Source organism: Oncorhynchus kisutch, linkage group LG28, assembly GCF_002021735.2.
Source record: "Oncorhynchus kisutch isolate 150728-3 linkage group LG28, Okis_V2, whole genome shotgun sequence".
NCBI lineage: Eukaryota > Metazoa > Chordata > Actinopteri > Salmoniformes > Salmonidae > Oncorhynchus > Oncorhynchus kisutch.
In genome coordinates this window covers 32,972,199-33,044,287 of record NC_034201.2, presented here as the reverse complement: position 1 = coordinate 33,044,287, position 72,089 = coordinate 32,972,199, and the positions used below count along the sequence as shown (strand labels likewise).

At 41.2% G+C, this 72,089-nt stretch overlaps 2 protein-coding genes and 1 pseudogene across 3 annotated transcripts in view; all 3 read left to right on the top strand.

The window, feature by feature from the left end:
* Positions 1 to 10,580, top strand: part of LOC109872631 (polymerase delta-interacting protein 2-like) — a 21,119-nt gene extending 10,539 nt beyond the window's left edge. Inside the window, exons 2-11 of one of the 2 annotated variants that reach the window (XM_020463935.2) lie at positions 71 to 146; positions 355 to 449; positions 745 to 847; positions 1,415 to 1,490; positions 1,585 to 1,692; positions 1,832 to 1,968; positions 2,809 to 2,835; positions 3,262 to 3,387; positions 3,515 to 3,594; positions 7,599 to 10,580. In XM_020463935.2, coding sequence (XP_020319524.1) covers positions 71 to 146; positions 355 to 449; positions 745 to 847; positions 1,415 to 1,490; positions 1,585 to 1,692; positions 1,832 to 1,968; positions 2,809 to 2,835; positions 3,262 to 3,387; positions 3,515 to 3,594; positions 7,599 to 7,713 — 943 coding nt within the window. In that variant the 3' untranslated portion in view covers positions 7,714 to 10,580. Of the gene's footprint in view, positions 1 to 70; positions 147 to 354; positions 450 to 744; positions 848 to 1,414; positions 1,491 to 1,584; positions 1,693 to 1,831; positions 1,969 to 2,808; positions 2,836 to 3,261; positions 3,388 to 3,514; positions 3,595 to 4,514; positions 6,673 to 7,598 lie in introns of those variants that run through there. The other variant, XM_020463934.2, reaches the window with a different exon arrangement.
* A 1,790-nt stretch (positions 10,581 to 12,370) lies between these two features.
* Positions 12,371 to 35,440, top strand: LOC109873402 (leucine-rich repeat-containing protein 75A-like; annotated as a pseudogene).
* A 17,553-nt stretch (positions 35,441 to 52,993) lies between these two features.
* Positions 52,994 to 63,561, top strand: LOC109872966 (adapter molecule crk-like). The gene is made up of 3 exons (XM_020464403.2): positions 52,994 to 53,862; positions 55,692 to 56,287; positions 60,893 to 63,561. The coding sequence occupies exons 1-3, from the start codon at positions 53,643 to 53,645 to the stop codon at positions 61,025 to 61,027; spliced, it is 951 nt and encodes a 316-aa protein (XP_020319992.1). The 5' UTR covers positions 52,994 to 53,642; the 3' UTR covers positions 61,028 to 63,561.
* The last annotated feature ends 8,528 nt before the right edge of the window (positions 63,562 to 72,089 follow it).

Genomic DNA, 72,089 nt, shown 5'->3' with positions numbered 1-72,089 from the left:
CATGACATAAGTCAGTGTCTGTCTTATAACTTGTTCTTCTCCTAATGTCTTGATTTGTTTTGTCCTACAGGCCAGAGGGGAAGGTGCTGGAGACAGTAGGAGTGTTTGAGGCTCCCAAACAGCAGGGGAAATATGAAACAGGACAGGTGAGAGGGTCTCCAACCACAACTCCATATTTCACTCCACATTAGAGACTAACAATTTTACATGGGGGTTCCCCAGGGATCTGCCTTAGGACCATAGCAATAAAATGACTAATTATGCCAACCTGGCAGGGTTTTCTATTTAATCAACTGTTATACTCACTGCCAAGCTATTCCACACACAGCCTTAAGTTTGTCTCTCTCTCTCCAGTTATTCTTGCACAGTGTGTTTGGCTACAGAGGGATCGTTCTCTTCCCCTGGCACGCCCGACTCTACGACCGCGACGTCATTCCTGCGACGGAGAGGTGATGACACCACCTCACACGGTCACCCATGTCTCCGCAACACCTGTCTGCTTAGCATGTTTTCCACTGTCTGGAATACCACCCTATTCCCTATATAGAGCACTACTTTTGTAGTCCACTAGACCTATATAATGAGTAGGGTGCTATATCCGATGTAGCCATAAGATCCAAACATGTCACAGGCAGTTTGTAATGGAAATGGATTGGAGTTATGTTTTTGTTTGGAAGTGGTCTAACTCTCATTGACTGGTTATTCTTCATTGACACCTTTCCTCTGCTTGCTTTCTGCCCCCAGCAAGCCTACGGAACCCCCTGGGGCACACCGGTCCAAAGAGGTGAAAGGGAAAACTCACACATACTATCAGGTTCTGATAGACACCAGGGACTGTCCCCACATTGTGAGTATCTGACCCAAAGGCTGTCAACTACCTCCACTGGTACTCTGACTTGGTTCTGCATTGTCTGTTAGGGCTGGGAATTGCCAGGGACCTCATGATGTGATATTATCGTTCTATATGTATTGTGACTCAATATTGTGATTTGGTGTTCCAAACATATTGGTCACTACATGTCCACTGCAGAGAGACGAGGGAGCATGAGAAAACCAAGTTTTTATCAGTCAGGGAAATTAAAGTGTTGTAAACACGTTGGCTCACTATTTAAAGAGCTAGAGAACAAGCTATAACATTTTTTTAAATACTTGCATTTTGGCCCAGGTACACCTGACTAGTGCAAACAATACTACCTATATATTTTTTCTCTTCTTATAGATACTTGGAATCTCAAATCAATTTCATAGAAAAATAATATTGAGATGTAACGAGATTCCCCCCATCACTATTGTCTGTATCACACACAGCAAAATTATGGTAACTTTCCCAAAACTCCTAGGTTTTTCCACAAACCCTGGTTCTTCTGATTTTGCAACCCTAATTGTCTCCTTATAAATGGTCTGTGTCGGTCAGTCTCAGAGATCACAGACTGAGGCGGTGACGTTTCTGGCCAATCACGATGACAGCAGGGCGCTTTATGCCATTCCAGGTGAGTCAGATATATTTTAAGTGTTGCTAATACATAGTTACTGTCGCACAAAGGAATTAATGCACTGAGCTAACTCTCGTTCTCACTCTCTCAGGGCTGGACTATGTGAGTCATGAAGACATCCTGCCCTACAACTCCACAGACCAGGTCCCCATTCAGCATGAGCTGTTTGAGCGTTTCCTCCAGTTCAATGCCTCCAAAGGTACTACAAACCAAAAGGCCTTTTGAGTGTATTCAGTCAGTTAGCCAGTAAACGTAATGCGTATGTATGAATGAGAACTTGTTGGCAGGTAAATCCCAAAATTTCAAATGTGACTGTTGCGCTGTGACCCGTTCTCCAGTTCCCCCATTCATACCACGGGACACGCTGCAGGCGTGGCAGGAGAAGAACCACCCGTGGCTGGAGCTGTCGGACGTGCACCGCGAGACCACTGAGAACATCCGCGTTACTGTTATTCCCTTCTACATGGGCATGAGGGTACGCCCCACACCACTTCTCTAAGGGAATAAAGAATCAGGGTCACGTTTTGTGGAAGAAATTTAATGAATAGAGCTGACGTGATTCCCTTTCTAGATGTCAGAGGCATGTTGTTCTACATAACATACAGTGAGCTCAAGTATTGGGACAGTTAATTTTTTGTTTTGGCTCTTCTCCAGCACTTTGAATTTGAAATGATGTGATGACTATGAGATTAAAGTGAATACTTTTTAGGGTATTTTAATCCATATCAGGTCAACTGTTTAGAAATTACAACTATTTTTGTACATAGTGCCCCCATTTTAGGGGAACAAATGAATTGGAACAAATTCACTTGTGTGTAGTAACAAGTTTAGTATTTGGTCCCATATTCCTTGATTACATTAAGCTTGTGACTCTACAAACTTGTTGGCTGCATTGGTTTATTTTGGGTGTTTCAGATTATTTTGTTCCCAATAGAAATGAATGGTAAATAACATTGTCATTTTGGAGCCACTTTTATTGTAAATAAGAATAGAATATTTATATGCTACCATGATTACGAATACTACTGAATGAATGATGAGTGAGAAAGACCGTGTACAAAAAGGGCTGTAATTTCTTAACTGTTCACCCGATATGGATGAAAATACCCCCAAATTAAAGCTGACAGTCTGCACTTTAACCTCGACGTCATTGTATAATTTGGCGTACAGAGTCAAAACAACGTGTAACTGTCCCAATACTTTTAGAGCTCACTGTATTTCGATCTGGTTCCACAACTCTGCCCTGCTGAATGTACCCCAGTCATGATTAGAACCTGTTTGTAATTTTGCTTATGTATGTCATTTTCTCTGTCAGGAAGCCCAGAATTCCCACGTATATTGGGTAAGTCAAAGAAGCTGCCACTGATGACTGTAGCCTAGCGACTGTTACTGTGTGCTAGCAAACTGTTAGATATGAGGAAACAATGATATTCACTTCAGTCCATTTCATGGTGTTCTTTAGGCTAAAAACAGTGATATTTGTGTGTTGCTGTCATTATTTTTTAGAATCTCAATCTAGCTACAATTTTAGCCATACAAGCTAGCTTTCCATTCCCATAGAAACCGCCGATTGTGCCGATGTACCTGCATACTACTGTAGTCAGTGTGCATCCAAAATGCCATGCTATTCTTTTTGGAGTGCACTACTTTGACCAGAGCCTCATGGGCCCTGGTAAAAAGTAGTGCACTACATAGGAAATAGGGTGGCATTTCAGACGCGCCCAGAGTGGTTTCCGTTGGCTCACTGCTCGGTGTGTGTGTGTGTCAGTGGCGGTACTGTATCCGTCTGGAGAACATGGGGGAGGAGGTGGTGCAACTGAGGGAGAGACACTGGAGGATCTTCAGCCTCTCAGGCACCCTGGAGACGGTCCGTGGCAGAGGAGTGGTGGGACGGGTGAGTCTCTGCTGCTTTCAATTCATCTTTCCTGATTCCTCACATCCTCTCCTTTTCAAAATCTATTGGAGAAGGTCAAGTGTGGTAAAGACTTGTCTACCAAATGATACCCCCTCACTGTGTGTAGGAGCCAGTGTTGTCCGAAGAGCAGCCTGCCTTCCAGTACAGCAGTCACGTCTCACTGCAGGCACCCAGCGGGCACATGTGGTGAGTCTTGCAAAGAAACGCACACACGCACTGTGAAACACCTGCCCATTGTCAAAAAGTAGATACTTTGTACCAGCAGAACACGTATGGCAGAATGTCACACAAGTGGTGACCATGTTTTGTTCCTCCTGGTCCAAGTAACCTACTATGATGGCAGGGTTTATTTCCACCCTAATATGAATACTAGCCTAATCAACATAATAGACAATATGTGCCATATAGCAAACATCACGCAGAATTGTAAAATGGTTCATTAGGTGCCAAACAGAAGAAAAATGTACTGAAAGTACCTCAACTTTCACCCTATCTGGACTCAGCAATGCCAGATTCCCCCAAAGTTACCCGAATTCCCGAATAGTAGAGACTAGTATGGTTGAGCTTTAGCAGCACGTAGTTCGGACTCTTGTCTTTATGGAAACTGACATTGGCTACTGCATTGTGTGTGTGTGAGAGCTATCTCTCTTTTCAATCATCCTAATATGGAATTTCAAGTATGGGTCTGAGCTCCAATGAACAAACACACTTTGTTTGTGGTTAATATGCTCTGCAAACTTCCTATCGGGCAATTTATTTACCTAATTTGGCCAGGTTTGCCCACTCTGTGCCAGGTTTGTTGTATTAGTCGATGAGGGACACACTGTGCGTGTGTATATATGTAAGTAAATTGGTATGTTTTGTGTAGCATACTGTAGAAGCATGGATATTGTCAGTGGAAACAGTAGTAGTAAAATGACCCTAGTCATAGTAGAAGTTGAAGTAGGCTAATTGTAGGAGCAGTTGAACTAGAATACTTGGGAAGCTAGTAGTAAAAAATGAGTCATAGCAGTACTACTGTAGGACTCTGGACTGGGCAGCGGCTGGGCAGGGCAGAAGGGGCTCGGACTCTGACGGTGCCTGTCGTTGTCTTTTGACCCCTGCAGGGGTTCCTATCGGCTCGAGAGGCCCAACGGCACCTTCTTCGACGTCCGCATCCCTCCCTTTTCCCTCGAAAGCAAGAAAGACGATACACCCAACGGCTTCCTGCCCGGCCCTTTCACCTCACTGGCCTGAGTCGAGCCATGCCATCCTCCAAAGTGCCCCACTGCTCCACCCACACTCACATCACCCTCTTCAAAGCCTGCCCCTGTCCTGCTCTCACCACCCATTCTCTTCTCCACATAGGCTGTACCACCTAATCAACAACTGTAGCCTCTCCTGCCCACACAAATGCACTAGGCTCTTGGATCGATGTCAAGACTAAGTCATTGGGAAGTGTGAATGTGACTATGCCAAACCTTGCAGAGAGCCCTGTGGAGCTAAGCATTGTGCACATACCCGGGGTCTACCTTGTCTGCACTACATCTACAGTGGTTCTCTAATGAAAAGTAGTCTACCCAACATTTAGTCAGCCGCCTAGACGAGTCAATACTCTTAAATTGCTTCCTTTTCTCCTCCAGTCTCCTGCCCTTCAGTACAACTCCTATGGCTTAAAGAGCTAGGTTTCTGCCATCCTGTTTTTCACCAGTCATATGCAGGGCAGGCTCAGCAGTGGATGAGGAAAGGAAACCATCAGACTATTCTGACTTTTGCATCTATTCCAGAATGATAAGACTTTTAGACACTTGAAACCATTAGGCCTAATACTGTTAGACTATTTTTAACTAGGCCAGTGCCGGTTTGACTGTGAAAAGGACAAACCGAGTAGAAGCTCAGGCTGAGAGGAACACAAACATGGTATTCAGTATCCTACTGAGCGACCCGTTCTGTTTTTGGATCATCTCTTTACATTTCCAATGGTACGTTAGTTTAAAAGAAAATGTTATTTGAGTCTGTGCTCTGACACGTTTCCCCAGACATTTTAAGCCCATTTCTCGCCAAGCCATAGTGAATCAATAAGTATAACTCATTGTGAATGAAACACTATCTATTATGTTTTGTCGGTCAACAACATACTGTGTGTGTACACAAATGAAGAAGAGCAGTTGACTGTTTGCAATGAGGAACATGAGTATAGTGTTTTATTTGAACATCATAGCACCTATAATAGTCTGTTGCTTAACATCTTCCTAAACACCGCTCATAGTAGAGACCTACTCCCAAAAAGAACTGAGGTGACTACATAATCTGTGCTTTATACTCCCTATCAGTGCTGTACTTATCAGGACCTCAACCCTCTAACACAGAGGCAGCAAAGCTGTGACGTAGTACACACATACTAGTTATAATCATGCTGCTTTGTTTATCACATGAGCTGTTAAAGGGGAAGTTCCGTTTTTTACAACTTAATGTTAAATGGTTCCTCACCCTGAAAGTATGCTGCATGACCCTATCGCTTCCATTTTTGTGTTGGCTGTTGAAAGAATTTAACCAGGGATTATAGTTTCTCCTGGGCCAGAGACTACTTTCAAGATCTAACATTAAGTTGTAAAATATTGTACATCCCCTTTTAATGATGGAATCCGCATTAGGGGTAACAGCCCACTGTCTGCCCCATCACCTTTTTTTGTTTTGTTGATGAAACGGAGGTGAGGTGCGTCAAACTGTTTGTTCATTTGTAGTAACTTTTTTGTTGTAATATCTAAAACGAACGTGGCAGATTCACTAAGGATTCCCGCTTTAATTTGTGCTGCTATGATATGATCACAGCTGATTCACTGCTGATCAAATAGCCAGTCACTAATCATAGATTGTTCAATCAATGGCAGACATTTGAAGTTGTTGTCAATGTGTTACTGTATATCTAGTAATTTCATGGTGATTTAAGTATTCATGCTCGTCTTTTTGGCACTTTCCTGTTTCTCCAGTAAAGGCAAGGCACTGCCACACAGTGACCACAACTGAGGTCACACGTGTATATTTCTTAATGTTAATTTATACTTTAGTGTGTGTGTGTGTGTGTGTGTATATATGTATATATAAACAATTTTATGTGACGGAATCAGTTTTGTATAGCATTAATGTGGCTGAAGTGACACTGATTAGTCAATGCATTTGAATGGAAATGTCAAATTTGTGTTAATGTGACTGGCTAATTGAATCAGTGACTGGATTTGTGGACTTCAGTTTGGGAATCCTAAATAAACGCTTCTGTGAATCATTGAAATTGTTCTGTCTATCACTATCTAAGGGTACTCCCATTTTAATCTGCATGCATTAGGGGCGGACTGGGACCACAAATCAGGCATTTCTGATAATAAAATAATGACTGCGGACCATTGAGGCAGTGTCTGAAAAGGGACAGCAGCCAAATGCTCATTCTGTGCAAAAGTCATAATGTTAATTAACAGGCAGATGGGCCCGGCTGCCACTTTTGCTCATTTTACAAATGTTTTCCCCCAAAATTAGACCTGCTCACTTTTGTCTAGTCTTTTTTATTTGTTCTGCATTACATCCACTAGCAGGTCCTGATGTGAGGATGGCACTGTGGCCAAAACGGTTGATAACACAACTTTATAATTATTTTTATGTTGAATGGTCAACAGCATTTTTGACTCCGGATTCACACATGGAAACATGCTTTGTTGGCACTGGAAGAATAGATCCCTTTTTAGCTTTTCAGTGAGATGTTACTGTTTAAGTCTGAAAGACTAGCCAGCATGCTGTGGCTTTGCTAGATACTGTATTTCTGTGGCTAGCGGCAACAGTGGTACAGGCTACTACAGTCTAGTACAGGGATGGGCAATTCCAGTCCTCGAGGGCCTGATTGGTGTCAGTTTTGTCCCAGCTAACACACCTGACTCCAATAATCACCTAATCATGATCTTCAGTTTAGAATGAAATGTGCAATCAGCTGTGTTTGCTAGCGATGGAGGAAAGTGACATCAATCAGGCCCTCGAGGACTGGAGTTACCCACCCTTGGTCTAGTACCTCAGCAAAACTTTTCATAGCACAGGGACTGAAGCCATTTCCCCTGAGTGAGTGGGCGAAAGAGAATGCTCTGCCATATCCTTGTTGAATTTAATTGTTTTTTGAAAATATATATATTTTTCTGCGCCTGCTGATTGGTATTTTCCGCCTTCTGCAGGGGGACTTTTACTTGCCAACGGGCTCATGGCGGCGCCATGTTCGAGGTGGCCATCCCCTCCTTCTCACTGGAGAGCCACGGCCGTAGGGACAGCCCCTACTCCTTCCTCTTCTGAGGGAGGGGGGGGGAAAGAAAGAGAGACTGTCTGCTGGGAGAGACTGACTGCTACATAGGCTGCCAATACTGGCTCTTCTTCTTTATGGTGGAAATGGTCCCCCCCCCCCCCCCCCCCCCCCCCACATTTGTATTTGATCTCTTCTCCTCAGGGACTTTATTTACGCTTTCACCTTTAAGGCAATCCTTTATGCATGCAGCCAGAGGTCCGATATTAGACAAGTTACACACCTCACACTGAGGTTGTGTAAAGCGGTTAAAGACATGCGGTGGCACATTGGCGACTAAGTATTTTAATTGTTTTGTACCTCACACTTTGGGCTGGATGTCTCAATGTATAAGTCATCCCTGTATAATCAATGCACAGAATTACTGTCTTACCTCAATTAGCCACGAAATCCTGAGTTTGAAAGAGCTGATCTTCCAGAAAAACATTTTCCCCCACGTGGGCCAGCCCCCTAACAATTTGAGTTCTAGCCAATGAGCTTCAGCCCCTCGCCAGAGTGTTGCTATTTGAGTGACGGCTAGCAAGATGTACATACAGCCGAGTGTGAGGGAGAAAAGACGAGGTGCACATGGTGCCTTCAGAAAGTATTCACACCCCTTGACTTTAACTAGGCAAGTCAGTTTAAAACTTAAAATGACGGCCAAACCCGGATGATGCTGGGCCAATTTGTGCACCGCCCTATGGGACACCCAATCACGGCCGGCTGTGATACAGCCTGGATTTGAACCAGGGACTAGTGACGTCTCTTGCCCTGAGATGCAGTGCCTTAAACAACTGTGCCACTCAGTACAGAGATGGGGTAGTCATTTACACTGAAATTTGTTCAAAGATTTTCCTGAGTGACAGTTCATTTAAAGGAAATCAGTCAATGGAAATGAATGTATTAGGCCCTAATCTATGGATTTCACATGACTGGGAATACAGATTGGTTGTGCAAACCCACAGTTCCATCAGCTGTCTGGGTGGCAGGTCTCAGATGAATCCTACTGGTGAAGAAGCCGGATGTGGAGGTCCTGGGCAGGCGTGGTTATTCATGGTCTGCGGTTGTGAGGCCAGTTGGACGTAATGCCAAATTCTCTAAAATGACGGAGGCGGCTTATGGTAGAGAAATTCTGGAAACTGGTCTGGTGGCTATTCCTGCTGTCAGCATGCAAATTGCAGATGTGGCATTGTGTTGGGTGACAACTGCACATTTTAGTGTGTTATTGGCCCCAGCACAAGGTGCACCTGTGTAATGATCATGCTGCTTAATCAGCTTCTTGATGTGCAACACCAGTCAGGTGGATGGATTATCTTGGCAACGGAGAAATGCTCACTAACCGGAATGTAAACGACATTTGAGAGAGAAATTATCTGGGATCTTTTATTTCAGCTCATGAAACATGGGATCAGCAATTTTACATGTTGCATTTATATTTTTGTTTAGTATAAAAATTGTGTTAAGCACAGAGTGAGTCTTGTAACTTATCATGTGACTTGTTAAGCACATTTTTACTCCTGAATTTATGCAGGCATAACATAACAAGGGTTGAATACTTATTGACTCAAGACATTTCAGCTTTTCATAAAAAAATATGTAATTCCACTTTGACATTGTGTGTAGGTCAGTGACACAATCTCAATTTAATCAAATTCAGTCAAAACATTGTAAAACAATGTGGAGAAAGTCCAGGGCTGTGACTACTTTCTGAAGACGCTGTCGTTGCTTACCTTATTATACGCTACTACTCAGACTTTTTTAAATGATGTTTAGAATTTATGGTTTTCATTTAAAAGATTCATACCACACTTTTTTTGTTTTAACACTCGAATCACTTCTACATTAGCTCTGTTTACATATATCTAGCATATATGAACTTTTTTTTTTAGCTTTTCAACTATTTTATTTCACTAACTACAATTTTGGACAAGGTGAGCACACTTTCAATTTATTTTCTGTTCCTTCAGTGGGCCTCCTTTACCTCTGTAACCTGACTCTCTCACTGTGACTACTTGACTCCTGCAGTATACTCTCCAACATCTATTTTAACAGTAAAAATATATTTCTTGCTCAGTGATATTAAAGCTGGAGTTCTTAATAGTGAAACTGTCACATCTGCCTGATATTACAACAAAGTTACTGCAAACAGCCTCACCTCTCCGGACATCATTGCACGTGCAATAGAACACTACTGTATGTAGACTTTATTTATTTATTTATTTTTAACAATGGCCGTGGGGCGGACAGTGGTGCTGTTTCACCATACTGCGAATTCTATCTTTAAGATGGTTAAGAACCAATGGAAAGAAATGCGTTTGAGAACTATAGCTGTTTTAAAATTGTATGTGATGTTTGCAGCATGGGAGTACATGTGGCTGCATCCTGTTACATGGGAAATTGCCTCTACACTTTGAATGTCATCAGGGATAATTAATTGACCGTGCTGACAGTCTGTATTAGGTAATAGTTATCTCGGAAACTATTCGGAATCATCCATGAGTGCTGGCCTCCGGGCAACTTTTCGTACATCTGCCCACAAGAAATTAAGAAATAGTCTGAATATTTTAAAGGGTCACAGTGAGAAAACATTACATGATGTTATCAAGTACCCAGAGCACTTATAAACTTAACTAGTGTTTTAAATAGACATTTGTTCTTATGACTTGGGTGATGTGGGCAGTTTGACTACCCTTCTAGGTTACAGCTTGTAGGGTATGCGACTGGTTCAAAGCCTCCAGTACGCTCACACCATTTTTATCTGGTAACTGTTGTACACTGCAGTGTAACAAGACAAATATTAGATGCCTTTTAAAAACTGGTGTTATGTATTTATTTTCATATTTAATTTGCAAAAAAATTCATTAAAAATCCTACAATGTGATTTTCTGGATTTTTTTCTTCTCACTTTGTCTATCATAGTTGAAGTGTACCTAAGATGAAAATTACAGGCCTCATCTTTTTAAGTGGGAGAACTTGCCAATTGGTGGCTGACTAAATACTTTTTTGCCCCACTATATAATTCAGTATGTTTAGCTTTGTGGAAAATGTAGTCTTTGATGAAGATAATTGCTTAATTAGTGCTGGGTATGTTCTGATGGGAGGGGTTCCCCCTTCCCCCATTTCAGTTCAAGGGGGGAACCATTTTGGGTTAAGCTGTTGATCGGGGCAGCATTGTTTTTAAGCTGTGCCCATAATATATACTTTGAATGGCAGTACTGTTGTTTTTCTTTTTTATTTGATGGTTTTTCAGTTTAGCCTTCTGGCCTACTCTACTTGACAGTGACAGAACTGTACATTTTAGGGTGGTTGTTTATTGCCCTCAGCACAAGGTGCACCTGTGGCACACCTATCAGGTGGATGGATTGTCTTGGACATGGAGAAATGCTGACTAATAGGGATGTCAACAAATGTGTGCACAAAATTTGAGAGAAATACGCTTGTTGTGTGCCATAGAACACCTTCCACATCGTTCATTATTTTCTATAGAATCCATAGCCACTCCTTGATTATCCCTTACATAATTCCTGGATTATAATGCCTTATTTAAGTGATAATGCCAGAGAAGCTGGTGTTTGGAGGATATATTGGCATGGGTGTTGTTAGACCTGATATGAAGTCAAGGGCATTATCACTTTTATACAACTGGGGTACCAACATATTCAAATAATGATTGACATATTTTAATTAAAAATGTTATTTTGATGCATTTATTTATACTATTTCATGCTTCCACAAATCTAGGGTTGCTACCCAAGACGGCTGGTCTATGGTTCTATTGGTTCGGTTGACAGAGACGTGACCCAGTCGCTCAGTCTTTTTGTTCTGTATATATGGACGTGACCCAGTTGTTCGTTCTAAATGTTCCATTGCCATACTGGCTGGCTACGTTCTTATCACTTGCTTGCTAGCCGGCCAACTACGGCTAATTTACAGTCACGTCAAACAGTGCAGTCAGAATAACAACAGTTGCTACATTTGCATTTGTTTAAGTTGTTTTCTAGTGACATTTATTTGGATACATCCATAACACTAAACTAATGAGGCGCGATTTCGCCTGGCATAGAAAATATGCTCTCTCGTCAGGACACTGATAGCCAACAACACAGCTAACATTAACTTCAAACTGTAGCTGGAAAGACTGCAAACTATCTGCACTTCGTTTCGTTTTACCTTTTTTCAATTTGCATTTCTTTGTATATATCCATAAAAATAATGCCATCTGATTCATGATTTTGACTGGCTGAGAAACGCTGCCGGTCTGTCTCGTCCCGACCCTACACGTTCATTACTAGGGGACAGCTGGAGATTGAATTTGAATATTGAAACAATGTTGCTAATTTCGGACAGACAGCGAGGTTTAAACTAATCTCCGATGTTGAAAACTAAATGTTAGTCTAAAAGAAATGTGAGAATTTCTAGATGCTTTTTATAGTGGAGATCGCGTGTATAAAGTGCCTGGCTGGGCTGATGAGACAGTTGATTGTGCAGTCAGATGGAATAGAGTAAACAGGCATTTTAATGTCATAGATTTAGCTGGTGGTAATTTGTGGAATAGACACCGGCTGGAATGCGCTTTTAACCAATCAGCATTCAGGATTAGACTCATCCATTGTATAATTCACTATAATGAACTGTATATTTGCACAGTATAACTCAATGGATATAGTTCAATCTTAATGTTTGAGTTGTTTATGGGCCTAATTGACTCAACAACCAAAATAAACAAGTTTAGCTGTCTTAATTTAACCAGAAAATAAATAGTTACTTCAAAGTTAGCTCGTTGATCCTGCTTTGTAGAAGACATCCATGCTCTCTCTAGCAATTCCTAAAACCTACAAATGTGTAGTTGTTCATAGCAAATAAAATAGATAAAACACTTTTGGTGTAATGTGAAGGGGTAGGCCTATAGCCTAAATTGAATTGTCAAGGCTTGCTTGAAGGCTAGTCTGCTCAGTTTAAAATCACCCTCGCTCTTTCTCTCTTCTCTCACAACCTGCCTGGATGAGATCAGTTCAATTTGGTTTCGCATATGGGATTTGATTGGCATCAAGTCTGACTAGACATTTTTACCCATTTGGCTATTCTCTGGATTAATTGCGTGCGCTTGAATCTGTGGAACCGTTTGAGGAAATCAAGCGATTTTTATTTTATTTTTGCGGTTCAAGTGGTTCAGTAGCCTATTCTCTGGCTCATTGCGATTTGTGTAGGTTGTGAAGCTTCGTCAGCCTGTTTTTTTTTTATATACAGTAGCCTATATGGACTGGATACTCACATTTGCCATCTTTATTTTTCCATATTGAGCCATATTGGCTTTGCGCAATATAACTTTTTTGTGCATGGGTTCTTCATCCTTCAAATGTGGTGTTTCTAGATTTGTATCATAATTCTGCGTTGGTTCGCCACTCATGCGCTATGGGAGGTTGAGTGAGTAGCAAATTAGCAGATGAATAGGTGTTCTATTCACGATTTGCCAACTCTGTTTACAATGCACAATGGGGACTAAACATACGAAGGGAGCCGCGTCGGACACCGGCGGATCTTGCTCACTATTCAGCGCTTGGAGACGGACGCAGAGCTCGTTCAGCCGGTGGTCTTCGGGTGATCGGCTGGGACGCAGCGGGGCTCCTCCACCCTACCAGAAACGCATCAGTATGATCCAGGAGGTGTTTGTATGGCTAGGGAGGGGAGACAAGAGGACGCCACGGAGCTGCTGAAGACACTCCGACAGGTGAGTTGTGTGACATAAAATCATGTCAGAAACAGTGTTGAGATAAAAAAAAAAATACAGCGTTCCATGTTCACACACACACAGGATGTTTGTGACATTGCTGTAGGTGCTTGATTTCGTGGAAATCGGTATGAGGTGAATCACATGCTGACTCAGCTGGGACCCCGGGGAGGGTGTTGCTGCTTGGAATTGTACATTTGAAATTAGTGGAGGGTGCTTCATCCCTTCAACCCCCGACATATCTGGTTCTTATTCACTTGACTAGACAGCAAACGGAAGAAAACCGATCACAACGGGGAGGGACTGCCTTAACTTTCCAATAACATGCTTGTTTTTAGTTGCAAAATGTTTAGCTACGTTTTGCAGTAATGAATATGACCCTGATGTCGAGCCCATTGGTGCCATGGCTCCCCCTCTCCACTGCATAGCTGCCATTCAATAGACCCCCGAGAGTATTATGAATTATCGAATGTATGCATATGTCACAACCAGTGTTGCCAACTAATTTTCAGGGTAAATTGCTAGAGGCAGGTTGTGTTGTTGCTAAATAACGTTCTGATGTCATTGCGTGACAACGTAAAACAGACGTCATTACGTAGAATACACAATAACGTTCCTCAAATTGATGGGCCATCATGGCAAAAAAATATGATTTGACGTTTATTCAGGTACAGACTCCCACTCTTCTGTACATTTTTGATTGAGACATGTTGATTGATGTTGTAAGTTCTGTTCAAGATCAAACATTCGTGAAAAAAGTTGACAGGGTAGTCTGAAAAGTTGCTAAATCGAGCAACAAAATTGCTAAATTGGCATCACTGTCATAACCCTGCAAATGAGTTACACAGGATTTAACTCCCTCTATGTAGGCCTAAAAGTATCAGTATGATCCAGGAGGTGTTTGTGATGGCTAGGACTTTGACATCAGCTGATGTAAGAAGGGCTTTATAAATATATATTTTTGATTTAAATAAATTTGATTTATGTTTTCCTTCGCTTTGTGTCCCATGATGTCCGGTGTATTTTCATGCTAATGTTAGCAGGCCAGCTGTAGAGCAGAGGCGTTGTTCTCTTTCAAATGGAGAATCCATTATGACGTGAATGCTGCTTGTCTCCTTTCACATCCGTGTGCACGTGTGCATTGCTAATCACTACTCTGCACTACTCTACTGCATCCCCACAAAACACGTTCATGTGTCGGTTTCACAGACACAGATTAAGGCTAGTCAAATCAAATCAAATGTATTTATATAGCCCTTCGTACATCAGCTGATATCTCAAAGTGCTGTACAGAAACCCAGCCTAAAACCCCAAACAGCAAGCAATGCAGGTGTAGAAGCACGGTGGCTAGGAAAAACTCCCTAGAAAGTCCAAAACCTAGGAAGAAACCTAGAGGAACCAGGCTATGTGGGGTGGCCAGTCCTCTTCTGGCTGTTCCAGGTGGAGATTGTAACAGAACATGGCCAAGATGTTCAAACGTTCATAAATGACCAACATGGTCAAATAATAATAATCACAGGCAGAACAGTTGAAACTGGAGCAGCAGCACGGCCAGGTGGACTGGGGACAGCAAGGAGTCATCATGTCAGGTAGTCCTGAGGCATGGTCCTAGGGCTCAGGTCCTCCGAGAAAGAGAAAGAAAGAGAGAATTAGAGAGAGCATACTTAAATTTACACAGGCCACCGGATAGGACAGGAGAAGTACTCCAGATATAACAAACGAACCCTAGCCCCTGACACAAAAACTACTGCAGCATAAATACTGGAGGCTGAGACAGGAGGGGTCAGGAGACACTGTGGCTCCATCCGAGGACACCCCCGGACAGGGCCAAACAGGAAGGATATAACCCCACCCACTTTGCCAAAGCACAGCCCCCACACCACTATAGGGATATCTTTAACCACCAACTTACCATACTGAGACAAGGCCGAGTATAGCCCACAAAGTTCTCCGCCATGGCATAACCCAAGGGGGGGCACCAACCCAGACAGGAAGATCACATCAGTGATCACACTCAAGTGACGCACCCCTCCTAGGGACGGTATGAAAGAGCCCTAGTAAGCCAGTGACCCAGCCCCTGTAATAGGGTTTGAGGCAGAGAATCCCAGTGGAGAGAGAGGAACCGGCCAGGCAGAGACAGCAAGGGCGGTTCGTTGCTCCAGAGCCTTTCCATTCACCTTCACACTCCTGGGCCAGACTACACTCAATCATATGACCCACTGAAGAGATGAGTCTTCAGTAAAGACTTAAAGGTTGAGACCGAGTTTGCGTCTCTCACATGGGTAGGCAGACCATTCCATAAAAATGGAGCTCTATAGCAGAAAGCCCTGCCTCCAGTTTGCTTAGAAATTCTAGGGACAATTAGGAGGCCTGCGTCTTGTGACCATAGCATACTTGTAGGTATGTACGGCAGGACCAAATCAGAGAGATAGGTAGGAGCAAGCCCATGTAATGCTTTGTAGGTTAGCAGTAAAACCTTGAAATCAGCCCTTGCCTTGACAGGAAGCCAGTGTAGGGAGGCTAGCACTGGAGTAATCTGATCACATTTTTTGGTTTTAGTCAAGATTCTAGCAGCCGTATTTAGCACTAACTGAAGTTTATTTAGTGCTTTATCCGGGTAGCCGGAAAGTAGAGCATTGCAGTAGTCTAATCTAGAAGTGACAAAAGCATGGAATAATTTTTCTGCATCATTTTTGGACAGAAAGTTTCTGATTTTTGCAATGTTACGTAGATGGAAAAAAGCTGTCCTTGAAAGTTTTGATATGTTCTTCAAAAGAGAGATCAGGGTCCAGAGTAACGCAGAGGTCCTTCACAGTTTTATTTGAGACGACTGTACAACCATTAAGATTAATTGTCAGATTCAACAGAAGATCTCTTTGTTTCTTGGGACCTAGAACAAGCATCTTTGTTTTATCCGAGTTTAAAAGTATAAAGTTTGCAGCCATCCACTTCCTTATGTCTGAAACATGCTTCTAGCGAGGGCCATTTTGGGGCTTCACCATGTTTCATTGAAATGTACAGCTGTGTGTCATCCGCATAGCAGTGAAAGTTAACGTTATGTTTTCGAATGACATCCCCAAGAGGTAAAATATATAGTGAAAACAATAGTGGTCCTAAAACGGAACCTTGAGGAACACCGAAATTTACAGTTGATTTGTCAGAGGACAAACCATTCACAGAGACAAACTCATATCTTTCCGACAGATAAGATCTAAACCAGGCCAGAACTTGTCCGTGTAGACCAATTTGGGTTTCCAATCTCTCCAAAAGAATGTGGTGACCGATGGTATCAAAAGCAGCACTAAGGTCTAGGAGCACGAGGACCGATGCAGAGCCTCGGTCTGATGCCATTAAAAGGTAATTTACCACCTTCACAAGTGCAGTCTCAGTGCTATGATGGGGTCTAAAACCAGACTGAAGCATTTTATATACATTGTTTGTCTTCAGGAAGGCAGTGAGTTGCTGCGCAACAGCTTTTTCAAAAGATTTTTAGAGGAATGGAAGATTCGATATAGGCCGATAGTTTTTTATATTTTCTGGGTCACAGTTTGGCTTTTTCAAGAGAGGCTTTATTACTGCCACTTTTAGTGAGTTTGGTACACATCCGGTGGATAGAGAGCCGTTTATTATGTTCAACATAGGAGGGCCAAGCACAGGAAGCAGCTCTTTCAGTAGTTTAATTGGAATAGGGTCTAGTATTCAGCTTGAAGGTTTAGAGGCCATGATTATTTTCATCATTGTGTCAAGAGATATAGTACTAAAACACTTGAGCATCTCTCTTGATCCTAGGTCCTGGCAGAGTTGTGCGGACTCAAAACAACTGAGCTTTGAAGGAATACGCAGATTTAAAGAGGAGTCCGTAATTTGCTTTCTAATAATCATTATCTTTTCCTCAAAGAAGTTCATGAATTTATCACTGCTGAAGTGAAAGCCATCCTCTCTTGGGGAATGCTGCTTTTTAGTTAGCTTTGCGACAGTATCAAAAAGGAATTTTGGATTGTTCTTATTTTCCTCAATTAAGGCTTTTCGATACTGCACGGTACTGTCTTTCCAAGCTAGTCGGAAGACTTCCAGTCTGGTGTGGCGCCATTTCCGTTCCAATTTTCTGGAAGCTTGCTTCAGTGCTCGGGTATTTTCTGTGTACCAGGGAGCTAGTTTCTTATGATAATTATTTTTAGTTTTTATTTGTTGCAATTGCAAACGTAATAAAATGGTGGTCCGATAGTCCAGGATTATGAGGAAAAACATTAAGATCCACAACATTTATTCCATGGGACAAAACTAGGTCCAGAGTATGACTGTGACAGTGAGTGGGTCCAGAGACATGTTGGACAAAATCCACTGAGTCGATGATGGCTCCGAAAGCATTTTGGAGTCGGTCTGTGTACTTTTCCACCTGAATATTAAAGTCACCAAAGATTTGAATATTATCTGCTATGACTACAAGGTCCAATAGGAATTCAGGGAACTCAATGAGGAACGCTGTATATGGCCCAGGAGGCCTGTAAACAGTAGCTATAAAAAGTGATTGAGTAGGCTGCATAGATTTCATGACTAGAAGCTCAAAAGACGAAAACGTAATTTTTTTATTTTTATTATTGAAATTTGCTATCGTAAATGTTAGCAACACCTCCACCTTTGCGGGATGCACGGGGGATATGGTCACTAGTGTAACCAGGAGGAGAGGCCTCATTTAACACAGTAAATTCATCAGGCTTAAACCATGTTTCAGTAAGGCCAATCACATCAAGATTATGATCAGTGATTAGTTCATTGACTATAATTGCCTTTGAAGTAAGGGATCTAACATTTCGTAGCCCTATTTTTAGATGTGAGGTATCATGATCTCTTTCAATAATGACAGGAATGGAGGAGGTCTTTATCCTAGTGAGATTGCTAAGGCGAACATCGCCATGTTTAGTTTTGCCCAACCTAGGTCGAGGCACAGACACGGTCTCAATGGGGATAGCTGATCTGACTACACTGACTGTGCTAGTGGTAGACTCCACTATGCTGGCAGGCTGGCTAACAGCCTGCTGCCTGGCCTGCATCCTATTTCATTGTGGTGCTAGGGGAGTTAGAGCCCTGTCTATGTTGGTAGATAAGATGAGAGCACCCCTCAAGCAAGGATGGAGTCTGTCACTCCTCAGCAGGAGTCATGGCTTGAATAACATGCTCAATGCAGATTATCCATAGAAAGTGTTTCTTAGTCCACAACTACACTTAATCTGTGTTCTGGAAACTGGTCCTCGATGTAGCCTACTGATTTACTTTCCCTGGGAGACAACATCTGCATCCCTATGGGCCCTAGTCAAAAGTAGTACACTACATAGGAAATAGGATGCCATTTGGGACATATTCTGTTGGAGATGGACAGTCATTTTGCATGCAGATGTTCTCTCCCAGGGAAGGTAAATCAGTAGGCTACATTTAGACACACCTCTTGATTTAGTTTTATTTTCTGTAGTTATATTGAACAGGTAGGGCAGACAGGTAAGGTAGGATAAATGTGAGTCAGAAACGCAGTGTACTCTCTTTCAACTACACTGTATCCATTATGTTTTTAATCAAGGGGAGAATCCAGACTTCCACTTAAATCACATTTTGCTGTAGTCTCCCATTGACATGGGATGTATGACTAAATGAAAACTTAAAAATGCACTCCAGGAACTTAAGCACAACAATTTCATAACATATAGTACAAATTGCATAACCAAAATATAATATGAATTGCAAAAATATAAATAAAATGCAATTACATTTTTTGAAGGATGTAGCATCATACAAAATGGATGACGTAGTACACAAAAAAACGTGAACAACCTTTGGCTTGTGAGCAACGCTTTCAAAACTACTGGCTGAAATTATACAAAGGTTTGAGTGTGCATCTTTAAGTGGAAGTTAAGGTTCGCCACCAAGTGAATTCAATGTAAACAGTTAATCCCTTTTCCCCTGGCTGTAGGATCTAGGCATGGAGTCCACGTCTCTGGACGATGTTCTGTACCGCTACGCCAGCTTCAGGAACCTGGTAGATCCTATCACCCATGACCTCATCATCCGCATGGCCAGATACTTGACCTGCCCCAAGACGGTGGGACCATCTTTCTCTCCCTCTCTCTTTCGCACACACAATCTCTCTCTCTCTCTCACACACACACACACACACACACACAATCTCTCCCTCTCTCACACACAAAAACGCACAGTGTGTTATGGACCTTTGCTAAAGTATGTCAGCAAAATTACATTTGAATGAGTGTGTTTATCGCATGAATGCATAGCGTGTGTGATTGTGCATCCATGTGAGTGTGTGTATGTTTTAGGATACACGTATAGGGGAAGTTCCTATCTGCAGTCAACTCCAATTGATCAACTTTAAATTGGACATGGCTGGGACAAAGATTGAATTGTGCTCACTGATTTACTGAATTACAATTTATATTTGTTACTTCACAATAATTGCTGAGAATGTTTCAGTGTTCTAAGAGTTGTCACCGTGAGCCATTTAGGAAATGTCCAAGATGAAAAGCCATAGAGGGTTGGGTTCAGACACACATGCTTGCAGAGACTGAACTACACAGTACCAGTCAAAAGTTTGACAACACCTACTCATTCAAGGGCTTTTCTTTATTTTTACATTTATTTTTACATTTCTACATTGTAGAATAATAGTGAATACATCAAAACTATGAAATAACACACATGGAATCATGTAATATCCAAAAAAGTGTTAACTTAATTAAAACCTCTTATGGCTTCGATCCTCGTACAGGGATCAACATCAGGAGAAATTTCAGAGTGACAACTAAAAATACAACGTCGTAACATTAAACATTCTTGAAAATGCAAGTGTCCTAAATCCTTCAAAAGATTAGAATTTTGGTTATCAAACTACGTTTTCCGATTTAAAATAGCTATTACAGAGAACAAATACCATGCTTTTGTTTGAGAAGAGCAATCAACAACAAAAACATTTTCCGCCATGACAGTTTTTACACATTCACATCTGAAGGTAAAATTATGACTTACATTCTGATATCTTGCTCTTATTTCTCTTCCTGAGGGTCTCAGTGATCAAATGAAGTGCCGTTTTCTTAAAATAAAATAAAAATCTATTTTTAGAGCCTAAATCGAAACATTAATAAATAATTTTCACCATAGGTACACTTTAACTATGACAGACAAAATGAGGGGAAAAAATCCAGAAAATCACATTGTAGGATGTTTTATGAATTTATTTGCAAATTATGTTGGAAAATAAGTATTTGGTCAATAACAAAAGTTTATCTCAATACTTTGTTATATACCCTTAGTTAGCAATGACAGAGGTCAAACGTTTTCTGTAAGTCTTCACAAGGTTTTCACACACTGTTGCTGGTATTTTGGCCCATTCCTTCATGCAGATCTCCTCTAGAGCAGTGATGTTTTGGGGCTGTTGCTGGGCAACACGGACTTTCAACTCCCTCCAAAGATTTTCTATTGGGTTGCGATCTGGAGACTGGCTAGGCCACTCCAGGACCTTGAAATGCTTCTTACGAAGCCACTCCTTCGTTGCCCGGGTGGTGTGTTTGGGATCATTGTCATGCTGAAAGATCCAGCCAAGTTTCATCTTCAATGCCCTTGCTGATGGAAGGAGGTTTTCACTCAAAATCTCACGATACATGGCCCCATTCATTCTTTCCTTTACACGGATCAGTCGTCCTGGTCTCTTTGCAGAAAAACAGCCCCAAAGCATGATGTTTCCACCCCCATGCGTCACAGTAGGTATGGTGTTCTTTGGATGCAACTCAGCATTCTTTGTTCTCCAAACACGATGAGTTGAGTTTTTACCAAAAGGTTATATTTTGGTTTCATCTGACCATATGACATTCTCCCAATCTTCTTCTGAATCATCCAAATGCTCTCTAGCAAACTTCAGACGGGCCTGGACATGTACTGGCTTAAGCAGGGGGACACGTCTGGCATTGCAGGATTTGAGTCCCTGGCGGCGTAGTGTGTTACTTATGGTAGGCTTTGTTACTTTGGTCCCAGCTCTCTGCAGGTCATTCACTAGGTCCCCCCGTGTGGTTCAGGGATTTTTGCTCACCGTTCTTGTGATCATTTTGAACCCACGGGGTGATATCTTGCGTGGAGCCCCAGATCGAGGGAGATTATCAGTGGTCTTGTATATCTTTCATTTCCTAATAATTACTCCCACAGTTGATTTCTTCAAACCAAGCTGCTTACCTATTGCAGATTCAGTCTTCCCAGCCTGGTGCAGGTCTACAATTTTGTTTCTGGTGTCCTTTGACAGCTCTTTGGTCTTGGCCATAGTGGAGTTTGGAGTGTGACTGTTTGAGGTTGTGGACAGGTGTCTTTTATACTGATAACAAGTTCAAACAGGTGCCATTAATACAGGTAACGAGTGGAGGACAGAGGAGCCTTACAGGTCTGTGAGAGCCAGAAATCTTGCTTGTTTGTAGGTGACCAAATACTTATTTTCTACCATAATTTGCAAATAAATTCATTAAAAATCCTACAATGTGATTTTCTGGATTTTTTTTCTTCTCATTTTGTCTGTCATAGTTGAAGTGTACCTATGATGAAAATTACAGGCCTCATCTTTTTAAGTGGGAGAACTTGCACAATTGGTGGCTGACTAAAAACTTTTTTGCCCCACTGTAGCTGTACCGTGATATTTGCACTGCTACTGAGTAAACCTCCAATTGTTCTCCACTACCTGCTAGAACCTTGACGTCCCAGTGACATGCAGACCACCCCTGTCCACCTGGATCCTAGGGCCTTTGAGAGATAGTGACCCATCCTTTGAAAAGAGTACACAGTGCCACCTACAGAACAGAAGCATTTCTAACTCCCCCACCCCGAATATACTGTATACAGCTATTCAAAAAATGTATATAGAAAAAAATTATTACATCTCTTAATTTATTTCCACAATTAACAAATCATATGCGTAATAATGTTGGCACTTCCTGCAAAGGATTATTACCTATAACCAGGATTGACATTACAAAAACATCTTATTTGACTTTCCAATCAGTATCCACAAACAGACAAAATACATCCTCTGCAAGCAAACAATTGTGATTCATCCTATCCTTTCCCTAACAACATTACCTCTTAGCAACAGATGTGGATACATACACACACACACTCCCCACCCCTCCCCCACAAACAACTACAAGCTCAGATGTTCAACAGTTGTTCCAACCCCGAGCCCAACTCGAGAAGACTTGATGTGAATGCATATACAGTTGAAGCTGTTTGAGAAGGCATGCCACATTGAGCAGGAATGGGGAGATTTGATTCAACAATTTCTAGTCCTAGCTGATGGAGCTCCGCAAAAACACATGCTGGTCCCCCATTGTGACCATTTTCCCAAGCAGCACTGTGCAGTCAAACCATTAGATTATTTTGTCGCCAGGGCCACTAATCCCCCCCCCCCTCTGATTGTCCGAGTGTGACCCCCTCCCCATGGGTTACTGCAGCTAGTGTTGCCAGCACTGCCAAAACCTGGGTGGAGTCACTCCACCAGAATTCTCACCAGCTAGGTACGAAGTCGTCAAGGTTCTCATTAGCAGCTTTAAGAGATTCCTTGTGTATTTGTAATTTAGGTTTTTATTAGGATCCCCATTAGCTAATGGCGTAAAACTAGCTAATCTTCCTGGGGTCCAACACCAATTAACAAGACATTACAAACAACCACAAATCAAGACTTCACAAACATTCAACAAGTAGACAATACAAACAATTTAAATACCTGACAGGAAACACATTTAACATTCAGTTTATGCTTTCTATTTCCTGTCCAGTCACATGGTCTATCGCATTGATGTTCTTTTATTTTTTTCTTGAAGGTGGATTTACTTTATGCCTGAGAAATATGGATTGGTAAAGAGTTCCATTCAGCTATGGTTCTATATAAAACTGTAGATTTAAGGCGATTTGTCCTTGGCTTGGGTTGTTTTAGCTGCCCTGAATTTGCCTGTCTGGTTTGGTGGTTATGCGTGTTGCTAGTATGTACTAACTGCCCTGAAAAATACTTAAAAAAAAAAAAAAATCTGATGCATTTGGATAATATTCATATGGATAGAGCAATGAAGAGCTCATCTGGCAGCCCTGTTTTGAGCAATTTGGGGCTTTTTTAAAGTATCTTTCTTTGCTGCAGATGACCATATAACTGGTCAGAGATTGAATCACCTGATTCAGTGTGCTAGATGTTATATACTCTGAACATTTTCTTTTAACAGCAATTCCCTTACCAATCTTAATATGATCTATGTGTTCTGACCATGATAAAGCTGCATCCAACATCACGCCTATTAGTTTGCATGTTGAGCAAGTGAAAAAAACATTCTATTCATTGACAAATTCAATTGGGGATCATCAGCAAGCATATATTTTGAACCTCTCAGCCTCCAGTATTTATGCTGCAGTAGTTTGTGTCGGAGGGCTATGGGTCAGTCTGTTATATCTGGATTATTTCTCCTGTTTTATCCGGTGTCCTGTGTGAATTTAAGTATGCTTTTTCCTTTTCTTTTCTTTCTAGGTTCTGGCCTTTCTAGGGAGTTTTTCCTAGCCACTGTGCTTCTACACCTGCATTGCTAGCTGTTTGGGGTTTTAGGCTGGGTTTCTGTACAGCACTTTGTGACATCAGCTGATGTAAAAAGGGCTTTATAAATACATTTGATTGATTGACATTTTGTTTAAGAAATGTTCAACACCAATTTATTCATATCAACTCACTCAGACACCATTCTTAGTTCACTGCTCAGTACATCTGTTCGCTCATTACATTCTGATCCTGCACTAGACATTGAAAAGTCATCAGGATACATGACCACTCTTGCTTTGTTCATTACTGAAGGTGAATCATGAGTAAAGAAAGAGAAGTGGGCCTAGGACTCTACCTTGAGGAACACCACAGTGTATATCTGTACTGTTTGAAAAGCAAACATTTAAAGAACACTTTTTGCCTTCTACTGGATAGATAGCTTTCCATCCAGTATAGAGCTGCAGACTTAAAACCATAACATTTGAGTTTACCTAGTAACAGTTCATGATCAATTCCATCAAAAGCAGCATTAAAATCTAGTAACACTACACCAACTAACTTCCTGTCATCCATAGTCTTTAACCAATCATCTGTCATTTGTGCTAAGGCCGTACTCGTAGAATGCCCTTCTTTGTATGCATACTGGAAACCCATACTGGAAACCTGTTACATGAGAAATAATCCTTGATTTGTACAGATACAATTTTTTTCCAACAATTTACCTAACGCAGGCAGCAAACTTATTGGATGACTATTAGGACCAATGAATGCAGATTTGTTTATCCTTAGGTAGTGGAATAACCTTTGACTCGTTCCAGACTTCTGGGTACACCCTATACATCAAACACTTTTGAGAGATTGGGGTAGATATTTGATTAGCTGTAACTCTAAGCAATTTGGCATCAAGATTATCTGTACCAGTTGACTTGTCATTTGAAAGAGACAGCAGCATCCTTTCTGCCTCTTCCCTTTCTACTTGAAATTCAGACATACATTGCCTCTCCTTCATGATAGTCTTTTATGAGGGTATATGACATTGAGCCATCAGTTGGAATCACAGCATTCCTCAACTTGTGCACTTTGCCTGTAAAATATTCATTAAAGTAGTTTGCGATGTCATGTGGTTTCGTAATAATTATACTCTCTGATACAAAAAAAAGAGACTGACAAGTTCGAATTCCTACCCATAATAGTGTTCAATGTTCTCCACAGCTTTTTCCCATCACCCTTTGCTTCATCAATTTTGTGCTGATAGAATCCATTCTTTCCTTTGTTTAGCTTGGTCCCAATATTTCTTAATTTACAATCACTTTGCTTATCAAACAGAGTGACAGATTTATCTGCTACTTTTTTCGCATAACGTTGAATCATACAATTTCTCCGCTCATCTTCAATCAATGGGGCACTGTTTGACCTCACAGTGCATTTTCTTAAAGGGGCTTATCAGCTATACTTGTAAATAATTTCATAAACAAATTTAATGACATTTCAGGATCATCCTAACTACACACTTCTAATCATTGCACATTCTTAATCTCATCCACAAATGAGTCCTGATTGGGCCTGCGGTAGATTACCTTAGATTGCCTTTGGTATTTAAGTTTTCCTAGTGAGTGCAACCAAGTTATGATCACTGCAACCTAGTGCCACTGATAGAGGTTTAGAACAATGATCAGCCATGTTAGTAAAAATGTGATCGAATAAAGTTGATGATGTGATACCAGACCTATTAGTGTATGTTCTGGTTGGCAGGTAGCCTAGTGGTCAGAGCGTTGGACTTGTAACCGAAAGGTTGCAAGGTCGAATCCCCGAACTGATGAGGTCAAAATCTGTCCTTCTGCCCCTGAACAAGGCAGTTAATCCAGTGTTCCTAGGCCATCACTGAAAATAAGAATTTGTTCTTAACTGATGATCATGATCACTGCAAGGTAAAAAAACAAAATGTCACAACTTGGGTCAGGTTGGCAATATAAATACTTTTGGGCAGTTGGTGTTATAGGAATATTGATTTTTATATCTCCCCAAAAATATATTTTCGGGGGGAGGGGGGGGCTGGAATTACTTGTCTGTCGTTCCTCCTAACTCCTTGGGAAGGAGGGTGAATAATCAGTTTGTCATACCTCAGATATGCTATGTCACCTCGTTCTCTTGCAGCCTTCATAGCTGGTATTAGTTCCTTCTTCGATGGACTGCGTCTGAGAAATCCTCATTGATGAAGATGAAGGACCCTTTAATGCGTTTGGCTTTTTCAAGGACTGCAAGCTTATCCTTGAAACTGAGGAATTTCACTACAATTGGCCTGGGTCTGGTTCCATTGGCATCATGAGTGACCCCTGGTTTCCCAGACCGGTGAGCACATTCCAGTTCAACCTGTTGATCCAATTGTAGCTCTTCAGAAAACTACTTTTGAACTTTGTCCTCTGATTCAGCCCATGTCTCACTTTGGCTCTCCTGTATTATGCTCACCCATCCGGGGATTTTTAAAGTTATTTCAATAAAGTAGTTTGAATTGAATATGCTTTGAAAGCAGTGCTAGCTAGCTAAGGTGTTTTACAGTTAGCAACCACTACGACACCCTTTTGCTAACTACCGTAGCACTGTCCTGTCAAACACCTGTCTCCAAAATGACTGTCTCCAGTTGTGGTAGCCTGTTGCCATCATGTTTGGCCTCTATTTGTGGATGTCAAAGGCCTCTTCCCCTGTCCAGAATGTCCACTGTGTGTGAATCCTCCTCAGAATCAGTCAAGACAGAGGGGTGTTTCAGGGATTGATAGTAGCCTCAGTCAATATCTGGCAGGGAAAGAAAGCACCCTGGGCTACATGTCAAGGCTGTTATGAAAAAGAAAGGTCCAATAACATCACTCGCTTGCCTTAGTCCTCTCATTCACTCCCACTCACTTCTACATTTTCTCTCTTCTGCTTCTTTCACTCTCTTCTCAGGAACAGGATTTCCTGGGTGCTATGGAGAAGGTGTGTCGTCAGTTGATGTACCACCTGAGCCCTCACTCCCAGTGGCGCAGGCAGGGGCTCCTGAATAGCAAGCCTCAGCCCAGGTGAGTCCCATTGGGAGGCTAGTTAGGACAGGCCATTGGCCTACAAAAGGACACCTGCACTCATGCACACACATTTGTATATTTTGTATTTATTAGGGATCCACATTAGGTGCTGCCAAAGCACTTACATTACATATAAAACAACATCTAAAACAGTACATCACTACATATGCACAATACAAAATGTTTAATATCATCATACAACAATATCCCAATGTATGCGTATGCATGTCTCTGTACCTTTGTGTGTGTCTCTTCACAGTCCCCGTTGTTCCATAAGGTGTATGGAAAAATCAGATTCTACTGCTTGCATAAGTTACCTAATGTGGAATAGAGTTCCATGTGGTCATAGCTCTATGTAGTTGTTACAGGAATTATATTCCTCTGTTTTAATACCCAAATAAAAGTAAACACTCTGTCAATTCATAAGAATTTGTAAGACTCTTATTTGTATAAAATGACCAGAGACCAGTCTTAAAAGTCAACCAGCATCGTTTATTCTCGAGAGTACTGCCCATGATACATTTTACCACAGGTTATAAACTGAAAATGACATCATTATTTAGTACTAGCCTGTCTCATCTCCGCTCCAGTACAATGGCTGTATGGTTCTCAAGCTTTCCCACATCATCTCTCCCTATTAAGATAATTTATGAACAGAGCCAAGGTCTGCCTGTGTAGATAAGCATTCTAGCCAGTCTGGCTATAAGTTAATTCATTTCTACCAAGGAACAGACGGTCATTGTTCTAATTCTTGATTATATTTACACACATTATATTCAGTACTAGGATTATAAAGAAAATTCATACATATACAGTAATATGATAGTATTCTGATTAGTCAGTCCTGATTGAAATGTATACATAGTTAGTCATTATTGACAAAAATTCCCCTAAGCACATTTCAATACATGTTGATGATTTCATTCCTATGCTCTTTGTAAATACTCTGGTAGCTTGACTGACAACCTGAACCGGGTTGCAGCCACTGGTTACAGTTTGAAGTTTTTTCTTGAGTGGGCAGCTTGATGAGAGCCAGTCAATATTTAAATCACCCTTCTGTTGATATCACATACACAACCATTCAAAAGTTTGGGTTCACTTAGAAATGTCCTTGTTTTCTGAAAGAAAGCATTTTTTTTGTCCATTAAAATAACATCAAATTTATCAGAAATACTGTGTAGACATTGTTAATGTTGTAAATGACTATTGTAGCTGTAAACAGCAGACTTTTAATGGAATATCTACATAGGTGTACATAGGCCCATTATCAACAACCACCACTCCTGTGTTCCAATGGCACGTTGTGTTAGCTAATCCAAGTTTTTATAATTTTAAAAGGCTAATTGATCATTAGAAAACCCTTTTGTAATTATGTTAGCACAGCTGAAAACTGTTGTCCTGATTAAAGAAGCACTAAAACTGGCCTTATTTAGACTAGTTGAGTATCTGGAGCATCAGCATTTGTGGGTTCGATTACATTCTCAAAATGACCAGAAACAAAGAATGTTCTTCTGAAACTCGTCAGTCTATTCTTGTTCTGAGAAATGAAGGCTATTCCATGCGAGAAAATGCCAAGAAACTGAAGGTCTTGTACAACACTACTACTCCCTTCACAGAACAGCACAAACTGGCCCTAACCAGAATAGAAAGAGGAGTGGGAGGCCCCGGTGCACAACTGAGTAAGAGGACAAGTACATTAGTGTCTATTTTGAGAACCAGACGCCTCACAAGTCCTCAACTGGCAGCTTCATTAAATAATACCCACAAAACACCCGTTTCAACGTCAGCAGTGAAGAGGCGACTCCAGGATGCAGGCTGTCTTGCAAATTCACACCAATCACTACCTTTCTGCTTGAAATACTGTGAGGATTGGCCCTAATCTCAGATCTATGATCATATTATCCTACTACTAATCCTATCCATAACCATTAGGAATATGGAATATACAGTTCCTTCAGAAAGTATTTCCACCACTTGACTCTTTCCACATTTTGTTGTGTTGCAGCCTGAATTTTAAATGGATTAATTTGAGATTTTTTTAGTCAGAACCCTATAATGTCAAAGTGGAATTATGTTGATAGAAATGTTTACAAATTTGCCTAAAAATGAAAAAACAAATGTTTTGAGTCAATAAGTATTCAAACCCTTTGTTATGGCAAGTCTAAGTTCAGAAGTAAGATTTTGCTTAACAAGTCACGTAAATTGGATGGACTGACTCTGTGTTGCAATAATAGTGTTTAACATGATTTTTGAATGACTACCTCATCTTTGTACCTCACACATACAATTATCTGTAAGGTCCCTCTGTCGAGCAATGAATTTCAAACAAAGTTCAACCATAAAGACCTGGGCAATTTTCAAATGCTATGCAGAGAAGGGCACCTATTGGTAAATGGGTAAAACAAAATGTAAATTGTATTTTTTATTGAACCTTTATTTAACTAGGCAAGTCAATTAAGAACAAATTCAAATTTACAATGACGGGCTACACCGGCCAAACCCAGACGATGCTGGACCAATTGTGCTCCCCCCTATGGGACTCCCAATCACGGACGGTTGTGATACAGCCTGGATTTGAACCAGGGTGTCTGTAGTGATGCCTCTAGCACTGAGATGCAGTGCCTTAGACCGCTGCGCCACTGTGGAGCCCAAAAAAGCAGACGTTGAATATTCAATACACTTTGGACGGTGTATCAATACACCCAGTCACTACAAAGATACAGGCGTCCTTCCTAACTCAGTTGCCAGAGAGTAAGGAAACCGCTCAGGGATTTCACCATGAGGCCAATGGTGACTTTAATACAGTTACAGAGTTTAATGCCTGTGACAGGAGAAAACTGAGGATGGATCAATAACATTGTAGTTACTCCACAATACTAAATCTATTTGAACATCTATGGCAAGACCTGAAAAATGGTTGTCTAGCAATGATCAGCAACTAATTTGAAAGAGCTTGAAGAATTTAGATTTTTTTTGTTTGAACTTTGCACAATCCAGGTGTGGAAATCTCTTAGACTTACCCAGAAAGACTCTTTAATCGCTGTCAAATGTGCTTCTACAAAATATTGACTCAGGGGTGTGAATACTTGTATGTAAGTAAATTAGACATTTCTGTATTTCCTTTTCAATACATTTGCAAAACATTATAAAAGCATGTTTCACTTTTGTCATTATGGGGTATTGTGTGTACATGGGTGAGTTTTTATTTTTCTTTAATCAATTTTGAATTCAGGCTGTAACACAACAAAATGTGGAATACGTCCAGGGGTATGAATACTTTCCGAAGGCACTGTATCTGACTCTGGATCAGCAGTTAGAGGCAACTTTTAACGTCTGGAATACAGGAACAGGAAGCAATCCTCTACCCATTATGTCTGTTGGAGATCAGGCATCAATTTAGTAAGGTGTTGTTTTCCATCGTTAAGCCACTTTAAACTAAGTGCCCTCCCCCTCGTTAAGAGGCTATTATTGCCAAGAAAGAGATGTGAGAGGATGTGAGGGGAGAGGTCCCATTCTGGACCGTCTCCAATTCTTGGTACCTCTGATCATCGAGATAAAGAGAAATTAATTCCTATCAGTTTTATCCCTCACATCTCTTTGTCTGGGAACAGACTGGGCTGTGAGATGACAATGTGGTCTATGTATCCTAAGTTGCTCCCTATCCTCCTTCCCTTTCATTGATAGGGAGAGAATGAGTTATCATATGGTAGAAGAGTAAGGCGGCCAGTACTTTAGTGAACTATTATCAGAGGCAGGTAGACTAGTGGTTAAGAGCATTGGTAACTGAGACAGTAACTGAAAGGTTTCTGGTTCAAATCCCGAGCAGACAAGGTGAAAAATCGGTCAATGTGCCCTTGCGAAAGTCACTTAACTTATTGGCGCACCCATCCCGTTAGCGGGATTATTTTCGTCAGCATCCGCTGAATTGCAGAGTGCAAAATTGAAATTAAATTCCTACAAATATTTCATTTTCATGAAATCACAAGTGCAATATAGCAAAACACAGCTTAGCTTGTTGTTAATCCACCTGGCGTGTCAGATTTAAAAAAAAGCTTTACAGCAAAAGCTATCCAAGCGTTTATGTTAGGACATCTCTCTCAGCAGACTAAACATTACAAACAGCTAGCAGCCAAGTAGATTGGTCACGAAAGTCATAAAAGCAATCAAATGAATCGCTTACCTTTTTATGACCTTTGGATGTTTGCACTCACGAGACTCCCAGTTACACAATAAATGTTCATTTTGTTCCATAAAGATTATTTTTATATCCAAAATACCTCCATTTGGTTCACGCGTTTTGTTCAGAAATCCACAGGCTCGAGCGGTCACGACGGGGCAGTTGAAAATTCCAAATAGTATCCGTAAAGTTCGTAGAAACATGTCAAATGTTTTTTAGAATCAATCCTCAGGTTGTTTTTACAATAAATAATTGATAAGATTTCACCCGGACCGTAGCTTTTTCAATAGGAGAGAGGGAGAAAAGGTCTGCTCCAAGCTGTTGCACATGCAAAACTCTGCTGGCACCCAGCCATCCACTGACGCGATGTGATCCTTCTCGCTCATTTTTAAGAATAAAATCCTGAAACTATGTCTAAAGACTGTTCACACCATGTGGAAGCCATAGAGAAAGTAATCTGGTTGATATCCGAAGGCATGCAATGGTTTCAGGAAAGGTTTCAGGAGAGGAGAGGTTTCAGGAAAAACAGCACTTCCTGGTTGGATTTTCCTCAGGTTTTCACCTGCAATATCAGTTCTGTTATACTCACAGACAATATATTGACAGTTTAGGAAACTTTCGTGTTTTCTATCCTAATCTGACAATTATATGCATATTCTAGATTCTGGGCCTGAGAAATAGTCAGTTTCATTTGGGTACGTTTTTCATCCAAATATCAAAATACTGCCCCCTACACTCAAGAGGTTAACCCTGCTCTGGATAAGAGTGTCTGCTAAATTACTAAAATGTAAACAGAAAAAATTTACAAAATAATACATATTCATGCTGCCTAAGGAAGACTAGTAGTCGAAATGCGTTGCAGTTGTGCGTCCTGGTGTACTATGCTGACTGCTCCTGTATGTATTCTTTTGTAACTATTTTCTGTTAATAGTTCACAAAAGTTTATTGCAACGTACTGGCCGCCTGCTCTCCTTCTTTCTTGGATTACCTGCCATTTACCTTCCCACTGCCCTCATCTCACATGTCATCATATGGTAGAAACCAATGATGTAGAAACAAGTCTTTTCACCTATCAGTGATCATTAAGGAGAGGATGCAGGGAAAGGAAAGTTTATTATTAGTAGCCCTGACCTCAAAGCCAACAAAGGTCTGTGTCCTAATCCAGTTGAATCAGTGAGCAAACCTGAAAGCAGGCGTTCATTTAGCAGTCAGGTAATTACTGACGGTGACAGTGTGTGTTTAGAGGATTGATGTGTTTGCAGTCATTTGCCTCTCATACTGCATCTTCTTTCCCCAATTGGCCATTTGCCAAGCATTTGAACATTTCCCATTAAAAATCAGCTTGATGAGATTCGCTCAGAGCCCACCCAGAGTGGATGAATGCATCAGGTCCAGATCCTCTATTGGACCACATATTATATTTATATCTGTGGGCTGGCAATGAGTCACTGTGTGTGTGTGTGTGTGTGTGTGTGTGTGTGTGTGTGTGTGTGTGTGTGTGTGTGTGTGTGTGTGTGTGTGTGTGTGTGCGCCTGCTTCTCTGAGTGTGTGTGCTTGTGTATGATCCCCAGTGCCATTAATCTTCTCCAGAGGGTCAGTGGCCTCAGTGGGAGATCTATCCTAATTGGCTTAGCATTGATCAATGGGCTGACAAGATACCCTTTCAGTGTCATTTGACCCTCATTTTTTGTGTACTTTACAAGTGTGTGCGTGTTACCGAGTTATTGCTTTTCTCTCAGCCAATAAAGACCGGCTTTAAGTCACTCTTTGGCTCAGCAATAGCACTTCTAGTCAGGCAGACCCTGAAAAACATTCCAACCCCCATACCCATGTCCTGAAGCAAACTAAAATACTTATTCAAATATTCATTAACTGTGCACATTCATACACATGAGTGATTTTCCCTCAGAAGACACAATATTTTGCTACTATATAGGCTCAGGTCAAAAGTAGTGCATCATGTAGGGAATAGGATGCCATTTTGGATACAGACCTGGAACAAGGCCTTTACTTCTTATTATTCCCCTGATATACCGTGTTAATGTCTCTCCTCTTCCCAGTCTGAAAGCCGCCCTCTCTTCCCCTCCCGTGGGCGGTACTGTGGACCTCTCTGGCGTGCCACTGGGTGTACGGGACACGGAACGCCTGGCCGCACACCTTTGCCTGCACGCCGCCCGTGTGCGAAGCCTTGAGTTGGGCTTCACCGAGCTCACAGACCAGGTATTATGAAAACAGCACATCGTTACGAATACAGCTTGTATAATATATTAAATGACTACAACACATTCTAATTTCAACCAAAAATCATGGTATTTCATATTCTCAAACAAAAATTCTAAACTGAGCAAGAGCTTGTGTAATCCACAGAGATGGAACCCTAAATAGTTTCTAGTTAGTTTTATCTCTATGCTGTAACCCATCCCTAGCACAGCATGGAACATCTCCAGAGAAAGGAAATTACACCCTACTAGTAATGCACAGATCTTGTCAACAAATAACTATATATTTTAATCACAATATTACAAGGGATGCAATTTCATCTCTGTTATGCTCCAGGGGGAAGTTTCCCCTAGGTGCAGATCCAGGATCAATTCCCCCTCCCCAATCTTAACCTTAAAAATTTGTGGGGAAAATGCATCAGTGACTAAAGCCATCTTCACCCTACTCCCTCTGTTAAACAGGCACTGCTATTGCTGCTGCCCACGCTGTCCACGCTGCCCTGCCTCCAAACGCTGGCACTCAATGGCAACCGGCTGACGCGCGTCGTCCTCAGCCAGCTCACCGACACCCTCAAGGACCCGCGCTGCTTCCCCGCCCTCACCTGGATGGACCTGGGCAATAATGTGGACATCTTCTCCCTCCCCCAACCTTTCCTCATGGGCCTGAGGAAGCGCTGTCCCAAGCAGGGCAAGCTGCCCACCATACAGGAACGGGGAGAGGCCCAGGGACAGGGGGGCCATGCCCAGGGAGAAGACCCAAATGGCAGGCTACCAGAGGAAAGAGCTGGGGTCTCTAATGAGTGGCAGGGATCGAGGACACTGGACGAGACAGAGGAGTTAGAGGGTGAACTATGGGACTATAACATGAGGACGCACAAGATTGAAAGGAGTGAAACGAAGAGTAAGGAAAAGAGAGATCCAATGAATGGAGACAGAGGACAAAATTATTTAAAGAGCATTGCGTCCTGTGGCGGGGATGATCACGGGTCCCCTCAGTCAACCAATCTGAACTGAAAAAATATTTTTGGCTGTGTATTGAGTGAGGTGAAACATTCAAAAAATTGCAGATAGAAACATCATGAAGAGAGCTGACACCTTTCCCTATTCTGCATGACAGATCATTTCTACACAAAACATTACTATCTGTAACATAGTGCTCTTCCGAGCAGGCCCCTGATACATGGGTATTATTAACACCTCTAGAATTGCAATATTTTGGTAATTTTTCCAAAATTCCCAGGTTTTCCAGGTTGGAAGATTCCCGGGATCAGGAGGGAATGAACTTGGGAATTTGGGAAGATTCCAGAGATTCAAGAAACCAGAATTTGCATCCTTACACCTTCCTGTGGACATACAGTATAAGGCTGAAAGATAGGGTGAGATTACAGAGGGTGCCTAGTCTGAACTAATGTCTCTCACCCAGGGGTGCAAGTAGATTTAATTTCTTACCGGTACGTGACCTACTATGTGTGCACGCCGTAGGCCTAGTAAACACAACCAGTTACAACGTTTTCATCTGATTTTCAAACAATAATTTAACAAAAGGCACTCCTGTTGGCTAGCCACACACGTTTGTCCACTCACAAAATAATTCCAGCAGCCAAACAGTGCACTGTACACCCACAATTTGATAAATGGATAAATACATCTGTTACAAAAAAAACTAAGTGTAATGACATTCAGTGATTGTCATTAGGCCCAATACACTTGTAGCCTGAATCGATGTGTCCACTGCTTTACGCACAAGTCTGTCATCAAATCAAACTTTATTTGTCACATGCAACGAATACAACAACAGCATAATAGCATAATAACAAAACAAAAAAAATGTTTTCATCCAAGTTAAATTGGAGACCAGATTGCTCATTTGAGACTAGAAACATTACATAACCTCAACATGAAAAACGTAAGTTAATGAAAAAAAACCAAGAGACCTTACTGCGAAATGCTTACTTATAATCCCGTAACCAACAGTGCAGTTCAAGAAGAGTTAAAGTGCAGGACGCCAAATTCAAAACAACTAAAATCTCAAAATTAAAATTCCTCAAGCATACAAGTATTTTACACCATTTTAAAGATAAAATTCTCGTTAATCCAGCCACAGTGTCTGATTTCAAAAAGGCTTTACAGCGAAAGCACCACAAACGATTATGTTAGGTCACCACCAACTCACAGAAAAACACAGCCATTTTTCCAGCCAAAGAGAGGAGTCACAAAAAGCACAAATAGAGATTAAATTAATCACTAACCTTTGATGATCTTCATCAGATGACACTCACAGGACTTCATGTTACACAATACATGTATGTTTTGTTTGATAAAGTGCATATTTATATTTAAAAAATCTCATTTTACTCTCATTTTACATTGGCGTGTTACTTTCAGTAGTTCTAAAAAATATCCAGTGATTTTGCAGAGAGCCACATCAATTTACAGAAATACTCATCATAAATGTTGATGAAAATACAAGTGTTTACATTGAATTAGAGATATACCTCTCCTTAATGCAACCAGTGTGTCAGATTTCAAAAAAACTTTATGGATAAAGCAAACCATGCAATAATCTGAGTACAGCGTTCAGACAACAAAGCAGCCAAAAAGATATCCGCCATATTGTGTAGTTAACATTAGTCAGAATAGTATTATAAATATTCACTTACCTTTGATGATCTTCATCAGAACGCACTCCCAGGAATCCCAGTTCCACAATAAATGTTTGATTTGTTCGATAAAGTTCATAATTTATGTCCAAATAGCTTATTTTGTTTGGGCGTTTGGTAAACAAATCCAAACACACGTTCAGGTCCAGCCGAACGTCGGACGAAAAGTTTTAGAAAAGTTCTGTTACAGCCCGTAGAAAGTTGTCAAACTCAGTATAGGATCAATCTTTAAGATGTTTTTATCATAAATGTTCAATAATGTTCCAACCGGAGAATTCCTATGTCTGTAGAAAAGCAATGGAACGAGAGCTAACTCTCTCGGGACCGCGCGTCAGAGCTCAAGCACTCTGCCAGACACCTGGCTCAATCCCCTCTCATTCAACCCCACTTCACAGTAGAAGCCTGAAACAACGTTCTAAAGACTGTTGACATCTAGTGGAAGCCTTAGGAAGTGCAATATGACCCCATTTACACTGTATATTGGAATGGCAAAGAGTTTAAAAACTACAAACCTCAGATTTCCCACTTCCTGGTTGGATTTTTCTCAGGTTTTCGCCTGCCATATGAGTTCTGCAATACTCACAGACATCATTCAAACAGTTTTAGAAACTTCAGAGTGTTTTCTATTCAATACTACTAATAATATGCATATATTAGCATCTGGGGCAGAGTAGCAGGCAGTTTACTCTGGGCACCTTATTCATCCAAGCTACTCAATACTGCCCCCCTGTCACCAAGAAGTTAAGTAAAATATTTACCAAACTAAAGTAAAAATAATAAGAAGGTAACACAATAAAATAACAATAATGAGGCTATATACGGGGGTACCGGTACCGAGTCAGTGTGCGGGGGTACAGGTTAGTTGAGGTAATTTGTACGGGTGAAGTGACTATGCATAGATAATGAACAGTGAATAGCAGCACAAAACAAATGGAGGGGGAGTGTCAATGTAAATAGTCTGGTGGACATTTGATTAATTGTTCAGCAGTCTTATGGCTTGGGGGGGCTTTGTATGCATCTCTGTTTGTGGCGTGAAGTTGGTCTAGAGTTGTTTTCCCTCTGGTTGCACATGTGATATGCTGGTAAAAATGTGGTAAAACTGATTTAAGTTTGGCTGGAATTAAAGTCCACGGCCACTAGGAGCGCCGCTTCTGGATGAGCATTTTCTTGTTTGCTTATGGCCTTGTAGAGTTGGTTGAGTGTGGTCTTAGTGCCAGCATCGGTCTGTGGCGGTAAATAGACGGCTACTAATAATATTGATGAGAACTCTCTTGGTAGATAGTGTGGTCTACAGCTTATCATAAGGTACTCTACTTTAGGCGAGCAATATCTCGAGACTGCCACTAATCTCCACCATGGCAAAACTTTTGTGTTCTTGTTAAACCACAATTTGGAGCATATACCACCCATTTTAAAGTCAATTTGCTCATTGTAATGCACCTGACATAATGTTAAATAATTATTTGCCTATTATTTGCCTATAGTTTCCTTGGCATTTCATTTTAATTATTGCGATAGGCTCACGTTCTACCTGTACGGCGTACCCCCACTATTTATTTTGGACTGGGCTGGACTGTACCCGCTTATTTTCTCCCCTGCTCTCACCCACTTTTCTCCAATAACATGTCAAGGACAGATAGAAACATTTCTGATTATATGAGGAGTCATTTCTGTCACCAGTGATAGCAGTGATTGTGGCCAAGTTAACACTGTTGATGATACAATGGATGTTGATCGTAAAATACAGTGTCAGCATTCTTATTGATGTAACAGACTGAGATTGTACTGGAAAAACTTACCCCACAGCTTGAAAAGTTGTCAATGGCGCCATTGAATTGAATCCTTTTCAGTGGTGTTTCCACAGTTAGTACGTTGTCAAGCAGGACAGTCACTTGTGTTGGTGAGGCAGAAGTCAAGTAATAGCAGTAGGGGAGAGTGGGGTAAGTTGAGCCAAAGGGTTAATCGAGCCACCCCTTGTTTCTAGGAAACCATAAACAAAATGAATCATGTGACCAAATATATAGGGAGAGGTCAGCATTTCATGGAGTCTGTGAAGGAAGTGGTAAGGAAATATTATTTTCAAAAAGTCGAATGTGTTATAGGTTTCATGATGCTCGTATCTAAACCAAAGTAGATAGTTTTAAGATTGTTTTATACATTATAGAGCTACAATATGAGGTCTTAAACCTCACATGAAAGTGCATCCTTGTGCATCCTTGTAGCTCTGTGGGTTAATATAGACAATGGCCACCATACCCAATATAAATTATGATGTAAATTATTTTGTCAGTTTTCGGAATACTATACATTGTATTTTGGCAATGTGTCATGCATATGAACTCAAGATGCATTTGTATTCTTACAGAGAAGATATAAAACAAGCAGGTGTCTACCTGCCCTTGAGGTTCTTGAGAGCAACTAGCTCTCACAGTCTCAGGTCAGAATTAGATGTTCATCCATGTTTCTCAAATTTCAAAGTTGTTCCAAACATCAAATTTAGATTTTTTAAGGATAGGGTTAAATTTAGGCATTGACTCAGAAATCCTAACCTTAGGCATGAACTCAGAATGGTTAAGGTAAAGGTTATGGATAGGCTTAAATCAAAATACCTAAAACAACTTTCTATCGCTGGATTCAAACTGCCACCTTGGGAATCAGAGGCATATGCTTACGCCCATCTGCCATCCCCGTCTACAACACCCTCACAAAACCAAAACCTACTTTTAAGGTAGCAGCGCTCACTGTTGCCCCTAATGGCCGGTTTCCACTTCATCTCCCGATGTCCTCAGACGAGGATGGATGTCGAATACTGACTTGTATCACGGGTGACCTGGCTGCTTGAGAGAGCAGCCAAAGAAGTGAGAGAAGGGAAGAAGTCCATTCGAGCAGCTGCAAGAGATGAAAAAGAAAATTGGAAGAAAAAAATATGTAGACACTTACCCCAAAGCGGCTCAACTTACCCTGTCCCTACGCTCAATTTACCCTAAATTGTGCCGAGAGACCACTTTTTTTTGGACAAGCTATTTTTTTAAACTATTATGTTTACATGAATCCTGTTTTATTTCCAGTGATACACAAGATTCTGAAATGCAGTACCAGTCAAAAGTTTGGACACACCTACTCATTCAAGGGTTTTTCTTTATTTTGACTATTTTCTACATTGTAGAATAATAGCGAAGACATCAAAACTATGAAATAACACAAATGGATTCATGTAGTAACCAAAAAAAGTGTTAAAGAAATCAAAATATATTTTAGATTCTTCAAATTAGCCACCCTTTGCCTTGATGACAGCTTTGCACACTCTTGGTATTCTCTCAACATGCTTCATGAGGTATTCACCTGGAATGCATTTCAATTATCAGGTGTGCCTTGTTAAAAGTTCATTTGTGGAATTTCTTTCCTTAATGTGTTTGAGCCAATCATTTGTGTTGTGATAAGGTAGGGGTGGTATACAGAAGATAGCCCTATTTGGTATAAGACCAAGTCCATATTATGGAAAGAACAGCTCAAATAAGCAAAGAGAAATGACGGTCCATCATGGTTGAATTGCTGCAAAGAAACCACTACTAAAGGACACCAATAATAAGAAGAGACTTGCTTGGGCCATGAAACACGAGCAATGGACATTATACCGGTGGAAATCTGTCCTTTGGTCTGATGAGTCCAAATTGAGATCTTTGGTTTCAACCACCCTGTCTTTGTGAGATGCAGAGTAGGTGAACGGATGCTCTTTGCATGTGTGGTTCCCACCGTGAAGCATGGAGGAGGTGGTGTGGGGGTGCTTTGCTGGTGACACTGTCAACGATTTATTTTGAATTCAAGGCACACTTAACCAGCATGGCTACCACAGAATTCTGCAGCGATACACCATCCCATCTAGTTTGGGCTTAGTGGGACTATAATTTGTTTTTCAACAGGACAACGACCCAACACACCTTTAGGCTGTGTAAGGACTATTTGACCAAGAGTGATGTAGTGCTGCATCAGATGACCTGGCCTCCACAATCACTCGACTTCAACCCAGTTGAGATGGTTTGGGATGAGTTGGATCGCAGCGTGAAGGAAAAGCAGCCAACAAATGCTCAGCATATGTGGGAACTCCTTCAAGACTGTTGGAAACCCATTCCAGGTGAAGCTGGTTGAGAGAATGCCAAGAGTGTGCAAAACTGTCAAGGCAAAGGGTGGCTACTTTAAAGAATCTAAAATATTTTGATTTGTTTAACACTTTTTTTTGGTTACTACATGACTCCATATTTGTTATTTCATAGTTTTAATGTCTTCACTCTTTTTCTACAATGTAGAAATTAGTTGAAATAAAGAAAAAACCCTTGAATGAGTAGGTGTGTCCAAACTTTTGACTTGTACTGTATATGTAGATATCTTTCTTAGAAAGAATACTATATTTCCCTTGATGCTAAATGTGAAAAAATCTCCACATTACCCCTCTCTCCCCTACTGCTAAATTATCACAATTGAAGGAGACATCAATTGTGTGTTTGTATTTTTCAAGCATTGTTACAGGAGGAGAGAACCACAGAGGTCGACCAATCTCTCACCACCGGTGTGGTGAGAGAACTAGATCCGGTGGAATATGACAAAACGAGCGCTTATTTCAAAGAGCGCTACTTAAACCACGCACCATTGAGCAGAGCTTGGCATGTGTGACTGGGACATGTTTTAATACTATTAAAATCCTCTCATTTTACAGTGGGTCTGCCATGGTTCTGTGTAGCCTAGTTATGCTCATATTTTTTGAGACCGATGTATTGCAGTTAATTTAGTCTTTGACTTAATAAGTTAAACGTCTTTGAGTAGTAAACAGGGAAACAACAACGATTGAGTCCCAGACAGTTCACAATAGAACACACCGAATGGGGGCATCGTGTATTACCAAAATTATTCGGATCATCTGGTTACCACCAGTGTTTGGAATATGATGAGCTCGTTGACAATACAGAACATGGGATGTCTTTTTACACAGGAATTTATTTGTCAAAAGTCCGCAGTGGTTCTGTGTAAGCTATCTATTTATATTGGAGAAAGGTTCAAAGCAGTGAATGTCATCTATTAATGTACTTTTATAGTATTTCTAAGTAGCAGCCATACAACAGCCAGGGAAACTTATTGTACTCACCTTATGATAGAACATTCGGATTTTTCTGCCTGACAGTGGCGCTCTTTACCTGAATTATTAGGATTTCCTGGTGATCACAACAAAACTACTTATTTTGCTCAAATTGAGAGAGAATTAAATGGTGTTTTCCTTGAAAAGATGGGTCTTGCCAGAATAGAACACCCTCACCCAAACACTCAGATACTTGGATTCCATTATTTACCATGACGTCTTTATGAAAAGCCTTGAAGTGTTAATACTTTCTGGATATTGTCAAAGTCTGCTGGCCATTAATAGTGGTATTGCTCTTTCCTTATTAAAATTGTGAATAACGGCAGACAATTTTCAAGTAAGACAATGAAGACAAGGTTAGAGATTTAATGTAAGTGTGACTTTTTCCCCTAATGATTTCCTAAGGCTGAGGTATTTTCAGTTATCAGTAATTCCATACCAATGCTAGATGAGGCTGAATGGCAACACCATCACACAACTGCAATGCAACAAATGAATCTCATTAGTACATGACTGTTCAGTCTATTGAAAATTCCATCAATGAACAGATGCATTTCTTGACTGAATAAATGTTTTATTACACCTTCAAAAGGGACACACCTACAAAAAGGATGTTTATCAAATATTGACAGGAAAAGTAATGTACTACATCAATAATAGTCACAGCCTTTTGCCTCTGTTTGCTTAACTGAGGGGATGGGATGGAGAAATGATTTACAATAGGCAGAGTGGGGCTCAACAGCCTGAATGTTTCCCAAAGGGAACCCTATTCCCTATAACTTTGCCCTATGGGCCCAGGATATGCAGCCTATGTTAATGGTCACACACCTTTTGAGTCATTAATAATTTTTAAAGAAAATGGCTATTCTATAAAAGGACAAATAGTTGTTGCAGTAGTAGGTAAGACAATGGATCCAGAGTAGTATAGCTTAATTATGGACTTTAAAGTCCACGGCAGATGACAATTAAACTAAAACAGTACGGTTTGCCATTACACAGAGGGATAAAACGTTTGAGATAAGATTAATTGCATCCCTATTACCCATGCTCAATAATATCCCTAAACATACTTTGTGTGGAAATTACCCTCTGGTGTTAAGGGAACCTATCAAATGTCTAATTTCAACAGATGGTGAACTGCAATATAAGTGCACCCAGGTCAGGACGCTCCAAACCTGGACAAAGTGGTCAGAACACCTGAGGAGGTAAATTCTATATTTGTGGATTTCCACAGCAGCCCACGTACAGTTCATTGTGGAGTCCACAAGAGCCAGAGACACTGGGGAGAGATTCTACTGGCCAGGGATGTCTGTATACATTGCACAATTCTTAGGTGTTATTCCCACTACTATGATCATTGAATCTCTGCTTTTGAATTGTTATTCATGGACTATGAAGTGCATTTTGGTTTTGTGTCTTTACAGAGAATGTGGAGACTTCAACAATGTCACATGAACATTCTCAAAATGTTTCACGTCTTGTATGTATCTTGTCTTAAGGGGGACTTTGCTGTGTGATAAGGGAATGATATGCTTAAAGGTAATGATTAAAGGATCCCACCCTGAAACATAACTAATTAGTGATTATTAGTTTATGTAGCATGTATAATGAATAATTAAAGTATTAAACATAAGTCCAACAAGGTTCAGAAGAGACCTGTGAGGGAGAGAAATGTGTGTGTATGTGTGTGCCTAAGAAAATACAGAGAACAATTCAACTGTGTTTGACCCGATCTGGCTAGAGCTCTGAGAAACGTTTGATAGGACAGGGAGTCCTTCTCAAGGTTCCTCTAATCTCGGGGGGATGGAACTGTTAACTGGGTAGTGATAAACAGTGGTGGGAACTCTGGGGAAGGATACAACTCACCTACTGTTCGTGTGTATGTATGTGCATAGGATATCTACTGTTTGTGTGGAAGTATGTGCGTAAGTAGGGAGCAAGTTATAAAATGGACGTCTTTGTATTATGGACTTCAGAACGTTCTCATGAATAAACTGTACTAACCTTTTGCATAAGCTGAGTCTTTGCCTAATTATTATTAAACCCATGGTCTTAGAAAACCTCGCGATAGGTCAAAGCTATTGATTGTTAGTTATCATTGTGATTGAAAATTCTCATGACACTATGTTTCATAGGTTTCAAAGTGACTGGTTCTGACAGTATTCCATTTTTTTTTTTTTGCCCAAACATATGAGCCATTGATTCAACACCTTTTTATATGCCATTGCATTTGATAATCATTCAAAGAAAAAGTGCTTTTTAACTGGGTGAGGATAATAATCATAGCATTTAATGTACAGGTGGACATGTCTCTGGTGCATATGGAGGCCAAATCACTAAGTCAATCCTTTCTATTCAAATCTATGTTTTAAAGTCCTTTTTACATCAGCAGTTGTCACAAAATGCTTTCACGATACCTGCCCTAAAGCCCCTAAAATAAAGCAATGCAGAAGCAGAGTGAATGCCTAGAAGGCAGAAAACTAGGAAGAAACCAAGAGGAGCCAGGCTCTGAGTGGTGGCCAGTTCTGGTTGTGCCATTCAGGAAGTGAATTATACATTTGTGAAAATCTAGTCTTAAAGAAAAGGCACAGTTATAATGTTGGAGTTGTCTATGTATCGTCCCAAAGTCAATCATTTTAAAGGTGATAAATCTGAACAATGTCAGTTAAGGCAAAATGTTTTTCAGACCTCAGAACCTTGGGCGTTGGTGGGAATGGACCTGGTGAGGCCACTTGTAACGCCTCACAAGTCCTCAACTGGCAGCGTCATTAAATAGTACCCGCAAAACACCAGTCTCAAAGTCAACAGGGAATTGATGACTCCGGGATGCTGGCCTTCTAGGCAGAATTCCTCTGTCCAGTGTCTGTGTTCTTTTGCCCATCTTTATCTTTTCTTTTTATTGGCCAGTCTGCAATATGGCTATTTCTTTGCAACTCTGCCTGGAAGGCCAGCATCCCGGAGTCGCCTCTTCACTGTTGATGTTGAGACTTGTGTTTTGCGGGTACTATTTAATGACGCTGCCAGTTGAGAACTTGTGAGGCATCTGTTTCTCTAACTAGACACTCTAATGTACTTGTCCTATTGCTCAGTTGGGCACCGGGGCCTCCCACTCCTCTTTCTATTCCAGTTAGAGCCAGTTTGCACTGTTCTGTGAATGGAGGAGTAGTACGCAACGTTGTACGAGATCTTCAGTTTCTTGGCAATTGCTCGCATGGAATAGCCTTCATTTCTCAGAACAAGAATAGACTGACGAGTTTCAGAAGAAAGATCTTTGTTTCTGGCCGTTTTGAGCCTGCAATCAAACCCACAACCGCAGATGTTCCATATACTCAATTAGTCTAAAGAAGGACAGTTTTATTGCTTCTTAAATTAGGACAACAGTTTTAAGCTGTGTTAACATGATTACAAAAGGGTTTTCTAATGATCAATTAGCCTTTTAAAATGATGAACTTGGCTTAGCTAACACAACGGGCAGAGGGCAAACAAAGCATGGACTCCCAAAACGAAGGAAGTTAAAGTAGTCTTTAGCTATTCTTACCAAGCTATGGGTCATGGTCAACTTCATTAGGCAACCATGGCAAATGCTAAGCTTATGTTTTTAGGCAGTTCATGGAAATGCGAGGCTGCAAAGTCCCACACCCCTATCAGCCGGATTACCATTCAAGTGGAGTGTTTGTGTGAAAAGTAGGTGAACATTGGAGACATGACTTTGATTATTCTCATGTGTAGGCTACTGTTCCTTAATCGTGTGTTTTAGACTGGTCCCTGTTACTGTTATGAATTGAATGCCACATTTCTGATTTCTCTTATTGTCAGTTTGCAGAGTACTTTCAATGATGGGATAAAATGTATTTCTCTGTACATATGGAACACCGGGACTAAATACGCCGTGAAATAGCCCTGCACTTGATGATCGAATCAGGTGTGTTATATAATTAATTGACAGTCTTAATGAATGCGTTTATGAATGCATTACATACTGTATGTCTCTATCCACAGAGACAATCTACAGTGTGTGCAGAGTGTATGGGGAGAAAGAGCCTCACCTGGTGGAACAATAGAAACTATATGTGTAAGATTACATTAAAACAACATACTTCAGTAACACTGTAGTCTCCTATAAAGATGTTAAAATATGACTTGGGTACACATGGTTTCTTCAATGGCCCCTTTTTTCGATTTATGAATGACTGTGATAACTGCCACCGGTGGTTCCACAGTGCAAGTATGGATTGGCCTTCAGTTTCATATTATCTATACTGAACAAAAATATTAACGCAACAGGACTATTTCTGTCTGTAATAAAGCACTTTTGTGGGGAAAAACTCATTCTGATTGGCTGGACCTGGCTCCCAAGCAGGTGTGCCTATGCCCTCCCAGGCACAGCCATGGCTGCGCACATGCCCACTCATGTGAAATTTATAGATTAGGGCCTAATTTATTTATTTAAATTGGCTGATTTCCTTCTATGAACTGTAACTTGGTCATATTTATTTCTACTTTGTACATTCTTCCACTGCAAATCTACCATTCCAGTGTTTTACTTGCTATAATGTATTTACTTTGCCACCATGGCCTTTTTTTGCCTCTACCTCCCTTATCTCACCTCATTTGCTCACATCGTATATAGACTTGTTTCTACTGTATTATTGACTGTATGTTTGTTTTACTCCATGTCTAACTATGTGTTGTTGTATGTGTCGAACTGCTTTGCTTTATCTTGGCCAGGTCGCAATTGTAAATGAGAACTCGTTCTCAACTTGCCTACCTGGTTAAATAAAGGTGAAATAAATAAATAAATATCTTAGAATTTGTTGCATGGTGCGTTTTATATTATTTTTGTTCAGATTTTGTTTTGTACGTCTGCGTGAGCCATATTGTCAGCAATATAATGCGTAATTAATGAAGACGCAATCCTGAATCTGTGTTTCAGGCAACCTATGGAGGAGGCTGCGGACCAGCATTTGTAGCTTTTGACTTTTGATTTCCCTTGGCTACATGACAAGCAGCATTTTTTTTTATGTGGCTGGGGAATAGCATTTTTTGTAAATTTTTTGTTTATTTTACAATTGATGAGGCTGGGGAACAATAGCTTTGTTTATTTTCTATATATATATATATATATATATGTACACACACACACACACAGACACACACTACTGTTCAAAAGTTTGGGGTCACTTGGAAATGTCCTTGTTTTTGAAAGAAAAGCAAAGGTTTTGTCCATTAAAATAACATAAAATTGATCAGAAATACAGTGTAGACATTGTTAATGTTGTACATGACTATTGTAGTTGGAAACTGCTGATTTTTAATGGAATATCTACATACATCTACACAACCACTCCTGTGTTCCAATGGCACGTTGTGTTAGCTAATCCAAATTTATAATTTTAAAAGGCTAGTTGATCATTAGAAAACCCTTTTGCAATTATGTTGAAAACTGTTGTCCTGATTACAGAAGAAATAAAACTGGCCTTATTTAGAATAGTTGAGTATCTGGAGCATAATAATTTGTGGGTTCAATTACAGGCTCAAAATGGTCAGATACAGACTTTCTTCTGAAACTCGTCAGTCTATTCTTGTTCTGAGAAATTAAGGCTATTCCATGTGAGAGATTGCCAAGAAACTGAAGATCTCGTACAATGCTGTGTACTACTCCCTTCACAGAACAGCGCATTAGAGTGTCTTGTTTGAGAAACAGATGCCTCACAAGTCCTCAACTGGCAGCTTCAATAAAAATAGTACCCGCAAATCACCAGTCTCAATGTCAACAGTGAAGAGGCGACTCCGGGAGTTACTCTGTCCAGTGTCTGTGTTCTTTTGCCCATTTTAATCTTTTATTTTTCTTGGCCAGTCTGAGATATGGCTTTTTCTTTGCAACTCTGCCTAGAAGGCCAGCAATTGTTTTGTTGCGTCATCAATCTACACACAATACCCCATAATCACAATGCAAAAACAGGTTTTAGAATCTTTTGAAAATGTATCAAAAATAAAAACTATAAACTGAAATACATTTACAAAAGTATTCAGACCCTTTACTCAGTACTTTGTTGAAGCACCTTTGGCAGCGATTACAGCCTTGAGTCTTGGATGACACTACAAGCTTGGCACACCTGTATCTGGGGAGTTTTTCCCATTCTTCTCTGCAGATCCTCTCAAGCTCTATCAGGTTGGATGTGGAGCATCGCTTGACAGATATTTTCAGGTCTCTCCAGAGATCAATCGGGTTCAAGTCCAGGCTCTGGCTGGGCCACTCTAGGACATTCAGAGACTAGTCCTGAAGCCACTTCTATGTTGTACTGTGTGCTTAGGGACGTTGTCCTCTTGGATGGTGAACCTTTGCCCAAGTCTGAGGTCCTGAGCGCTCTGGAGCAGGTTTTCCTCAAGGATCTCTCTGTACTTTGCTCCGTTCACCTTTCCCTCGATCCTGACTAGTCTACCAGTCCTTGCCGCTGAAAAACATCCGCACAGCAAGATGCTGCCACCACCATGCTTCACAGTAGGGATGGTGCCACGTTTCTTCCAGATGTGACGCTTGGCATTCAGGCCAAAGAGTTCAATCTTGGTTTCATCAGACCAGAGAATCTTGTTTCTCATGGTCTAAGAGTCCTTTAGGTTCCTTTTGGCAAATTCCAAGAGGACTGTCATGTGCATTTTACTGAGGAGTGGCTTCCGTCTGGCCATTCTACCATAAAGGCCTGATTGGTGGAGTGATGTAGAGATGGTTGTCCTTCTGGAAAGTTTTCCCATCGCCACAGAAGAACTCTGGAGCTCTGTCAGAGTGACCATCTTGTTCTCACCTCCCTGACCAAGGCCCTTCTCCCACAATTGCTCAGTTTGGCTGGGCAGCCAGCTCTAGGAAGAGTCTTGGTGGTTCCAAAAGCTTTCCATTTAAGAATGATGGAAGCCACTGTTTTCTTGGGGACCTTCAATGCTGCATAAATGTTTTGGTACCCTTCCCCAGATCTGCGCCTCCACACAATCCTGTCTTGGAGCTCTACGGACGATTTCTTCGACATCATGGCTTGGTTTTTGCTCTGACATGCACTGTCAACCATATAGACAGGTGTGTACCATTCCAAATCATGTTCAATCAACTGAATTCACAACAGGTAGACTCCAATGAATGGAAACAGGATGCACAAGCTCAATTTCGAGTCTCATACAAAAGGGTCTGAAGAAGGTATTACTGTTTTGTGTTTTGTGTTTTGTGTTTTTTTATAAATAAGCAACATTTTCTAAAAACCTGTTTTCGATTTATCATTATGGGTTATTGTGTGTAGATTGAGATTTTTTTTAAATTCCCTTTTAGAACAAGGCTGTAATGTAACAAAATTTGTAAAAAGGGAAGGGGTCTAAATACTTTCCAAGTGCACTGTATGCAAGTTAGAGGTCATTTTGTTTGCTAATGTCAAAGTAACGAAAATAATGGAACACATGCTTAGCTTGTTTATAGGCCTATGCATGGCTTAAGCATAAACATTATGCCAAATGTAACTACCAATATTTTTATTCCATTTAAGTATGTATATTGCAATGTGATACAAGAAGAGACACTGGGTTGTGCTTTTGGACCATTCGGACGCCTCAGAACGGTCGGGTAGGCTGTTTAGTTTTCAGCCTTCTGGATTTAGGACCACGAGGACAGTGCAGAGCAGGCGGACAGGCTGTGTGAAAGGCAAAGCTTCTGGGAGGGTGGCTGGACCAGCACAGGAGAATTGATCAGAGGCAGCTGCTGTCTGTATGTTGTGCACTTTCTTCTGAGTTGTTAAAGCAAGCAGAGCAGAAATTGGCCACTCTTTTGTTGACTGATCATCATCAGTGATGCAGCTGACAAGGTAACTGCTGGTTAACTTAAAAGAAAAAAACTAAACTAGTGTTTATTCCCAGTGCTGAGCTATTAGCTAGTGTAACTAACATGTAATGTTAGCTAATGTTTCATCCCCCCTTCACTGAGATAAATACATGAGCTAGCTAGTAGCTAAATTACCTAACAGCCAGTTCAGCTCTAGCCTCTAGCTATGACAGATAGCGATATGAGGTTATTTTTACTATCTAAAATCTGTTTGTATGGAAATCCTTTGCTTTGCTTTTTATCCTTTGCTTTGTCCTGTTTCAACATACGTAAATTAACTTGGCTAGCTCTCACCAGTTGATGTACCATTAGAGAGAGAGCTGGACAAATGTTGGCTAACGCTAGCTATTCTTTTTTGCCTGAATCACACTAGACCTGAATCAAACTATGAAACCAGCGGCCAAACGTTTTTTCAGTGCAATGTGAATTTATATTAGTTAGTATAGCAATGTAACATTATTGATCTGTCAGTTTCCCTAGCTAATTCCCTACTTTTCAAACACAGTAATTAACATCTCAGGTCTCACTAAGATCCTAAAGCTGAGTAGGGTGTGTTGGGTTGGGGTGCTGCAGGGCGGTGGATCCAGCTATATTGTGTGCAAGTGCAACTGACCATCCTACCAATCCTCGACTTTGGCGATGTCATTTACAAAATAGCCCCCAATACCCTACTCAACAAATTGGATGCAGTCTATCACAGTGCAATCCGTTTTATCACCAAAGCCCCATATACTACCCACCATTGCGACCTGTACGCTCTCGTTGGCTGGCCCTCGCTTCATACTCGTCGCCAAACCCACTGGCTCCATGTCATCTACAAGACCCTGCTAGGTAAAGTCCCCCCTTATCTCAGCTCGCTGATCACCATAGCATCTCCCACCTGTAGCACACGCTCCAGCAGGTATATCTCTCTAGTCACCCCCAAAACCAATTCTTTCTTTGGCCGCCTCTCCTTCCAGTTCTCTGCTGCCAATGACTGGAACGAACTACAAAAATCTCTGAAACTGGAAACACTTATCTCCCTCACTAGCTTTAAGCACCAACTGTCAGAGCAGCTCACAGATTACTGCACCTGTACATAGCCCACCTATAATTTAGCCCAAACAACTACCTCTTTCCCAACTGTATTTAATTAATTTATTTATTTAGCTCCTTTGCACCCCATTATTTTTTATTTCTACTTTGCACATTCTTCCATTGCAAAACTACCATTCCAGTATTTTACTTGCTATATTGTATTTACTTTGCCATCATGGCCTTTTTTGCCTTTACCTCCCTTCTCACCTCATTTGCTCACATTGTATATAGACTTGTTTATACTGCATTATTGACTGTATGTTTGTTTTTACTCCATGTGTAACTCTGTGTCGTTTTATCTGTCGAACTGCTTTGCTTTATCTTGGCCAGGTCGCAATTGTAAATGAGAACTTGTTCTCAACTTGCCTACCTGGTTAAATAAAGGTAAAATCAAATAAATAAAAAAAGTAAAAAGAGCTCAACAGTGATATTAATTATACTGAATAACATGCAACCATTTAAAATATGAGATTTTTTTCAATTGAATTTATTTTGCGCAACAGACATACAAAACGCCCAATGTGGACCCAGAGGATATCACATGAAAGTATTCATTATAAGTTAATCAGTCGCTAATATATGAATTTCAAATGACTAGGCAGGTGCACAGGCATCACCCAGGCCCAGCCAATCAAAGTTGTTCCCCACAAAAGGGCTTTATTACAGACAGAAATACAACATATTGGATTGTGTAGAAATGCAGGAAAGTAGCTTTAGATGGCCAAAAAAAGTCCTCCCCCAGACCCTCGCCAGGTTATGTCCCCCCCACTTTAAAAATCAAAGTTGTGCCCCTGTGATATGATATCAATGGCAGCCAGCATTGGACATAAAGAGATGTGCAGAAAGATAATCAGCCTCTCTGTGGATCCTTTCCCCTTAATGTATTTTTAAAGTCAGCCATGGACAATCTCTTCAAAGAAACCCTCTAGTTGAGTAAAATAAGGAACCTATTGCTTCGGTCCTTGTTTCATTTTCACTTGTTACCTGGTAAATAACCAACAACCATGGATAACCACAAAGGGAATAAGGTAAGGAAACAGTCCATGTCAGCCAGGCGCATCTTTTTAAAGAAACACTATTTCAAGCTGTAGTTGAGTAAATAATTATATCAAATGTATTTATAAAGCCCTTCTTACATCAGCTGATGTCACAAAGTACTGTACAGAAACACTAAAACAGCAAGCAATGCAGGTGTAGAAGCACAGTGGCTAGGAGAAACTCCCTAGAAAGGCCAGATCCTAGGAATAAACCTTGAGGAACCAGGCTATGAGGGGTGGCCAGTCCTCTCCTGGCTGTGCCAGGTGGAGATTATAACAGAACATGGCCAAGATGTTCAAATGTTCATAGATGACCAGCAGGGTCAAATGATAATAATCACAGTCGTTGTCGAGGGTGCAACAGGTCAGCACCTCAGGAGAAAATGTCAGTTGGCTTTTCATAGCCGATCATTTAGAGTATCTCTACCGCTCCTGCTGTCTCTAGAGAGTTGAAAACAGCAGGTCTGGGACAGGTAGCACGTCCGGTGAACAGGTCAGGGTTCCATAGCCGCAGGCAGAACAGTTGAAACTGGACAGCAGCACGGCACTGACCCTAGCCCCCCGACACAATCTACTGCAGCATAAATACTGGAGGCTGAGACAGGAGGGGTCGGGAGACACTTTGGCCCCATCCGATGATACCCCCGGACAGGGCCAAACAGGCAGGATATAACCCCACCCACTTTGCCAAAGCACAGCCCCCACACCACTAGAGGGATATCTTCAACCACCAACTTACCATCCTGAGACAAGGCAGAGTATAGCCCACAAAGATCTCCGCCACGTCACAACCCAAGGGGGTGGCGCCAACCCAGACAGGAAGATCACTCAAGTGATGCACCCCTCCTAGGGACAGCATGGAAGAGCACCAGTAAGCCAGTGACTCAGCCCCTGTAATAGGGTTAGAGGCAGAGAATCCCAGTGGAGAGAGGGGAACCGGCCAGGCAGAGACAGCAAGGGCGGTTCGTTGCTCCAGTGCCTTTCCGTTCACCTTCACACTCCTGGGCCAGACTACACTCAATCATAGGACCTACTGAAGAGATGTGTCTTCAATATTTACGTTTTAGTCTGATCACAAGACAATCCAGAAAATTGCAATAAACAACCCCAAACTCATGCAGAAAACACAATGTTGTATTCTGGCCTGACCAATCTTTTCAAAGAAAACACCATTTCATTATCTCTATTTGAGCAAAATAAGTAGTTTTGTTGTGATTACCTGGAAATCATGGATAAATTCAGATAAAGAGCGCCAGTCAGGCAGAAAAATCGGAATGTTAGAGAGTGAGTACAATAAGTTTCCCTGGCTGTTGTATGGCTGCTACTTAGAAATACTATAAAAGTACATTAATAGATTATATTCACTGCTATAAACGTTCTTCCAATTTAATCGCATAGTTTACACCGACCCACCGCGGACCTTTAACAAATAAATATCGGTGTAAAAAAGGCGTCTCATGGTGTTTTGTCAACGAGCTCGTCATATTCCAAACACATGCGGTAACCAGATGATCCCAATAATTTATGTAGTAAACGATGCCCTTCTCTGTTATGTTCTACTGCGAACTGTCTGTGACTCGATCGTTGTTGTTTCCATGTTTTACTTACTACGTCAAAGACGAAATTAACTGGAAATATATCTGCATAACTTAGCTACACAGAACCATGGCGGACCCACTGTCAAATGAGAGTCTTTTAATCGTATTAAAACGTGATCCAGTTCAACATGTCCAGCTCTACCCACTGGGGCGTGGCTTACGGAACGCTCTTTGAAATAAGCGCTCGTGTCTTCGTATTCCACCGGAACGAGTTCTCACCACACCTACCTTGGCGTTCAGGAGTGACATTTGAATGACATCTAGTGTCAAATTGTTGAAACGGCATATTCGTCTTCTTATTTTTTACTTATCAATAACAAAATATTTCGGTCCAGGCGAAATAACCTGGTATTGTAATATTTAACAAGCAGCCAGATGAGTTCTGAAGTCAGAGCATGTGAACCTTTGACTGATCAACATTTCTCGACCTTCTCAAAATGGATGGATGTGATGCCCATCATGACATTCCATACCTCAGTGGCAGCCTCTAGCGGACATGTCCCATCGTGACAAACTACGCCCAGTTAAATCCAGGGGGATGAAGTCAACCTTTACCCCAAGATCCGCCATTTCAGCCCCTGAGTTTCACGTTGCAAATTACTTCAGATTTAATTTAAAACGCCTTGATAAATAAATTATATAGTTCTGGTTGCAACAATTAATTCTTAAGGGGGGACAGTAATTGTTTTGTGGTAGTCGGTTACATTTATATACATTAACGGTTTAAAGCGGTATCGATGCCGTGTCTTTTCCCGGAGCGTGTTCTTACAGTGAAACAAAGTTGTATGAGTTGAATCCTAGTTGTGGACAGGGAGAGGCAAGGGGAAGGCCTCGGAGTGGATTTGCAGTAATGGCCGGGAATTTTGATGCGGAGGATCGTGCTAGCTGGTACTGGGGAAGGTTGAGCCGACAGGAGGCGGTTTTCCTCTTGCAGGGTCAGAGACATGGCGTGTTTCTCGTCAGGGACTCTATTACCAGTCCCGGGGACTACGTGCTATCCGTCTCAGAGAACTCAAAAGTATCACATTATATAATCAACAGCATCAGCAACAACCGGCAATCTGGATCAGGTAAGATTAGATAACTAGTTTACTGTCTCATACTAGCTCGCTAACGGGAAAACGCCACTGACCCAGTTCTAGCGGGCGCTAGCTAGCGGTACATAACTACTTCTACGTTTAAGATAATTTAGTTCGGCTGGCTACACCAGACATAGCTAATGTTAGTTTGCTAAACAAAATTGAGTATACGTTTGAAAACTGTATTACACTATGAACACTTAGTATCAGTAGCTAGCTATCATTCTTGTTACGGTCGGACTGAAGCTAGCTGTTGGAACGGAAGGCAAACTATGGCTATGCACAGAAACAAGTAACCCCCTAGTTATGTTAACTACTTGACAAGTCATGTAGTTTCTGTCAATTAACTTATAGTCGTGGCCTGGGCTCGCTAATGAGCTCAAATTTGAACAGTCACCAAGATTTGGAAATACAGTATTTATTTAGGGATTTTGTAGTGTGTTTACCTGGCTGTGGTTTTTGTAACCGTAGTAATGGGTTTTTAAAGGTCTTTGTTTAGTTGTCAGCTGCAGGCTTTCGGTACTGTCTTTCGTAAGAGCCAGGTAGAAAGTGAGTGAGTGGTCGGATTGGGCTGATCCTATGAATGAATGGACATGCTGTCACAATTGGAGGATGACTGTTCTCGAATGGTGTGTGTGGAATGCATGTGGTCCTGCCCTGTTTTAATTACACACACACACACACACACACACACACTCAGTACTTTTTTATTTGTTTAGGCTACTTCATTTTGGAAATTTCACCATACATGTCCTAACTTGTGTAACAGTACTCGTCTTGCGTTGTGTACAATCATTCATCGACACGGAACTCCAACATGTAGCACCAGTCATGTAGCTTTATTCTGATAAGAACGACACAAAATTGCACGTCATGCAATGCACGTCTCACCATCCAACTCTGCACTCACGCACGCTGGTATGGTGCTTGTTCACTGGGCAGTTACCAAAATAATACAATTACAATATAATATCGTTAACAATGTACCTGATAAGAACGACACAAAATTGCACGTCATGCAATGCACGTCTCACCATCCAACTCTGCACTCACGCACTGTACAAAATATATGAAACCCCCCCACCAGACACGGTAAGTTGCTAGCTAGTACTGGCGGGAATTCTGTACAACAAAATGCACAACAAATATTCTCCAAAAACCACAACAAATATTCTCCAAAAACCACTGCATCTTATGTGTGATGTTCGAATAACATTTACAAACAATTTGATATAAATTGTACATTTAAATCATCACTTGAGAGTATAAAAATCACTTTTGATGTACAGTGCTTTGCAACCAACAACTTACCGCTGGTTTGGTGCTTGTTCACTGGGACGATTCCAACTGGAACATCCCCCCTCGTAAGCAAGCTACGCAAACCAGCCAATAAGATGCCATGTTGAGTAGGTGAAGGCAAGACAAACTCAAACCAAAAACCCATTGGCTTAACAATAAAGTGGCAAGGGGAATCACCAATATAACCCTGTTACACTTGCAGGCTTTGCGAGTGTGTGACCATTAGCAAAGATGTCAAATTGAATTGAAAACTATCGAATGAGTAGGTCTATATCTTCTGGAACAGATTGTTTTTCTTAATAAACTTGCAAAAGTTGTGACAGGGAGTGTATACATGCTGTATGTGAAGCCGTGGGAGGCTTAAACAAACTATTTCAGCTAAGTCCTTTGCTTAAGCCTAATTGTTTTGTTAGGACTCGATTGTCAGAAGAATGCTCAGCTGTGAGGCACTTTAAGTTTCAGTAGCCTCGGGGTTCCAAGAGAATAAAAATAAATAAAACTGTCATCCTCTCGCCATCCAGGTTTGGCCCCTCCGCGATTCCGCATCGGGGACCAGGAGTTTGACGCCCTGCCCATCCTTCTGGAGTTCTACAAGATCCACTACCTGGACACCACCACGCTGATCGAGCCCATCAGCAAGGCCAAGCACACTAGCTTTGTGAGCTGTGCCGCCACCGCCCCTCCCACTGCATCGGGCAGCGCCCCGCAGGAGGCAGAGTTTGTTCGCGCCCTCTTCGACTTCCCCGGCAACGACGAGGAGGACCTGCCCTTCCGCAAGGGTGACGTGCTGCGTGTGCTGGAGAAGCCTGAGGAGCAGTGGTGGAACGCGGCTAACCAGGAGTGCCGCGCCGGCATGATCCCCGTACCCTATGTGGAGAAGTACCGACCCGCCTCACCCGCCTCGCCCACCTCGGTGGCGGGAGGGCCGGCGGGTGTTGGGGGCTGCACTACAGATGGAGCAGCACCCCAGTTGCCCCCGCCTCTGGGAGAGCCAGGCCAGTATGCCCAGCCCATGGTCAACACTCCCCTGCCCAACCTGCAGAACGGGCCCGTCTATGCCCGCGCCATTCAGAAAAGGGTGCCCAACGCCTACGACAAGACGGCCCTCGCCTTGGAGGTATTGGTTCACCCCCTTCGCCTTCCTCTGTGCCCCATGGCACTCTCTCCCTCTTTTCTGTTTCATGTCCCCTATATGTTCTCTCTGCTCAGAGAGCCAGGGTGCTGCTGCTGTAATTGCTTACTCTTTCCTGTAAGTATACACAACCATCCATACACATGTGGGCAGGCACACTTGCATGCTTACACACACACACACACATACACAATGACATGTATAATGGGTTCATGCATATAGAGAAAAGCAGACCGAGAGGAGAGCTAGGACTGTCACATGCGCTAAATACAACGATGCAAAATAAAAAAATATATAAATTATAGTGGGGGCAGTACTATGGACGGAGCAGTGCCCCTGCTGCCCTACCTGCCTCTAGGGGAGTCGGGCCAGTATGCTCAGCCCTTTGTCAACACGCCTGGGCCCAACCTTCAGAACGGGCCATGAAATACTTGCTTACGAGCCCTTCCCAACAATGCAGTTAAAAAATAATAACACGATGAATAAATGAGGCTGGCTGGAGTCCGAGAGGTCACTGTCCTGGTTATCAAATACAGATTAGAGATGAAGAAGTGCACCCTCTCTTTCTATTTCTCTCACCTTCATCCCTCTCTGTACCAAAGACTACACTTTTCGTGCTCTTCTACTCCCCTTGTATAATTAAGTAGAGAAACAAACGGCCAAAATGAGACAAACGCCTATTAAATACCTATTAAAGGTATTGTTCAGTTCCACATAAATATGTAGTTTTGTAGAACTATCCCTTTAAGATTAGAAGCTGTTTGAAGGTTGCGAGTCGTACAGTAGAAATGGCAATGCCCGAACAAAGGTTGCCTCACAGTTCATAGCTTGCAGTTTAAGAGTCCAATTTGTCAGTATTGATAATAGAGATCGACCAATTATGATTCTTCAACTCTGATACCGATACCAATTATTGGAGGACCAAAAAAGCCGATCCCGATTAATCTGCTGATTTTTATTTATTTTTTAATTTTTTTAAATATATATTTTAATTTATACTTTTTTTTTTTTTTGAAGAAAATGTATTTGTAATAATTACAATTACACAATACTGAATGAACACTTATTTTAATTTAATATAATATAAAATCAATAAAAATACATTTAGCCTCAAATAAATAATGTAACATGTTCAATTTGGTTTAAATAATGCAAAAACAAAGTGTTGGAGAAGAAAGTAAAAGTGCAATATGTGCCATGAAAAAAAGGTAACGTTTAAGTTCCTTGCTCAGAACATGAGAACATATGAAAGCTGGTGGTTCCTTTTAACATGAGTCTTCAATATTACCAGGTACAAAGTTTTGGTTTGTAGTTATTATAGGACTAATTCCCTCTATACCATTTGTATTTCATATACCGTTGACTATTGGATGTTCTTATAGGCACTTTAGTATTGCCAGTGTAACAGTATAGCTTCCGTCCCTCTCCTCGCCCCTACCTGGGCTCGAACCAGGAACACATCGACAACAGCCACCCTCGAAGCATCGTTACTCATCGCTCCACAAAATCCGCGGCCCTTGCAGAGCAAGGGGAACAACTACTCCAAGTCTCAGAGCGATTGATGTTTGAAATGCTATTAGCGTGCACCCCGCTAACTAGCTAGCCATTTCTCATCGGTTACACCAGCCTAATCTCGGGATTTGATAGGCTTGAAGTCATAAACCGCTCAATGCTAGAAGCACAGCGAAGAGCTGCTGGCAAAACGCACAAAAGTGCTGTTTAAATTAATGCTTACGAGCCTGCTGCTACCTACCACCGCTCAGTCAGACTGCTATATCAAATATCAAATCATAGACTTAATTAGAACATAACAACACACAGAAATACGAGACTTTGGTCATTAATATGGAAACCATCATTTAGAAAACAAAACGTTTATTCTTTCAGTGAAATACGGAACTGTTCCGTATTTTATCTATCGGGGGGCATCCCTAAGTCTAAATATTGCTGTTACATTGTACAACCTTCAATGTTATGTCATAATTATGTAGAATTCTGGCAAATTAGTTCGCAACGAGCCAGGAGGTCCAAACTGTTGCATATACCCTGACTCTGCGTGAAATGAACGCAAGAGAAGTGACACAATTTCACCTGGTTAATATTGCCTGCTAACCTGGATTTCTTTTAGCTAAATATGCAGGTTAAAAAATATATACTTCTGTGTATTGATTTTAAGAATGGCATTGGTGTTTATGGTTAGGTACAGTCATGCAAAGATTGTGCTTTTTTCGCAAATGCGCTTTTGTTAAATCATCCCCCGTTTGGCGAAGTTGGCTGTCTATAGTCTTCACACAGTTCGCAATGAGCCAGGCGGACCAAACTGCTGCATATACCCCAACTGTTGCAAGAGAAGTGACACAATTTACCTAGTCAAAAGAAATTCATGTTAGCAGGCAATATTAACTAAATATGCAAGTTTAAAAATATATACTTGTGTATTGATTTTAAGAAAGGCATTGATGTTTATGGTTAGGTACACGTTGGAGCAACAACAGTCCTTTTTCGCGAATGCGCACCACATCGATTAGATGCAATGCGGGACACGCTAGATGAACTAGTAATATCATCAACCATGTGTAGTTATAACTAGTGATTATGATTGATTGTTTTTTTATAATGTAAGTTTAATGCTAGCTAGCAACTTACCTTGGCTTCTTACTGCATTCGTGTAACAGGCATTGCACTCCTCGTGGAGTGCAATGAGAGGCAGGTTGTTAGAGCGTTGGACTAGTTAACTCTGTAAGGTTGCAAGATTAAATCCCCGAGCTGACAAGGTAAAAATCTGTCGTTTTGCCCCTGAACAAAGCAGTTAACCCACTGTTCCTAGGTTGATAATAAGAATGTGTTCTTAACTGACTTGCCTAGTTAAAAAAAAAAAAAAAAAAGTCCAAAAATACTGATTTCCGATTGTTATGAAAACTTGAAATCGGCCCTAATTAATCGGTCGACCTCTAGTTGATATAGAGCGTTCCTGTGAAGTACCACACCTGCAGGTATAACTGTATGTCATGAGAGGAACATGGGTTTTGTCCCAAATGGCAACCTATTCCCTATTTAGTGCACTGCTTTTGGTCAAAAGTTGTGCACCATCTAAGGAATAGGCCAGGGTGCAATTTTGGACCATTAAAACAAAAAACAAAAAAGTGAAGCAACAGAGATTATAGTGAATGATGGGGAATGGGCGTGGAGTGTGTATCCCAAGGTAAAGGCTTAGTAGGACTGTGCTGCTGATCTACACAATCAGGGTTCGGGTAATTCCATACCAATATTGGTCAGTCAGTGGACATACCGTTAGTTCACATTGATTTCCAATTGCAACTGTTCATGAACTGAGTGTATTTGAAATGGAAGCAACCCCAACCGTGGCCTGGGTTAGCGAAATGAAATACAGAGTTTGGCTACTGTGCTTGTCAGTATGGATGGGCACGTTAGTATTAGAATACTTGTGAGAGTATTTATTTGAGTTGTTATACACATATGCCATGATATTTGAAATTCTTCATCTAATAAAACAAACTTTTGAATGGAATTATGACTTCTAATAAAAATACTTTTTGCCTAACACAGGTTTTGTTGTTGGCACTACAGTCGGAGGCTGTGAGGTGGGAGGTCTCAAATGAATGCAAATTAAAAAAATTGAAGTAAATTAGCTAAATGAGAAGTAGGTTACAACGAGCAACCAAAAGTTAGGCTGCTGTTTTTAATGAATGGAGTTGGTGTAGAGGACGAGGAGCGCAGCAAAATAGCCTCAACTGGCATAGCTGGCTAGCTAATATCAGGCAATCATAGCTAGCTTCTTTACCTCGACCTAATACAGTAAAGACAGGCCCTGCCAGATGGGATGATAGATAAACCTATGGCATTTACAAGTTTGTCAACTAGCAGGAGTCAGTTGTTACAGGAGTCATTTGTTACCACCATTGGCACCTGCTGCAGCGTGCACTCTCTCTCCCGTGGTGCAGGCTGCGCAACAAAGTGTCCAAGTTTATCCCAATTGTTGTTTATTTGAATGTGAAATTATTTCAAATGCCCATCCCTACTTGTCAGGCTGGGGTCGGGAACTCAAACGAAACAAATTTTAAACGAACCACAAGACTTGGGTGGCAGGGTAGCCTAGGTTGCAAGTTCAAATCCCTGAGCTGTCAAGGTACAAATCTGTCGTTCTGCCCCTGAACAGGCAGTTAACCCACTGTTCCTAGGCCGTCATTGAAAATAAGAATTTGTTCTTAACTGACTTGCCTAGTTAAATAAAGGTAAAAGTGATTGCAGTAGCCGATCTAAAGTATGTAGTGAATGACAGAGCAGTGGAGGAATTTAATGTGAGTCGTCAGGCTATGGGCTGTAGCCAACTAATTAGGCTAAATCATTTTAAAGTGGTTCAAGTGTGAATAGAGTTGATTTGATGTATTAATTCTACTACTATTATAGTTGATTGATTAGGCTGCTTTAAATAACTATTGAACATCATTGAGCCCCATAGGGGCTTTTTAAGAGCCTTGTGCGGCTCCAGAGCCACATGTTGCAGACCCCTGAAGGTATTGCTTCTACCCAATTTGTCTCTATAGTCTAACCTGTGTGTGTTTTGTGCAGGTCGGAGACATGGTGAAAGTGACCAAGATCAACGTGAACGGCCAGTGGGAGGGCGAGTGCAAGGGCAAGCGCGGCCACTTTCCCTTTACGCATGTCCGGCTGCTGGACCACCAACACTCCGAGGACGAGAGCTGAGACACACACACACACTTACACAGCCACACTCCTCACTTCACATAAGTCCAATCCATTCGTCCTCTGTGATTTTCACCTATGATCGAAAATAACACATGATATACGGACTGCAGTGGTCAGAAGTTGCAGCACATTCGCTGTTGTTGCTAATGTGTGTGAGAGAGAATTTATTTATATGAAGTTCTCACTCACACACACAGAATATAATTTACACTTCTACCCCTGTATTGAAGTCCTGATACACTACACACACACAGCAGAGTTTACTCTCCCATGTTTGGCATGAAATCGTCCTATACACACGTATTTGTCCGCACACACACACATGCCCGCACACGGACCAGACGCTGGTGTATATGTGGTTTCTCTCACAGACTCATGGATCACCCTTTTGTAGTACAGGACAGTGAATCTGGGACCTAGAAGAGAAGAGTGGCCATACTGACTCCTGATTGACTCCCTCTAGTGGAGAAAGACACTCACTGCGACTGAAACCGACCATTGCTGCACTCCACAGATAGGACAAGTTACCACAGGACACCCACCAACGGGGCCTTAACCAAGCCCCTCTGCTACAAACCCCACACTACGAAGTCCTCTTTTTGTACGGAAATTAAATGGAAAATATTATGACATATGACACCATTACATACTAAATATAATGTTAAATGTTTTTTTGTGTGTTTCTTTTTACCCTGTGCATGATCAGACCATCGCCGCCCTGTGTGATCACTGACTTTCTGAAATGCTATGATGACTGTGTCTTGTCTGGGGAGTAAGTGGAGACATTCCTTAGGACTGTAAAGTATGGGGCCTTTGTCCAGTCCACCTCATTGTTGTGAGAGATACAATGGCCAAACAACAGCTTTGTATATAAATATACCAAGCAGATATTTGAACGCTCTCTCCTAACTTTGGTCTGCCCCGGTGTCCTCCTTTCCCATCCTCTTGATCTCCTCCTGTCTCATTCATTTATATGATGGTCCGATCCATTTCCTCCCGGCCTCCCCCATGTCAAAGACACTAGATACACCTGCTGAGTATGTGTTATTGTATACAAAGGCCTTTTTGGCAGGGGGAAATGTGTCAACATATTTTAAATGATTCAGAACCTCACATTGTCATAATCAACACAAAGCCACAGCGTTAATCCTTTGGTCTCTCCGCTTGTTTCCCTCCCATGTGGACTGTAACAAACACAGTACATACACGTTTTTACATGTACTAAATTCATTTCTGCTCGCTTAGTTTCAACTGGGAGCTCCGAGTTAGGTCTGGGTTGAGTTTGGTAAGGCACAGTGAAAGTGTTACAGTTTTTGTAACAGAAAACAATAATGAATGTTTCTTATTGGACAGGTTCAAGTAGTACCTCACAGTTTCAAAATGTCTCTCTCCTCCCGACTGAACACAACCATAGTCATTTCCCTAGAGTCTCTCCCTTGGTGCCAATCTGTCACCCTCACCCAGTACCTACCCTCTGGGCTCAGCTATGACACACAAAGCCACTGACATACCAGATGCATTGCAGGATGCTAAACGTCATCATATGCAGATGACCACATTGCTAAAGGACTGTGGGTGAAAGGCACATAGTCACTGGCCAATCATAGTAACATGGGTGGGTGTGTGGACCAATCGTAGGCGTATGGGAGCGTTTTAGGCCAATTGTCATTTAGGGAGAGCCTGTTGATTTGTCCTCTCTACCTCGTGTCTGAATTGTTTTAATTTATATAGATTTTTTCCCTTCAGACATATGAAAAAAAGCTGATCTGAAGTGCCATGCTCAGTTCATCAGTATTTTTGTGGAAATGTTTTTTGTTTGTTTTAAGGAGCAATTATAGCCAAAACACTCTTTCCTTACTCCCTCAACTATATCCTGTGGTATTTTGTAAAATATGTGCTGGGAATTGGCCTGCTAGGTGCACAAGTTTCACAAGAGAGTAAGAACCCCCCCTTTCCTTCCAAGTCCAGTTCTAATGAAGCTGCAAGGCTTTTTAATAATACTAAGTAAGAGTTAGACTATTAACAAGCCCTATGTAGATGTTTGTTAAAGTTTACATGAGGGCAACCTGCATAACTTGCGTTGACTGCAGCGGGATTGTATTTATGAGACAATGAACAGTAATGTCTAATGGTTTTATGCTCTGTTTGTGATATAAACTGAGTTCAGTGACGGAGTAGTATGGCAAGAGGATTATTGAACTATGACTTCTACAGAAAGCACCAGTGTTGCGTTCAGTAGGGTACAATGTAGCAAAATGTTTGCAATGGGGGGAATCCGTGTTCTTATTGGTCAAGTTCAGGTAGTACCTCCCAGTTTCACTCTGTCATAATGTTTTCTCCCTACTGAACAAGACCAGGGTCACTGCTAGAACCAACAACCCTTGTCGCCCCTGTGTAAGAATATTTCAAAGCGTTTTGTGAATTTGAAATTATGCAATCTGTAATTAGCAATGACCGAGAAAGACTTGCACAAATGAATGAATGTGACTGAAACTCAAACTGAAAATGTGACATTAAACTGCAAGACAGTTCCCCATTGCAGAACAATATTTTTTTATAAAGTCAATACATTGATTGGGAAGGTTGCTGTGGACTGTATTCAGACCCCTTCACTTTTTCCACATTTTGTTACGTTATAGCCTTATTCTAAAATGATTTATTATTGTTCATCAATCTACACACAATCCACAATACCCCATAATGACATGGCAAGACATTTTTTTGCAAATGTATTAACAAATTTTAAAAAACGTACATTTACATAAGTATTCAGACCCTGTTGAAGCACCTTCAGCAGCGACTACAGCCTTGTGTCTTCTTGGGTATGACGCTACAAGCTTGGCACATTTGTATTTGGGGAGTTTCTCCCATTCTCTGCAGATCCTCTCAAGCGCTGACAGGTTGGATGGGGAGCGTCGCTGCACAGCTATTTTCAGTTCTCTCCAGAGATGTTTGATCGGGTTCAAACTGGTTGGGCCAGTTTAGGGCATTCAGAGGCTTGGCCTGAAGCCACTCCAGCATTGTCTTGGCTGTGTGCTTAGGGTCATTGTCCTGTTGGAAGGTGAACCTTCACCCGAGTCTGAGGTCCTAAGTGCTCTGGATCGCTCTGCACTTTGCTCCGTTCATCTTTCCCTCGATCCTGACTAGTCTCCCAGACCTTGTCGCTGGAAAAAAAATCCCCACTGCATAATGCTGCCACCACCATGCTTCACCGTAAGGATGGTATTGGCCAGGTGATGAGTGGTGCCTGGTTTCCTCCAGACGTGACACTTGGCATTCAGGACAAAGAGTTCAATCTTGGTTTCATCAGACCAGAGAATCTTGTTTCTCATGGTTTGAGAGTCCTTTAGGTGCCTTTTGGCAAACTCCAAGTGGGCTGTCTTTCCCATTACTGAGAAGTGGCTTCCATCTGGCCACTCTACCATAAAGGCCTGATTGGTGGAGTGCTGCAGAAATGGAAGGTTCTCCCATCTCCACAGAGGAACTCTGGAGCTCTGTCAGTGACCATTGGGTTCTTGGTCACCTCCCTGACCAAGTCCCTTCTCCCCCGATTGCTCAGTTTGGCTGGTCGGCCAGCTCTTGGAAGAGTCTTGGTGGTTACAAACTTCTTTCATTTTTATGAATGATGAAATCCACTGTTCTTGGGGACCTTCAATTCTGCAGAATATTTTGGGTACCCTTTCCCAGATCTGTGCCATAATACAATCCTGTCTCGGCACTCTACATACAATTCAGTCGACCTCATGGCTTGGTTTTTGGTCTGACATGCACTGTCAACTGTGGGACCTTTTATATAGACTGGTGTGCCTTTCCAAATCATGTCCACCGTTGGTAAATTCAATTGATTGGACTTCAATCAAGTTGTAGAAACATCTAAAGGATGATCAATGGAAACAGGATGCACCTGAGCTCAATTTCGAGTCTCATAGCAAAGGGTCTGAATACTTATGTAAATAAGGTGCAGACAACACATTGAAAATTAAGATTAAGAACTGCCTACATTTAATGAGATGCATCTTTCTTCAGCCTTGTCGACAAACACACTGCTAATAATACGTTTATTAGGCCTACATATGTTACATAGCTACACTTTAATGTACGTTTTATATGCATTATTAGAATCATCCACTTTATATTTGAATCGTGCATTGAAGGCCAGCAGTAAACACTTTTATATTATCTATGCTGAACAAAAATATTAACGCAACAGGACTATTTCTGTCTGCAGTAAAGCACGTTTGTGGGGAAAAACTCATTCTGATTGGCTGGACCTGGCTCCCAAGTAGGTGTGCCTATGCCCTCCCAGGCACAGCCATGGCTGCGCACATGCCCACTCATGTGAAATTTATAGATTAGGGCCTAATTTATTTATTTAAATTGGCTGATTTCCTTCTATGAACTGTAACTCGGTAATATTTATTTCTACTTTGCACATTCTTCCACAGCTATTTAACAAGACCATGAGGCACATCCAGTTTGGTTTTTACGATGTACGATAAACTTATTGTTTATAGACCTTTATATTTTTCCCGTAAAAGCACAAAGATGTGTGAAAAGGATAAGAACATTTGTCATTTCGAAAATATGCCTTTGGAATTTTGTTGAACGTTAGTAGTTAACGTAAACTCACCCCATTCTGTACAAATGTGCGTAACCACAACATTCTAACGAGGCTACAAAGAAAACTAATGGGACTGTAGCGACTGTGTTGACTTCAAAATCGGGGGTGTGAACTAGGTCTCTATTCAAGCGTTGATCCACATGGTAATGGCTCTATAGTATTGGAGAAATGTTGAAAAAACGGGCCCTCCGTTACATCCGGACGTGTCATGTCGTGCCCGCATAAAGCAACTATTTCTGTCTTACAATCTCTTTCCACCAGGTGTAGCACTTCTCTCATCCTTTAAAAACAAGAAATGGACAGTGACGGGGGTAAGGGGGGATACCTAGTCATTTTTTGCATCATCATTGCATGCGATCATCATTCTCAAAGCCGTTTACGTCTAAGATCACTTTAGCACCGCCCTAAAAACCCGATTCAAATTCGACACAAACCTTCAAATATCTATGTAATGACACATTATAGAACATCTTTATAGTGTTTTATTTTACATTTTAGAGGGATAATGTGATAAATTGGACAGATTGAGTGGAGAAAAAAAGCAATTTTCCCACATGACATCTCTCCTCACTATCACGCATTAGTTTCGCTTCCCCACCCGCCATTTTTAAAAAGACCTGACGGGGCTCATTGCCTGCTTGAATGATGCAGAAACGGGCAGTGTTTAGGTCATGTAATTGATTCAGTTGGAAAGGAGAGAAATTGTGCTTTACCATGGAATTGACATTACAGTTGATCTGGAAGTATTACGTTTTTGGGGCGCTAAAATAAGGGCAATTGTACGGACCAAGGTGATGTACGATTTTACGTGAGTTTACGTTAGTAGTCTAGTCAGGGATACATCACGAAATATTGGGACACTACACTTTACAGACAAAGTGGAACAAAAGTCAAAGTTGACATATTTTAAAGAAATGCCATAAACAGGATGGTTGTTTAGCAACAAAAAAAACCGATGGGGCAAAACAGAGGGGGTTGGCGTAGATTGTTAACATGTAAACTATTTAGTCTCCAATGTTTATTGAAAACATAAATACATTTGCACAATGAGCACTTGTTTTAAATACATCGTTACATTTCTTGGTTAGCTACAGTGGGGCAAAAAAGTATTTAGTCAGCCACCAATTGTGCAAGTTCTCCCACTTAAAAAGATGAGAGGGTCCTGTAATTTTCATCATAGGTACACTTCAACTATGACAGACAAAATGAGAAAAACAAATCCAGAAAATCACATTGTAGGACTTTTAATGATTTTTTTTGCAAATGATGGTGGAAAATAAGTAAAGGAATTGGATGACAGACAGGGGTCACTGGATGTAACGAAAATTATGCACGCTCTTCAATGGGGTCTTTCTACTCCATTGAAGAGCGTGCATAATTTTCATTTTCAGCAAACCCATCTATTGGTTGGTGGATATAAGGTCTAAGATCTTTGATAGGCTGATGCAGAATTTGTTACAGGAAATAATCACTGCCACCTGGTCAGGTTAGCATTAGGGCTAAATGTGGCAAGTTATGTAATGGGAATAGTTAATGTAGCGTTTTATCATGTGCAATTACGTTGACAATTTGAATTGGGTGATGACGATTTTGAGAAGGACAAAGTTTTAAATGTTTGCAAATATGGACCCCACGCGTCAGTCATCCTTGCATGTTGCATCCAGTGACCCCTGTCTGTCATCCAACTCCTTTTCATGCTTTCCTTGAAGAGAAAAGACTGTCTCTATTTCATAGAGGGAGATGATTATATTATTACTGATTTGTCTAGAGGATTATAGGCCAGCAATTTTTGCCCGTAGACCAATTAATACTTGGATTTGAATGTGTGACTTTAAAATGGTGTCCTTTCACAAAAGTTCCTCAAAGTTGAATCCCCTTAATGCATCTTATCTGCTACGTTTCCCCCGTTAGCCATCATTTTAGGTTTTATTTTGATCATGCCAAATGGTGTTCATTGTCTTGTATTTTTGTACCCAATCACAATTTTCCTTTTGTGCCATCCCTATATTTTAGAAGAGGACAGGAGCAGGTGAAAAAAGAAAGATGACTGATTTATTGATTTTAAGTTGTGCCATTCTGCTATAACCATAATATTTGAAGTTCAAATCTGACCTTTTATTTTCTCTAGCATGTAATGTGTTAATATTCTTAGTAAATAAAAACCTATTAGCAAATGGACCCAATTTGATATCTTAATTTGTTTGTCTCCATCCAATGCCTCACAGGGATTTTTGGAAACATCTACACTACCGATCAAAAGTTTGGGGTCACTTAGAAATGTCCTTATTTTTGAAAGAAAAGCATATTTTTTGTCCATTAACATTTAGCAGAAATACAGTGTAGACATTGTTAATGTTGTAAATTATTTTATTTTGAAATGCTGTGACCACACGCAGCATTTTGCCCGGAGTTTTAGCTTTCCCTTGGAGCTGGAGATTCACCGTGTTCAGGTGGCAGGTGATGTCAGTTAAAAAAGCCAGCTTTAATATCCACTGTGGATCATCCAGCTCTGGCTCCTCTCTCCCCTTGCTTGCAACAAATTCATGGATTTGAGGGAGGAGAGAGAAATCTTTCCAAAACTCTGCCACGAGACAGACATCTCACCTCATTGTGAAATATCAAGTCGCTGTATTCTGTCTGGTATTCCTCCAGCTACTTGCAGAATTGCCGGGGATTCAGTGCCCTCGCAATAAGGTTCACCACTCGCATGACTTGCTGCATCACATTCTGTAAGTCAGTCTTTGAGTTTAGCCACAAGTGCTTCCTGATGAATGATACAATGAAACGTAACAAATTCGGGAATATTCTCTCTCTTTCTCATCAGGCCTATGAGTCCCTTCTCCCCGTGTGTTTGGGGTGCCAGATTTGACCAGTCAATATTATTATCAGCAAAAAAAACATGGGCTTTCAGAATATCCTCTCGTGTTTGACTCTGAAGGGGCAGTAAACATAAAAGTTCCTCTCTGAATGACTCGTTTTGAGGGAAGTGGACCCAAAAACATAATTGGGCAATGTCACTTACATCAGTGCTTTCGTCAAGCGCAATACTAAAACACAGCGCCACGGATATGTCAGTAATCAGTTGCTTACCAATGTCCTTGCCGATGTCTTGTTATGGTTGAGTCTGAGAGTTGCAGTCCCTTAATTTGCTTTAAAATAACCTCCTTGTTTGTGCAATCAGCACACAACATTTTGGCTGAGGCCAAAAAACATTATTTGACAATCTCTGCATCTGTGAAGGCCTTCTTGTTTCTTGCGAGTATCCAAGCAAGCTCAGTTGTTGTTATCCTTTGAGTTGCGCTATTTTGTTGTTTCTATGGTTGCTTTGGGACGGATATGTTTTGTCAAAGTGGGCATGGTGTGACTGGAAATGTTGCCCTAAATTTGCTAGTTTAAAACAATTGACTGCCTTCTGGCAAATAAGACAAAGTGAGCTAGTCCCATCATGAAGTACAAAAAAATACTTGAATGTTCATTTCTCTTGGAACTTTGTGTTCCTCTTGAATCGACCATATCCTTAGCCACTGGAGGCACGTTAGGTAAAGTGGCTATCTGCATTTTCCGGCCGCCATCTTCCTAGTTCTCCGGTGGTTGTTTGTTCATAGCTGTCACGTTGTTCTCCAGCTCTTCTCCCTCATGTTCATTGTCAATAGATTTACGTTTCTGTTTTTACAATAAATTGATCCATGTCGACCAGACTGCAAAATTAGGTAGTAGCAAACTGAAATGTATCGGTCGCTATAGCTGAGCAGTTGCGGTCTAAAAAGTTGCGGTCTAAAAGTGGACCAGCCCATCTGGCATTTGCCCAAAATGCCAGATGGCCGGTCTGCCCCTACTTGAAGCTAGATGATTCATGTCACAAGACTGTTTTAGCCCACTTAGCTAAAGCCTATAGGGATAAGTTCAGGAAGTTAATGTAAAGGACAACACGCTGCTTGCTTGACGAGTACTGCTTCCCCTGATTCAGCTCATACCTAGACTCGTATTGAGAACCTCTGCCTTGCAAACACAGGTGACCGTCCTCCTGAAGCATTCCAACCCACCATGTACTCTACAAGGTGTCGAAAGCGTTCCACAGGGATTCTGGCTCATGTTGACTCCAATGCTTTCCTCAGTTGTGTCAAGTTGGCTGGATGTCCTTCGGGTGGTGGACCATTCTTGATACACACAGGAAACTGGTGAGTGTGGAAAAACGCAGCAGCGTTGCAGTTCTTGACGCAAAGCAGTGCACCTGGCACCTACTACCATACCCCGTTCAAAGGCACATAAATCTTGTCTTGCCCAATCACCCTGTGAATGGCACACATACACAATCCATTGTCTCAAGGCTTAAAAATCCTTCTTTTAACCTGTCTCCTCCAGTCATCTACACTGATTGAAGTGGATTTAACAAGTGACATGAATAAGGGATCATACCTTTCACCTCGATTCACCTGGTGAGTCAATGTCATGGAAATCGCAGGTGTTCTTAATATTTTGTACACTCAGTGTAAGGTTAAAATGTGACTGACTGGGTTAAGACTGTCGCACCCTGTTGAGCTACAGCCTAGGCATTGGTCCTGTCACTTGGACTGGTCTCTTCAAGAAGCAGGTCAATAGGGTGGGGGGCGGGGTGAAGTGTAACACAGGTGGTTCGGTGACCACTCTCGTGTTATGAGTATCTTGTCTGAGTTGCATTTTCTGGTGCACAGGAGACCTGGGTTAGAACCATCGAGATATCACTGTTTCATATCTATGGTTAGAACTCCATCAGTCAAACAAACACGTCTTCAGGTTTCAGGCAAGGTTGCTCATCAAATACATGGATCACCAAATTATCTCTGTTGCACTTTCATTAAATGGGGTGCACAGATCCTTCTGCTTCTGTTTGCCTCAGAAAGTGTTGTTGTTCAGTAAGCCTGACTTCGAAGCCAGTCAGTTGTATTGGTGCCGTGATCTCTGAGTATGAGGTTTAAGGGGGGTGAAATGTAACTGAGGTGGTTTGATGAACCACGCTCCTTTGATGAGTAACCATGCTGGAGACCTGAAGACTTCCATTAGCTTCCTGAACTCATCCCTATGGGCTTTAGATCAGTGGACAGACACAGTCTTGTGACATGCAGGAGACCTGGTTCCAACATAGTAAGTCACAAGAGCAAGATTAAATAGGGATTGGTAAGGCTATCCTCCTTAGAAGGGCTATGACAGGACCATTCAACTGTACTATTATGGGGCCAAATTGTGGTTTCTGTGACACTCCCTTCTAACGTGGCCTGTGATCAGCATAGAGGAGAACAGACGGCAGAGTCTTTGCTTTCAGGATTGGGGTCATAATAGTTTTTCGCCGAAACGATTCGAATGCTAGAGCCAAATTCATAGGATGAAAATAAATTCAACATGCCAATTTGGCTTCAGAAACCGCCAGAAGTTTCTCTTTACCTCTCCTTTTCCTGGTTGGCAAAGTATCAAGATGTTGTGTCTGGTTTTGAATCTGAATTTCAAAACTGCATTTGAAGGCATCTGAGAAGTTTAAATATGAAACTTTGATAAACTTGAAATGACAGTTTGTAAAGTTGATACACAGACAATGAATGCAATATCTACTATATTGAAACAGAATATAGAAATATTTAAACTTGAAATTGAATTTTAAAACTGAATTCAATATTCATTCAATTCAGTTTCAAATCAAGAAATACAAGTTCAATTCATGCATAATTTTTATTTATTTGTACATTACAAATTCAAAAATATTACATCAAAATGTTGGAACTAAAATCGCTCCATACGCAGGTGCATGTGTCATCTCATCAGCTGGTATTGTTTTTCATGTGACAGGTCAAATTTGCTGCAGCATAGTCTGCATAGCTTATAGGCTACAATAATATCTAGCTTTAAATCAGTGCACATGCGGGATGTTCTCTTAGTCGTTCCCTCAATTTCAATCAAATTCCGTTTCTGGACCTTGTAAACTGTCGAGAGTAGACCAATTATCTATATAAACTCTGGATGGCTGATGCTATGTATTGGCCATTGAGAGCATTTGAAGGTACTGGTGGCAATATTGGCACTCTCCAGTAGGAGCAGTCCCCCAGAGGAATGAATTGAATTCTACAGTATTTCATATAAATATTTCAAGGACAATATTCTATATATTTCAGTATTTTTGTTCCTCATAGTGGGGACAGTAACATTAGTCATCTTTAAAAATTATACTTCAAGGTATTAAAGCTCACATACAATTATTTAAAAGAATGCATAAATGTTTCTGTAATATAATAAACAAGGCAAAAATAAATGTAGACATTAATAAATCAATTTCTATAGCTTACAAAATATGTTTTTACAATGGTGGGGGACTGCCAAGATGGAGGCGCAGGGGCTTCTTCATTGCATTGTGTTTTTGCAGCTTAGGGAGGATAATTTTATTGTCAATGCAGTTCAATGCAGTATTAGTCT

Bases quoted from the DNA above. Each gene is read 5' to 3' on its own strand.
- LOC109872966 (XM_020464403.2), top strand. From the start codon at position 53,643: ATGGCCGGGAATTTTGATGCGGAGGATCGTGCTAGCTGGTACTGGGGA. The intron at 53,863-55,691 runs GTAAGATTAGAT...CTCGCCATCCAG, and splicing joins CAACCGGCAATCTGGATCAG to GTTTGGCCCCTCCGCGATTC. The intron at 56,288-60,892 runs GTATTGGTTCAC...TGTTTTGTGCAG, and splicing joins AGACGGCCCTCGCCTTGGAG to GTCGGAGACATGGTGAAAGT.